This window comes from Lissotriton helveticus, chromosome 6 (genome assembly GCF_964261635.1).
Source record: "Lissotriton helveticus chromosome 6, aLisHel1.1, whole genome shotgun sequence".
Taxonomy (NCBI): domain Eukaryota; kingdom Metazoa; phylum Chordata; class Amphibia; order Caudata; family Salamandridae; genus Lissotriton; species Lissotriton helveticus.
Window position 1 is genome coordinate 1,689,877,438 of NC_136067.1, and position 72,089 is coordinate 1,689,949,526.

Here is a 72,089-nt window from a genome sequence, read left to right on the forward strand (position 1 = left end):
AACTTCTTCCGACACCCTCTCAGCTGCTGCAATCCCTTCTTGCGACCCTTCTTCCACTTCCGGGCTTTCGTCTGGGATAGGAGCTGTTCCTTCTAGAGGTGCTGGAACTCTTCGAGTATGGGATGCATGGATCCAATTTGGCAGCCCCCCGCACTTCACCGCGGTGTTCGTTATCAGGATTACCTGAAAGGGCCCACGCCAGCGAACATCTAGGCAGTTCTTCCGGACGTGTTTTTTAACCAACACCCAGGCCCCTGGGTTCAGGTCATGGCACAGGTTCCTCGATGCTGGAACTTCAGCCGCATGCACCTGAAGGGACACAGAATGGATGGCGTCAGACAGTCCTTTACAATAATCCAAGATCAGATCATCTGTAATATTCAATAGGGCAGTAGTTGGAACTGTGGGAAGTCTCATGGCCCTCCCCATCAGGATCTCGTGGGGAGAGAGACCTGTCCTCCTGTCAGGTGTGCTGCGCATGCTCATGAGCACTAAAGGAAGAGCATCTGGCCAACTCAAAGATGTGGATGCCTCTACTTTAGCCAATCTATTGTTCAACGTGCCATTCACTTGTTCCACAATTCCTGAAGCTTCTGGTCGATAACTACAATGCAGCTTTTGATCGATATTCAGTGTGGAGCACAACATCTTCACTATTTCGCTGTTAAAATGTTTTCCTCTGTCCGATTCCAGAGAGGCAGGCACCCCGAAGCGCGGTATCAACTCCCTGAGCAACAATTTAGCCACTGTGAGTGTATCGCACCTACGTGTAGGGTACGCTTCAACCCATCTGGAAAATACGCATACAATCACCAACACATACCTAAGGCGATTAACTCTTGGCATTTCGATGAAATCTAGTTGCATTCTATTGAAAGGCCCTCCCGACCTCCCAATGTGACTCAGTGTGACTGGTGTTCGTTTACCTACGTTCAGTTGTTGGCAGGTAACACATCGCTTACATACTGATTCTGCTGCTATTCTAAATTTTGGGCAATACCAAGTTTGCCTAAACACTCTCATCATAGCGTCCCTTCCTAGATGTACTGGACCATGTATTTCTCTCGCCATGGGATTAGCTAATTCTTCAGGTAACACAGCCCTCCCATCTGCTGAAACCCAAAAATCCATTTCGCTTCGCACGCAACCTGCTATTTCCCATGCCTTTTTCTATGTTTCAGGTGCGTTCTCCTGCATTATTCTTAAATCCTCCCAAGTGTCTACAGTTTCTAACATCATACTTAATTCTGTCTTTTCTTCAGCACCATCTATTTCCACTTTTGAAAAAGAATAATCTTGTTCCGCACAATAACGTGCGACTTCATCAGCGTATCTGTTGCCTTGTGACACAAAATCTGTATTTTTAGTATGCGCTACACACTTTACTATTGCGATGTCAACTGGACCTTGTAATGCTTCTAACAACAATCTCACAAATTCCCCATTTCGAATGGGCGAACCAGAGGAGGTCATGTAACCTCTCTGAGACCACAACTGCCCGAAATCATGAACCACACCGAAACCATATTGGCTGTCAGTGTATATGGTGACTCTCTTTCCGTTTCCTGCTATGCAGGCACGAGTTAGGGCAATGATTTCTGCTACCTGTGCGGAATGTACTCCTTCCAGGCAAGCGGCTTCCACAACTCCAGTAATGGTACAAACAGCATAAGCTGCTCTCAATCGACCAGTATCGTCTCTTAAACATGAGCCATCAACAAAATAAATTTCATCGGGGTCAGACAACGGCTCATCCACAATATCTGGTCTGGGTTTCGTGCATAGTTCAGTCACATCAAGGCAATCGTGGTCTTCACATCCTTCGCCTTCTATTACAGTAGGTAATGGCATTAAAGTAGCAGGATTCAAGACAGAGCATCTCCTGAGGGTCACGTTCTCCGCGGCAAGAATAACTTGCTCGTAGCGCGTGAGCCTACTATTGGTCAGATGCTGCGTCTTCGTCCTGGTCATTAGCAATTCAACTGAATGTGGTACATACACCACTACTGGATGTCCCATCACAATACTCTCGCTCCTTTCAATGCTGACACCCGTTGCAGCAACGGATTTGAGACATCCGGGCAACGCTGCGGCTACTGGATCTAATGTAGCCGAAAAATATGCAACTGGTCTACGGGCATTTCCGTGGGTCTGTGCCAAGACTGACAAAGCACATCCCTCTCTCTCACAGCAATAGAGTGAAAATGACTTTTCGTAATCAGGCATTCCCAGAGCCGGAGCACGACATAAATCGTCTCTCAGCTGTAAAAACGCCACCAGACATTCTTCATCCCATGGTACCGGATCACTCACCTCCTTGTGCGTCAGTTTCTGTAAGGGCTTTGCTTTCAGTGAAAAGTTAACTATCCACTGTCGGCAGTAACCCACCATTCCTAGGAACATTCTAACTTCTCTCTGTGTTGTAGGCGCATTCATTTTCATTATCGCCTCAATCCTCTCTGGTGACACCTTACGTTTTCCTTTCTCTAACCGGTGCCCTAAATACTGTACTTCTGTCAGACAATACTGCAACTTGCTCGGAGATACCTTATGTCCATTTTCAGCTAAATGGTTCAGTAAGGCAATTGAATCTGTTTTACAGGCTTCCTCTGTCTCTGACGCAACAAGTAGGTCATCTATGTACTGGACCAGAACCGAGTTCTGCGGCAGTACTAGATTTTCGAGATTCTTTTTCAACAACTGATTGAAGATGGATGGGCTGTCTGTGAATCCTTGTGGGATTCGACACCATGTTAAAACGCGATCTTCCATTTTAAAAGCGAAAAGATACCTGCTCTCTTCATCCAATGGGATTGAAAAGAAAGCCTGACAAAGATCTATCACTGTGAACCATTCTGCTTGACATGGTATTTGAAACAGTATCACTGATGGATTCGGTACCACGGGACAACATGAAACAACTATGTTGTTAATCTTTCGTAAATCCTGAACTATCCTAAACTTCCCGCTAGGTTTCTGCAAACCCATAATCGGGGAGTTACAAGGACTACCCACGATTTCTTTCAGTATTCCCTGTTGTATCATTGACTCGATCACAGGTTTTATTCCCGCAATCGTTTCCTGGGACAATTTGTATTGAGGCGTTCTTGGAAACTCAACATTTGGTTTTACCAGAATTTTTACCGGTTCTACCCCTTTAATCAATCCTATATCTTCTCCTGTGAAATCCCACACCTCTGACGCCACTGCATCTCTTAAATCTTGGGGAAGATCTTCTACAGTCAGAGTAGGATATAGTTCTACACAGAATTTTGAATTGGCCACCTTAAAGGTAGCATCATCGTCGGTAGTCTGTACCTCCACTCCTTGTGGGGTGCAGTATATGGTGCAATTCAATTTGCATAACAAATCCCGTCCCAACAGACATACCGGACTCGAGTCACAAACCACAAACTGATGTTCGTTCATGTGGTTTCCAATTTTCACAGACACTGGTTCTGTCAAAGGACTAGTCATTCTTTTATTTGCGACTCCTACCACCTGAATTGTTTCCCCTGACATTGGCAAGTCTGGAACCACCGCTGATCTCAGAGTCGAACGAGTAGCCCCAGTGTCCACTAAGAACGTAGTGGGACACCCTGCCACTTCTGCCTCAACAAATGGCCCTCTCTGATCCACTTCTAGGACTGCCCCAAGGGTACAGTCCTCTTCACTGCTCACCCGTTGTCCTGTCAATGGATCAATGTAATAACACTTTTCTTCCTCGATAAACAGAGGCATTTGTTTAAAGACCTTTCCCCCAGCTGCTATCTTCGGTGGCTGTGGGAATTGGGCCCGTGGAGCCGAAGTCCCCCCTTTGGCCACCTTACTACTTGGGACTGTCACCTTTTGCACTGGGACTTCTTGGACCTGCTCTTCTACTTCTAGCTCTCCATTTTCAGGGTTAAAGGGACACTCGCGTCGCCAATGCCCCACCTGGTGACACTGATGGCACTTTGTCGTTTTCTTTAAAGTGGCAAAGTCTATCCTAGGTCTCTGCCCTTCTTCATTATCTTTGCTCTGACCGTTTGGTTTTCGTCCCATCCCCTGCTTCTGCTGGCCACCCTTCCCAGCGGACTGCATTTGCACCACCATCAATTTCTCCTTTAGATTCTTGGCTTTAGAATCTATCTCGTCACTGCAGTACCTCGCATAACGTAAAATCTCATCTAGTGGTTTGTTCTGCCAACAGATTAAATGTTGCTGTATCATCAAACAAATATCAGGTCTCAACCCCAAGACAAACTTTGACACAAACTGCCCTATATCTTTGGGATCCATTACATCTAGTCCACTGTATTGCTTGAATGTTTTCAATAATCTTTCATAAAACTCGTGAACTGTCTCCTTAGGTTCCTGCCTTGTTCGGTCTATTTTCACCCAATCTATGTCCTGTGGTGGTACCTTGTCTTTCAGCCATGCTATTACCCTTTCATACTTTCGCATGACAATTTCAGATGGTCCATTAGTTCGAGCATCCCTCAATGGTTCAGCATTTGGCCATTCGACACTAGTCTTACAAGGGGTCCACAGATCAGATGGGACCACGATGTCAAACAACGTGTTCAAATCAATCCACAATACCTTCGAAATTTTAACAAACCTCTCTACCTGCTTATACCACTCTACTGGATTGTCCCGCAACTTCGGAAATGAGTTGGTAAATGCAGCTAAATCTCCTCTACTCCAGGGTACATGTACATAATTTCCGTTTGATATTTCTCGCAAAGGGAATGCCTCCATATGCATTACCCTTCCCTCGGGGGTCATCACATTTGCACTTCGTCTAACCGTGCCCTTTTTCGACCACCTTTCTTCCCATTTATCCAGTTCCCTCCACACTCTTATCCCTGATACCAGCTCTCTTATGTGTGTTTTTAATCCAGTAGTTCTCTTCTCATCTAGATCCTGGTCTGCGTACTGTAATCTGTGGTTACTCTGTAATGCCCTTGTCCTAGATAAATCCACAGCATACCTGTCTGCCAAATCAGTCAGTTTCTCATGAAACGCTCTAGCTTTCCTAGTAATATCCTTTGCCATGAACAATAACTCATCCTGTTCATACAATTCTATCCTTTCCAAAGGCAATGTTCCATCTATTATCTCATCAACATCTGATTTTAAACTAGTAACATCAAGCCTTTTTGCCTTAATTTCAGCTTTCAAGACACTCAATTTAGCTCCTCCATCCGCATCTCTCCCATCCCAGCTCCGAGATCTACGTTTAGGTATTGGTGAGTTATAGGGAGTCCTCCCCTGTTCCCATCTCTCTAAGTCCCATGCCTTTCCATCTTCTCGGGGTGGGTGGTGAAACACTCCTTCACGCCTCATAGCCCCTCTCTCCCCATCCTGGCTGGTTTCACGGGATGCAGGGTAAGATGTTCCATTACTCCCTCTTTCTTCACTACTTCCCTGTGATTCCTGATTATTCGAGGCGTGGCGGGACCTATCGCTGTTCTCCTTTCTCCAATGTTGAACGTCTTCCCCGAGTGTATGATGAAGGCACCTAAACCTATTCTGAAAAGCCCGTACCGCCTCATCTCCTCCTTTCCCCCAGAGACGGGACATTTCCTCACATTCTACAATCCTAGTATTTTGTTCCGGCTGTTCTCCCTGATTTGTAGGACATGCATCCCCTCTATTCTCTTGACTTTGGCCTTCCCGGCCCTGACTGCTTTCGCTGGCCCCACAATGAGATACAGTCCCGTTACCCCTGCTTTCCCACTCTGGTTCCGTTCTTGTCCTGTTACTCGGAGATACTATGGACCCGTCCCATTCCCTCAAATCAGCTCTTAACTCTGAATAGGATCTTGGCCGTGGTCCCCTTAGATCCATTGGTCCTCTCGGACCTCCCTGTTCTGAATTGGGACCAACAGTTGTGTCTAATGGGGTATTCCATGTTACCGATCCTGGCAATTGTTTCCATGCATTTGTCACATTATTCCTCCTTTCCATCTCAATCCTTTCCCTATCCAATTGCCTTTGTTGTTCCCCTCTATCTCTCTCAGGGTTATAGATCGAAACTATGGGTCCTATGGTAACAGGCACTTGAAGAGCGTCTGGTAATCCCACAGACTCAGCCCTTTCGGTGGTTGGCGTTTTCTGCACTACAAACCTTCCCACTACACTCTGTACAGTGTTGTTTGGAGGTGTTTCTCCGCCTTTGATAGGTGTCCATTCCGATATAGGGAGTGGTGTATATCCCTCTATGTCATTCCCATCTTCCCTTGCGAGCCCTCTATCTTCTATCAACCCCACTCTCGGAGGTGGTCTATCCATTAACAATCTGTTTATCAGATTGTCCTCCGACTCGCTTTCTTCATCTTCTTCCATGAGGTTTCCTCCTCCTCCTGCCACCTCCCTCATCGAATACATTTTTTCCACCTCAATAGCCTGTACCCTCCATCGCTTTGCTTCCTCATCCCATTTGGAATCTCGCACTGCCCTTACCGATCGCGTCAGCCTTTGTTGACGCCTGTTCAAATTTCGGTCGTGTGCAGCCTTAATCCATGCATTAAGGGCCTCAAACTGTGTTGGTCTGGGCGAGGGTTTCAATGAGGACATGGTTGCTTTTAGCCGATGTAACACCTCTAACTTAAACGTCCCGTACTTCGGGAACTGCATTTCCTCATTCCCTTCCGTAAGCTTATTCCAAGCCCCAATCCATAATATGGTATGCAGCCCCACATCCGTTGCCATATAATGAGCTGGCGTACCCTCTGGCGGAGCCTCTTCCCCGTAATAATGTTCACTTCGTTTACGTTTAAAAATCCCTTTCAAACACTTAAAACACTTCATGATTTCTCTTTTCTCTGCGTTTGTTTACTTCCTGATGACACTCCACCAATCTCAGCGCCGTTCTCACTAACTGGCCTATCCGTACGCGACTTTCCTCCGACGTCACTCTAGCCGCCCAACCAGAGCGCGGCTCTAGCTAACGTCACACCAACCGCTCAATCACAGCGCGGCTCTAGCCGACGTCACCCGTCCCCCTTCGCAGCAGTTCCCCTCCTTTCTCAGCTCGTCTCCTCGGTCATGCACGCGTCCCATTCATACTCTGAAAAATGATTACTTCCGTCCAAGCGATCACCTTTCTTGACTGTACGCCCACAGTCTTTCTGTAGTTGTCACCTTAACTTAGCGAAATATCTTTCCGTTTACTTCCAGACAATCGCCTTCTCCGATAGGTTACTCACACACAGTAACTTTCGACCAGCGTCCGTTACTCATACACTCACTCTTACACTCCCCCTATCTTGGATCCACGGCGGTCAATGGTACCTCGTGACCTCCGTACTATGGTCGACAACTACCCTGGATGTTCGATACACCCAAAACCACTTAAGCTCTGGCCTGAACTTAAGATTTCACCAGTTCACCCGTTTACCAGGTTACCAGCTTACCAGGTTGCGCGCGCTCACAACCTTCTCTCATTCACACTACAGGCATTCAACTCCGCAAGACATTACAATACAAATACAACACAAAACACCGCAATCTGTTCACGCATGACCCTTTTTATACTCACTCTCCGATACTGCTGCTTTTCTCGCACCGTCTGCACCTTTCGGCACACGATTCTTCCGCTTCTCGTCTCTCGACGTCTAGGGGCCTTGGGGTAAACTAACCTCTCTAGATTACCTTCCTCAAGAAGATAACCATCCTCACTCTGCTACCAACTGCTAACGCGGGATTACTGGTTACTAGTTACCTTACCAAATCCCAAACTATGTCGACTGAATCGTTGGTACCTGTCATTGAGTAAAAGGTAATTTACAATAAATCAATCAATTTAAGAACTTACACCACTCTAAATGACCACTGACCAAATTTTAAGTTTCAAAGATTTAATATAAAGTCAAAGATAACTGAAGATACAAACTTCTCAAAATGAGATTCAAAAGATAAATTGGTATCACCATGAACATGAACTTCTTGAGTAGTCTGAGTCTGAAAAACAAAATAATAAGTACAAGCTCGAAAACCATAAGGGTTGCCAAAATGGATACAAGTTGCAACCTCAAAGTCATTACAGAAAAGAAAATTAAGGTTAGTCTATCCCTACACTACACTAAGTGACATCCCTACTTAACAAGATCTTTACCCCTCTAGGTGTCAGCCGTGGTGACTTCCTAAGAAGATCACGCACTTCTCTTTGTCTCTTCTCTGGATAATGGGTCTCTCCTGATCAGCCTATCTGCCTACCCATCCGCTTCCTTAGGCTCCCAAAATCATCTGCTCTGCTCTCCTCCCGGGTCGCTTTCCCTAATACCAAATCACATTTTCGATAGGAACGCCCCTCGGGACGCCCCTCACGTGGTACATCTTTGCGCGGTAAACTCCATGATGGTACTCTTCAAGACCCTCGTTATAGTTGACCTTGGTTCCCAGGCTTCTTCTCCAGTGCGCTGATACCCCCTGAAATTCCTGGAAACTCCTACAGGCCTGCGCCAAGCGCCACTGAACAAAGCCCCTTTCATTCTAGCTGATTAAGACCCTCGCACCTGCATACAGTCCGTCCTGCAGTGGGCCTCAAATTCCAGACTCCACCATATCTTTGAGTCATAAAACACACTCCAAGCTCTGTGCTGGACACCTCTCGACTTCTTCCTTAACGAGCACATGGTAGTTCAAACGATATGACATTATCTGTTCAGGCCTACTTGATTTACATGAAGCAGGTCCCTGCACTCTTAAAACATTAACTTGATTTAAACAGCAAACATTCTTAACTAGCATACGTTTCTAAAATAACACATCTATAAAGCATATACTTCAACCCTAAGTTCAATAATACATTTGGAAGAACCACGTCAACCTTATCTCACATTATTTTAGCAGCACGTTTAGATTTTCTGTGAATTGCCATGAGGCCTACACATTATACTGGTTTTGTAAAGCTCTATTCAACTCTAACATGATTCCTTTAACATGAGAACATGAGGTTTTCATATTCATCCCAAACATTTCTACATTAGTCTCACACAGTTATGATTATTGTTACTCTACTTAAACATTCTATGCATTTCACCACTGAATATAAGACACTCCGTGTATTTCACTTCTAAATATAAACACTCTGGTGCAAAGTACATGTTAACTAACTACGTGCTTGTAAATATGGTGCACTTATACATTTTTCAAACTTGTGCTCTCTCAGGCCCCTAGTGGCCCGAAATGCTTTGGGTCTCAATAAATGCTGCTACATGACGAACAAATGCGCTTGTACGTGTTTTTGAGTAGAGGTCCGGAGGACACATCATTAGCATGAGAAACCTTGAAAATTGCCATGACTCTGTGCGCGTGGAAACCAAACAGATGAACAAAATAAAATGGAATAAATGAAGGATTACAAAAAAAAATCGGAGTACATTGTCAGAAAAGCGAAAGCAACAAGCATGCAGTAAGCTGTGCCTTTGGGTGGGAATGAAATGTCGCCCCAAAATTTTCAGGATTGTAATGTACAATGCCAATAGCTTTTGTAAAGTGTATCGCTGCTTGTGAGAGCTCTACGCGCATGCAAGGTGTCCTGCAAGATGCATATGTATCCTTCCTCTGTATCAGCGATTGCTGGCACCTTACTTCTCCTATGACCACTATGAGTGCCAAAAGGGTGTGCAGTCATAATATCGAGTTGTTTTTTTCGACTGGACAGAATATCGAGTAAAAAATATAGAATGGACATAATATCGACTAGACATAATATAGACAACAAAAATATCGACTAAAATGGACATAATATCGAATCAAAAATATAGAATGGACATAACATCGACTAGACATAATATAGACAACAAAAATATCGAATTTAAGGTAAGTTAATAATATTTTTAATTTTTTGTGTAATATTATTCTGTAGCGGGTTGTGGGTTTATAGGGGAATAGGGTGGAAAGTAATTTAAATATAATTAATTAAATCTGTAATATAATAGTAATTGTTAATTAATTATTAATTGTTAATTAATTAAAATATAATTGGTAATTAATAATAATTGATTAATTGATCAATAATTATATTTTCGTAAAATATTATCTGTAGCGGGTTGTGGGTTTATAGGGGAATAGGGTGGGAAGTAATTTAAATATAATTAATTAAATCTGTAATATAATAGTAATTGTTAATTAATTATTAATTGTTAATTAATTAAAATATAATTGGTAATTAATAATAATTGATTAATTGATCAATAATTATATTTTAGTAAAATATTTTCGGTAGCGGGTTGTGGGTTTATAGGGGAATAGGGTGGGAAGTAATTGAAATATAATTAATTAAATCTGTAATATAATAGTAATTGTTAATTAATTATTCATTGTTAATTAATTAAAATATAATTGGTAATTAATAATAATTGATTAATTGATCAATAATTATATTTTCGTAAAATATTTTCTGTAGCGGGTTGTGGGTTTATAGGGGAATAGGGTGGGAAGTAATTTAAATTTAATTAATTAAATATGTAAATTAATAATAATTGTTAATTAATTATTATTTTGTAAATAATTAAAATATAATTGGTAATTATAAATATTTAAAGAATAAAAAAATAATAATTAGTAAATTAATTTCTGTAGTGGGTTGTGAGTTTATAGGGGGATAGGGTGGGGAGTAATTTAATAATAACTAATTAAATATGTTAATTAATTACATTTGTTAATTAATTAATAATTGACCATTAAATAAAATTAACTTCGTAATTAAAAGTAATTGGTTTTGGAAATTAAATTTAAGTTTTGGGTTTTTGGGTAGAGGGGTATTTTTAGGGTTCAGGGTCAGTTTTGGGTTTTTGGGTAAAGGGGTATTTTTAGGGTTCAGGGTCAGTTTTGGGGTTTTGGGTAAAGGGGTATTTTTAGGGTTCAGCGTCAGCGTTTAGTTTTTGGGTAAAGGGGTATTTTTTATGTTCAGGGTCAGTTTTTAGTTTTTGGGTAAAGGGGTATTTTTAGGGTTCAGGGTCAGTTTTTGGTTTTTGGGTAAAGGGGTATTTTTAGGGTTCAGGGTCAGTTTTTAGTTTTTGGGTAAAGGGGTATTTTTAGGGTTCAGGGTCAGTTTTTAGTTTTTGGGTAAAGGGGTATTTTTAGGGTTCAGGGTCAGTTTTTAGTTTTTGGGTAAAGGGGTATTTTTAGGGTTCAGGGTCAGTTTTCAGTTTTTTGGTAAAGGGGTATTTTTAGGGTTCAGGGTCAGTTTTTAGTTTTTGGGTAAAGGGGTATTTTTAGGGTTCAGGGTCAGTTTTTAGTTTTTGGGTAAAGGGATATTTTTAGGGTTCAGGGTCAGTTTTCAGTTTTTTGGTAAAGGGGTATTTTTAGGGTTCAGGGTCAGTTTTTAGTTTTTGGGTAAAGGGGTATTTTTAGGGTTCAGGGTCACTTTTTAGTTTTTGGGTAAAGGGGTATTTTTAGGGTTCAGGGTCAGTTTTCAGTTTTTGGGTAAAGGGGTTTTTTAAGGGTTCAGGGTCAGTTTTTAGTTTTTGGATAAAGGGTTTTTTTAGGGTTCAGGGTCAGTTTTTAGTTTTTGGGGAAAGGGGCATTTTTAGGGTTCAGGGTCAGTTTTGGGTTTTTGGGGTACAGGGGTACAGTGTAAAAATAAAGTAAAATTAAATTTAAATTAAATTAATTTAATGAAATTAAATTAAAATAAATTATATTATATTAATATGTTTATTTAAAAATATGTTTATATATATATATATATATTATTTTTGGTGATATAATTTTTTAATTTATATTAATTATTTATTAATATTACATTTATTTAATAATTATTTCTAAGTTTATATTAAATATATTTATATATATTATTTTTAACTTAATTTTAAGACATTTAAAAAAATCGATATTTTGACAGTCTATATTTTTGTAAGTCGATATTTTGGAGTCGATATTTTAGTACTTACGTGTTTGAAGATAGGCAGTCGATATTTTGTCCCTCGATATTTTATCCTCGATATTTTGGTATCTCGATATTTTTCACATCGATATCATGTCAGTGATCCGCCAAAAGAGTCCTACATTTGTGCCTTAAAGAAATCTGACCATCCTATCTGTGGTGTCTCTTTGGGGACGGCTGTGTCCGCATTCTTCTGGAGTGTCTTTGACTGGTGGCTTTGGGGAAGGGGTTATGACCGGGGTCTCATAGAAGAGCAGCAGCAGCAGTACTTGGGGATGAAAGCGGAGTTCAGGGTCCTTCGGGGTGTGCTTAGTGGATGATTCTCTGGACTCGCAGCTCTACTAGACTTTCTTGCGATAGCTGTAGCCCAGATTTCCTGAGGATCGCTGGGGCCAAGAACCCCGGGAATAGACTAATGGTCAAGTTCTGAGAGGGGAGCTTTGGTACGGTGCCCCTGCAGGAGTAGGGAATCTCTTACAGTAGTACCGGGGGAAAGAGGGTTGAGTTCAGAGTCTCCCATGTCTTTGAATTACTTTCCTGGGGATGCTACAGGCTAAGACTATGGCTGAGGTCTAAGAGGAAGGGTTATGATGGGCAGGCGCTGTGCGTCCATAGGGGCGTGGGGGCGTAGCCCCACCGCCTGCAGCCGCCCGCAGGAGACACCGAGGGAGAACTGACAATGCATGCCAGTCAGCATGACGTCGGGAGGCATCATGTTGATTGACATGATTGTCACCAGGCAGGCAGCAACACGAGTGCGCATGCGTGGGGACGGAGGGTGAAGTTTTTGCCCACGCATGCGCACTTGTGTTCGTGCTTTTTTGCGCATGCCCATTAGGAGCCCTTCTAATGGACGTGCTCTGGGCGTAGAGTAACCTGTGCCCCTGCAGCGCCAGGATTGTCTGAAATATGGAAACAATTAGTGCGGACATGGCAGCCTGTTGACACGAGCTGTGCAAAAGAGTGACCACATGCAAGTAAGGAGGAAAAAAGTGTTTTGACGTGTTTTATTTGTTTAAGATGCCCGACAGCACTGCAGTGCTGAAAGAAGAAAAGCGTGCAGTCTTAAGTAAAGAGTGCACCCTGTACGGATGTGTGCAATGTGGCTATTAATCAACCGTAGACAGTGTGAAAAAAGTTCAGTGGGGATGTAAATCACAAACTTATAGCCAGTTTCTCGCAGACTCCTGTCAGGTCAGTTTTCCTCCAAAGAGACCACGGATGTTACAGTAAGGGTAAAATTAATGTGAATATATTAGATGGTGGAGTTGGGGGACCCAGCTTTAACGTGATTGGCCAGTTTCTAAGAGCCGCAGCAAAGGAAATTGAACAGGGAGAGTGGGTGCATGGATGGATCCATGCATGATGGGTGGATGGATGCGTGAATGATGGATGCAGGTTGGATGGGTGGGTGGATGGATGGATGGGTGGATGCATGAATGAATGATGTATGGATGCAGGATGGGTGGGTGGATGGATGGGTGGATGCATGAATGATGTATGGATGGGTGCATGGTTGCATGCATGATGGGTGGATGGATGCATGAATGATGGATGCATGCATGATGGGTGGATGCATGATGGTTGGATGGGTGGATGCATGAATGAATGACATATGGATGCAGGATGGGTGGGTGGGTGGATGCATGAATGATGTATGGATGGATGCAGGGTGGTTCGGGCTCGCTCGCTGCGGTGCAATATGCAAATTAGTTTACGCCCACCACTTTCAAATGTCACCAGCCGCCCCTGATGACGGGGTCTCCTGGAGGTTTGCGACAGGAGAAGTTCCTGGTGGCAGTCTCGGAGACATGGGCAATCTGCTGTGCAATACCTTTGCAGACTCACCAGCTCAGCGTCCTATCTCGCAGCCATTCCAAGAGAGAGAGTCAGAGCTCCCATTAGTCTTCTCAGGGATCCTTGGCTTTAGCTCTTACGCTTCTCTCCGACCTCCCGCACTTCCCATCTACGACACACTGACCCAGAAACATTCCTTATACGCTAGTGCCCATGCGTGGGTCTTTGAACTGGGCAAGCGTCTCGCTCGCTAATGCGCATGCGCTGGCTAATCTTAGCTCCGTGAAAGCAGACTGAGACTAAAAGGAAAACATCGAACCCAGCTTAGCGGTCACCTCGGAACCCGTGTTGAATTAGTGAAGTAGAAGTGCCTTTATTCTTTATTGTCCTGACACCGTACACAGAACGAAACGCCCCTCCGGTAAACAAGAAAATGCGTATCGCGGCCCGGAGCTCCTGTGAGCGGTGGAGAGCCCCGGAGCCGCCAGCAGGAGGTTACGCAAGTGTTGCGGGGCTACCTTGACCAAGAGGGAGCCCCGTGAAAGAAGCTGGCAAGAGCCGCAGTGGCGGAGTCCCCCGAGATTGGCCCGGTAAGTTAAAAAGGGCCGGGGGGTCTTGGTGAACTTGTGTGTGTGTCTGTGTGCGACGGGGAGGGGGGAGGAGGGGAGCACTCGTGTGTGTGTGCGCACGCGTGTGTATGTGTGGGGGGGTGTCTGTATGTGCGTGCGTGCATGGGCGCTCGTGTGTGTGTGTGTGTCTGTGTGAATGCGCGACAGCAGCTGGCCACAGCGAGAGCGTTCGCGTGCGCGTGCGCGTTTCTAAAATCGCCTCCAAGGCGATGCGCGCGGCCAGGATTGTCTCCTGGAAAGCAGACACGCCGACAATAGGTTCTCGGCGAGAACGCGCTTCCGCGCGCTTAGCAGAGACCTAAAAAGGAGGTAAAATCCTGTGTAGGCCTGGGCGTAGTGGGCGTAGCAGGGCGTAGCAGAGTGCCACAAAGATGAAAACAATCTCCGCACACTCCACCTAGCTCTTTTACGTGACACCCCCTCCTCCCACCGACTCTATTAACAATTTTTGGCAACTTTAAAAAAGTGATTTAAAGAATAAGAAAAAATCTTACCTTATCTGTGGTGTCCCCACGCTCCCATGTTCCTCCATCGCGACTTCTTCAACAAAACTGTGCATGCGCGGGCGCCCACGGTGGGAGGCGGACGGGAGGTCAACTCCGCTCCGCCGCGAGTGTCTGGATGTTTGCCTGCTCCGCCTACTTGGCGGAATGTGGAACAGGCAAACCTCCACACATTCCGTGGGTAGAGCGGAGTTGTACGCCCACCCTTAGTCCCATTGCCAGCCTGCCCTCCATTGTGGTCTGCCTGAATTTTAGATTTACCCTGGTCTAGCCTGACCTCAGGCAACCTTTTTAGCGCTACTGATTTCTTAGCACTGTTTTTGGATTTAATCTTTAAAAATTCATATCTCAAGTTCTACTTTTTGGATTTTGGTCTTGTTTTACTTAGATAAATAGTATATTTTTTTCTAAACTGGTTTGGAGTCTTTTTCTGGTGTTTCCACTGTGTTGTTGTAATTTATGTGTGCACAAATACTTTACACATTGCCTTTTAAGTTAAGCCTGACTGCTCTCTGCCATGCTACTAGAGGGTGAGCACAGGCAAATTTAGGGTGTTTATCACAGTAATCTATAAAGTATATTTACATTTTAATAGGCATTAAATAAAACCTTTATACAGTCAACAAACGTACTGTGATTTCCCATACTCATTCTTTCCAATACAAATCTCACAGTTATGAAATATGCATTCATTGTTATACTACCACTGCAGCAGAAACTACTTTATTTAGCCATGTTGCCATAGTAATGGAAAAGGTGGCAAGCCCAAACAAATTAAAAGCATTCTTCTAGTTGATATGCACAATTTGAAGTAACTACAGAAGCTGAACATCTGTCTCTTAGCAAAACTCTACCTCTACTTATCAACCAACACACTTGTCAGCCTTGTTTTGGAACACATATCTAATGCTAAATACAAATGCACGTGTTACTTATTAATTTGTCAAAGAAAGAGTGCTGGGTGCCCAAATCTCTGCTTGGAAGTCCACTGCCGATGCAAATAAACGTTGTGCAACGAATATCAAGACACTTAGGGCCCAATGTAGGTGGCAAATACCGGTCGGAAACGGCCGAATTCGGCCGTTTCCGACCGGTATTTGGCATCTTGAGATGTAGGGGGCCAGATTTGACAGATTCTGTAAATTTACCGAATCGGTAAATTTACAGAATCTGTAAAATACCGAATCGGTATTTTTACCGATTCGGTACCTTCCAGATGTAGGTGGGACTCTTCTGAGTCCCAAAGGCCCTACAAATTCGGTATTTTACCACCCAATCCAATTGGGTGTTAAAATACCGAATTCAGGTGTGCATGCACATGTGTGCATGCACACCTAGCCATGTGACAGACAGACATGCCCTTAGGGCATGTCTGTGTGCCACATGGCGCACATGCCTATTTTTGGGGTGCCAGAGGGTGTCAAAGTGACACCCCCTGCACCCCTGCCAAATTCGGTATTTACCGATTTTGTAATTACAGAATCGGTATTGCCCATTGATTCCTATGGGCTTCAAGGCCCATAGGAATCAATGGGCAATACCGATTCGGTATTTACAGATTCGGTAAATACCGAATCTTAACGATTCGGTATTTACAGAATCTGTAATACCTACATCTCCCCCCTTCATTTTTACCGACTCTTAAATACCGAATCGGTAAAATTCGGTATTTAAGAGTCGGTAAATATGAATTACCTACATCTGGCCCTTAGGGTCCTAATTACGATGTCAGTCGGTAAGCCTCCAACCACTCATCAGAGGCTTACCGAGAGACATGGTAGGTTTACATTCCAACTGCCGAATTACAATGTGGGCGGTCGGAGTGTAAACCAGCCTGTCAATCCGACCCAGTACCGATGCTCTCAAGGAGCCTGTCGACCAGTCGGAAACCGCTCATAATCCCTTAAGGACGGCATTTCCGCCATCAAGATTATGATGTCAATTTTTGACAGCCTTTCCATGTCAGCCTCTCTGACATGGAAAGGCTGTCGGAAAGCAACTATCCCGCTGAAGCCTACAGTTTGCCCCCCTGAAAATCAGTGCACTGTGTGGCAGGCACCATTAGGTGCCTGCCACATGGTGCAGGGAATGTCACAAGCTCCCATTTAGTCACAAGCTCCCATTTCTCAATGGGAGCTTGTGCTGTCTATGGTTTCATCCCGCACACAAGCTCTCATAGAGAAATGGGAGTTTGCGACTGCACCTTGTGCGGGCTCATTGTAATGAGGTGTACTGAACCGCCGACCTATGGTCGGTCGGTTCTCGCACAGAAACGGTGTCGGTCGGAGGCAACTCTGACCAGCATCGTAATGAGGCACATAGTCTTAAATCCACCTCATGCCTATTTAATCAACTACCAGGCACATCCTGTTCCTTTATCTCACTCTTGCTGGTTCTTGCTTTCTCCATTTTGACAGTTTAGCCATGTTGTTCTTCCTCCGTTTTTCTGATCTGTGTGTTTTCCTTTTCCAGTGCTTGGTAAATATCTAATGTCAAAACTAAGCACTGGCTTGCTTGAGCAACCTTTTTTAAAAAGTGATTGGCAAGTGTTTGCAAATGTTCCTGCAATGATATTCACAACCTCCAAATATCAGTGGACAATTAGGGATTCTTGGTTGTGTCATAAATGTACAGTGCAATGTTGGTGCTATGCTGAATTTTGTACTCATTGACTCACAATCATGCAGTAAATACATTTTTTCCTTGTTAATCCTTGTGGGGTAGGATAGGCCCTTGTGGAGCAGTGTGCCTTTTTTCTCAAAAACTGAAGCCCATCCCAAGCAATATATTTTTTAAAATAAACTTCCTCTTCATATCACAAGCTTAGTAGTATTTCTATCATACTATGATTGGACATATTCTCATCATTAACATAATAGCCTTTACATTATGTCAATGATGGGAGATGGATCAGGCAGCTATCACCTGTCTTGGTTCTCCTCCCACCAGGGTCATACTAGCCTTTCCATTATGCCTGTAGGCAAAGTTATATGGGAAAGGGGCCAGCTGTGCTGGTCTTCCAACAACCTTAGCCATAATAGTCTATCCAATATGTGTATGGCAGGGAAATAACTGGGACAATCTTTAGCTATTTCGGTCCCCCTCTCACCACAGAAATAATAGAAATAATATCAAATATTATGCTTATGCAGAGTCGTCTTGTTCTAAACTTAATGGTCTTTCTTCTGTTTATAAGATGGGAGGATGACAGGGATAGCTGATACGGTCACATTGTTAAGCCCACTTGAGAGAAATCTCCCTTTAGCACATTCCCTCCTACTCCTTGGCATTCTTAGCAAAAGAGGATGGGCTGGCAACAGATTGTGGAGTGGTATATACGTTTGCAAACTGTTTCTCAGGAAAAGGGGTTTTAAGGCTGTATGGACAACGCACAGAACCTGGAACTCTACTGGAGCAAATCTGGGTAGTCAATGAAGGGACAGGAGTGTAGTCATAGCTGATGTTAACAGAGACTGATTGAGTAAAATATTTGCTCCTGACAAATCTATTACTTTACACCTCTACGAAACATTATTAGGAAGGATCAGAAACAAAACATTGTCAAAGTAATATGCATGGACTCCACATCAACACCAGAATGGCTTGGTGCAGAAAATTTCGATTTCTTTTTTTTTAATTGCTAGATGACGAGCAGGTGGAACAAGAAAGATAACTACTTTGGCAATATAGGGTGAAAAACAGCTCTTAATCCAACCATACCCTCCAGAACCTGTCAGGAGCCTTCTTTAACATAGGAGACTTCAAGCAAGCATTGTTGGCCTTTGGGCAAGAAGTGGCTGTTTGGTTGTGTAGCCTATTTACTAACTGTTCTTGGAGTAAAAGCATGGAATATACTCCCCAGTTATCTTGTTCTCACCAAATCTGAAACCTGTTTCAGGAAATCTCTGAAAACTTGGATTTTTGGAGCCCCGGACTCTTTGTGCTGCTTGCTTATATAACCCTCCAGTAATTCCGAGACAGCAGCACCATCCTGTACTTCCAGTCTATTCTGCTCAGCGCCAAAATACTCCCGCAGAGTGATAGTTGCGCTTTAAAAGTAACAAATACATACATACATACATTCACAAAGACAGATAATGGTGCAATGGTCATAATTCTCTGAACTACCATACATATTAGGGTGAGTTCCCCAATAATGGGTTATTTCTCGGTAACATGTGGAACTATAGTTCCCAGTATGTCAGGTCTTGCTTTGTAATGCCGGAATATTCTGAAACCAATATTCACCAATGGGGTGTACCCCGAACGATAATCTCACAAGGGGCTGGGGTAACCAGCACACTATCGAAGCCAACAAAAGTAAATGTATAATTAATGTTGTATTTCATGTTATACAATGCACAAACAGAGGAGAGAAATATTTTGATTATTCAATATTTTAATGTGTAACAAAGTGTTACTATACTAAAGGTTTGTTCTACATTAAAGTATTCAGTAATTAAAATATGTATCTCCTCTGTGAATTGTATAAAATAAAATGCACATTTAATTACTCGATTTATTTGATGCAGGAGGGGCACTTTTGTTGGTTCTGGAATATTCTGAAAGACACAAGCAGTATTTATTTTAAAAAAAGAAAAACACAACCAAAGTTGATAGCACTGTAAGACCACACAAATGGCTGATGTGTACTGTACAAATGTCAATGACATTGAGTATGGAAACCCTCCACTAAGGTGCTTCCAAAGGTTATTAACGAAATTAGTACTGGAGCTATATGCACCAAAAAGAGACGCATGTACTGACATGTCGAAGGTCAACAAAAAAATGGGACAAATGTGCCACTTCCATCCACACCATATCATGCTGCGGGTGCAGGATATTCTTACAAACTGTACTGCAGACTATACCACAATGCATAATACATTCTAATATCAACTATAGCAACTATCATGCTTCAGATGACTCCTGCACTGCAAAGACTGCAAGGAAATACCCCTCCAAAGAACTACAATCTTGTATACCAGTGCCCAGTGACATGCCCCCAAAGAATCACCATGACATAAGAAGGACCTTGGTATCACACCCAGCAAGCTGACACTGGGCAAGAGGTTGACATGATTCCACTTCTGAACACTGCCTCAGCCTCTTTACAGCTTCCCATCATGCATTGATAGTCCAATATACACCCATGATCCATGATCTCATCAGAACGGCATGGCATACAAATTTCAAATACACCTGTAATCTGTTGAATTCATGTAGAAGATGTGCAGTGCTACCTATAAGGAACTAGTAAATAATAAGTCCAATCCAGACCACGCATGCAAACTCAGGCTTGTTAATGACAACCAACAGGTGTTATGATATCCCTGAAATCCAAGGACCCTACTGCTTAAACACTGCCTATCCATGGCTTCACATGAAGCAGATGTCAGTCACTACGTACCATAAAGGCCTTGTCAGCACAGCCGGTGGCCATGGCTGCCACATAGGACACCAGTAGTGAGAGCAGGTCTGCAAACACTAGAAGACCTAACCTTTGATGGTCATGAGATGAAGATAGGGGGCAATTAGCAAGATATGTCTACCTTGACCAAAGGCAAACTGATCACATTCCATAAGAAATACTGTATTTTGTGATGCTGCTGTACCACTCAGACCAAAAGGGGTGAGACCTCAAGAAATTCATATGCGATACTACCTGCATGCAGCTCTTAGCCTAGGACAGCAACCATACACAGTGGCATATTAGAAGATCAAATGTAGATGAATAGCACTCCTTTAGAAGAAGGCCATGCTATATGGTTGAATGACAAACAGTAGGATTTCCCATTTATGAAAAATGTGACAATTAAATGGGAAATGTTCCTAGCTACCAGCTACACGGTGAGTATTCAACAGTTCCGGCTTATAAACACCCTGGTCAAAGGAGAAGAACATTATGTTGTTATAATCACCATCTATCTGGTGTTGATAACTCTATGTACTTTGGCAGTCTGGCAACAATGTAGGAAATATTGTAGAAACAAGAGTGACATGCACTAGTGTGCATTGCATCTGGGCCAAACATTGGTGTAATCACGTCCTGGTGGGTTGTCACAGTGGGATATCCCAGATACTACACTATGGTGAGGTGGAAGTGTTCACACAGCCCCTATGTGCCCATTGCATAATGCTACAAGCAATCTGAAATGACTCAGTTGTGTCCACAAGGGGATGAATGTACAGTACTGTTCTTGAATACATGATGTAACTCTGATGTAAAACAAAAATATACTCACCACTGACATGATATTCTCCTCTGCTTGCAGGAAAATGTTTTAATTGTGCTGACAAATAACTTGCTTTTGCTACACTTGAGCTCTATGGATCTGCAGGAGAGCAGGGCAGGCAGCGATTAGGCATACTCTACCTTCCCAATTTGCTGATTGCCTGGCCAGCCCCACAAAGGTGTGCCAGTGATGACAGACTCAAACAGAATGTGAGCCGCACATTTCTGTGTGAAATCACATCTCTTTTACAGTGTTACTTTGGAGTTGTGCAATGTTAATATGTCTGCCTGACTGACCTGATATGAAACTGCATTCAAGGGTTTTGTTCTGTACCATGTGCAAATGTCTACATACCAAGTTTGAAGCCAAATGTAATGGTTACCTTTAGCATTTGCCATATTTACCCTCACGTTGGATTGTATTGAAACACCTTATCTCAAGCACAAGAACAGTAGGAGAGGGTAGATAGACAAATTTCAGAGGTGGAGTTGCATGTCGATAAGGTGTTCATTGATTTTTCAGGCCACTGTATGGAACCTGATCAGCATGCACTTGCTGGGAACCAAATACCTTGAGTGTGGACAGCAATGCATGAGTTTTCAGTATCTCATAAAGTGAGGAATCAACATGACAGAAGGAAATGAAAGGCAAACAAACAGTCAATGAAGGACAATATCGAGGTAGGTAATATAAAATGTTTGGGGCAATTTTGTAGTTTTTTTTTAGTGATATACTTTTGTCACTGTGTCACAGGAAGAGGGGATGATGAGCCCACCCATTAATCTGAGGTTAAAGTGTCAGTATGGTGATATTAATGGCACAGTACCTATCATGGGTCTGTCCCAGAGCTTTCTAGAGCAATCCTCTATAATGATGGACCTGTACATAATATGCAGGTTGCAAAGGGTGCTGCCTACAACCCTCTTTGGCATGTGTACATGCACTAGTGGTTATTGGTTATGTCAGTGTTAGGTCGGTGTTGTCCGCCTGCACCTAAGACTGGTTTAACAACAAACCCAATGCAGGCTGCAGTGAGTAAGATGGATGTGCACTCCATGTTTCATGGAAAGAGGGGCAGTCATGGCCATGAACCAAGTGAAAATAGGTAGAATAATTGGTAAGTTTCCCTGCTGGCATACCCTGCTGTTGCAAATCTTAGAAGCCTTTTTAGTGCTTAGTGTGTTTGTGTGAGCAATGTAGCTTCACGGGTAATACAACCTTTTTCTTCTAAGGGGATGTTCCCTGATGCTACAGTGGCAACAGTTGCACGACCACAACTTGCTGGAATAGTTGTGGCATTGGACCTGAAAGGTATTGTCCCTGGTAGGCCATGTATAAACTGGCATTCTTGGCGTGGTTTTCCCCTGACATTTTGCCTTCAAACCTCCTATTTTTGCTGACTATATTTTTGCTGGCCCTAGGACTCTGCACACTTTACCACTGCTCACTAGTGCTAACATGCTTGTGCTTGCAGCTCAAAACATGGTAACATTGGCTTATACATAATTGACATATTTAATTTACTTTAAAGTCCCCAGCAAAAAGTGGCTTTTGCCCAGGCCCTGTAAATTAAATGCTACTAGCGGGCCTGCAGCACTGATAGCGCCACCCACTTAAGTAGCACTTTTAAACATGTCTCAGGTCTGCCATTGCAGCCTATGTGTGCAATTGTATTACTGCCATTTCAGTCTGGCAACATACAACGTTTGCCAGGCCCAAAGTGTACTTTTTTTACACATAAGTCACCCCTACGGTAGGAGCTGGACAGCCCAAAGGGCAAGGTGTGGTGTATTTAAAAAGTTGGACATGTACTTTAAGTTTTACATATCCTGGTAGTGAAAAACTCATACATTTGCTTTTCACTACTGCACAACCTACCTCTCCCATGGGATAACATTAGAGTTACCTTGTTATAAGTGTAATTTTCAAATGGGAATAAGTAACAGTTCATGTTTGGTGTCTCTGGAATCACAGTGTAACTAACTTAAGGTGAAATTAGATTTTAAATTGCAATTCTGGAAAATGCCACTTTTAGAAAGTGGGAGTTACTTGCCGTAGAGATTTGTTGCCTGCAGCCTGTGTCTGGGTCACATGACTAGGTGTAGTGGACAGTTTGGCTTTGGGTATCCCTCCTAGACAGCCACACACAATGGAGCGCTTAGGTGTGACGGGATGGGCCATCACTGGCAGGATAGGTGGGAGAAGCTTGGCTAGGCTGTGTTCTGGCTATGCGGAACTCTGCGAAAAGCAAAAAAAACTCTGCCTCGCTACAGGGAGCTCCACAAGTGGCAGAGTGCATTCGAAAAATCAGTTGACAGTAATTTTCAGCGCAAGGTGTTTGTCTGCACTGTGAAATGATCACAAAGGGCACCATGCACAGTGCAAGCTGGCGCTGCTTCCTTTCTGTCACTCAGGTAGATTTTCTACTCTAACTGCAGCTTTCTCAATGCAAACAGACAGTTTATCGAAGCGAGCATACGTGGCCACTAGCATTGAGAAATCGACCAACCGCATTGAGAAATCTCACCGGGAGGTGGATTTCCCTCGCTCACCAACTTGATGTTGACGAGCACGAATGAGGAAAAATCTTGCGGGAGGTTGATTTTCCTCGCTCATGCTCGCTAACTTGATGTTGGCGAGCGGGGAAAAATACTCTGCTAAGTGGATCAGAGTTTTTGGGAACTCGGCGAGGTCTGCGGAACGTAGAGTGCAGAAAACGCCACAAACTCCATGAGGGGAGCAGAGTTCACCGCCCAGGCTTACTGCCGACTGCTGCCCTCTTGCTTGGGGAAGAAGAACTGGACCTGCAATTTCATCTTCAACCCAGGACCCCAGAGTGATTCCAAGTGCTAGTCTGCTGGCCTCCTGATCAAGACTCTGGGACATAAAAGGCTCACCAACATCCTGCACCAGCCCTGGACCCAGCTGCAGCAAATTCCTGACCTCCAAGTGGCGCTTCTAATGTCCTGGACCCTTGGTGTGGCTCAAGGCCCTGAAATCAAGTTTTTTGGCTCTTCCTGACCACAAACAGTCCCATTCGCACTGAGACCTCGCCACTCACACCGCAATTCAGAGTGAAGCTCCATCAGCCTAACTCTTCACACTGCAGCTCTCCCTGCTCCTTGTGGCCCCCTTCAACATGAACAGGACTCTTGGCACAAACTTGAGAAGGTAAAATTCAGCAGCCTAACCTGGTGACTGTATCCAACCTGTGCTCCATCGCGATCAGCATGAAAGTGTGACTTCGACCCGGTCCAGTGTGACCAGATAACTCAAGTTGGCACTTTGTACATTTTTTGGCGCTATTTTCACTAAATTTTTGGTCATGTTTTATTTATAAAATGTTGCTCTACTTTTCAAACGTATGTGGTATTTTGTTATGTGGTGTTTTCACTGTTTTATTGTTTGAGGAGTTGAACAAATATTTTTCACATTGCCTATAAGTTAAGCCTGACTGCTCTGTGCCAAGCTACCAAGGGGTTGAGCATAGGTCAATTTTGGATTTGCTTGTGCTTTATCCTGACAACGATTGTGGTTGTGCTTGCCTAGGACTCACACCCCAGTCTACCAGTAACCCAATTTCTCACACTTCCCATCAACACAAAGTTCCATCAACCCGACCCTTAGTGCTACAGCATGGACTGGTCTTTGGGAACGCCATTGCAATACTCCAGCCTGACGCCCACTACAACAACAGGATGTTTGCAGTACAGTGACGACTGTCCGCAAATCCAGGTCTGCTCTTCTCGCTGCATCGATGACCATCCGTAACACTTCCCTATTCCTCGCAGCCCCCTTCACCGTAAACAGAAATCATTGCACTAAAGTAAGAAGGTAACTTTTCAGTGGGACTAACCTGGTACCTGTATCCAACATGTGCTTAATTGCAGTTGGCCAGAACTACTGACTTTATTCCGGTCTCGCACGACCAAATAGCTGCGCGTGGCGCTTTGAACATTTTAGCACTATTTTCACTTAAAACTTTAAAAATGTGTATCACCAGGTCTACTGATTGAATTTTTGTTGCACTGGTCTTGATTTATCTATTACATTTTGTTCTATTCTCTATATTAGTGTGGGATTTTTCTTGGGCTGTGTTTTCACTTTATTACTGTTTGATATACTACATAAATACTTTACACAATGCCTCTAAGTTAAGCCTGACTGCTCTGTGCAAACCTACCAGAGGGTTGAGCATGGGGCTTGCTATTGACTTTAGCCTGGCAACAACTGTGGTTGCTGCTTGAGTAGGGTTCACCCCTCTCAACCATTAACCCAGTGTCTTACACTGTTAGATCGAGTGCCATCAATAGGGGCTGTGTGGAGGCATAAGTGATTTTAGTAACAGGCCATGGTTTTGTGTGCACGACTTACCTAGTTGGATACAATATATCTGTCAAGGTCATTTCTTTCATCCTAAGGCTGTACTGCAACACAAGATGGCAGCATCATATCAGAAACCCTGGAAGCATTTGGAGTATGACTTGACGAGTAATTATGTATGACATTATGAAAGTATGCTACGATTATTGCATTCCTTGTAGTTGTAGTATATAAAGCTGTGTCTGTGAGGCGTTTTTGATTGTGAGTTATGCACATGTAATGGACACAGATTTTTAAAAAATTACTCCTTTGCTTGTCATATCTGTGCTTGTGCCATTGGGATGGGGGCACTGTATGCCAGGCAAGGTTAAATTGCATTCGTGACAAGCATTTTGCTTGGCTGATTGATAGTTATGACAAGTCAATGGGGGTTCTGGTTACACAATATAGGCACCCACAGACATATATTCATAGTACGTCTAGTATATTTGACCCCCACCCCCACATTATACCCCATTTTCAGGTTTATATGGGTGTAATGTGGGGCATTACCAAGCACAGAAGATTGTTAATAATATCCTTGTTGAGTCTTAATCCATCAAGTTGATTCCAGACAGAAAACTCATGGAGTGTTGTCCTTTACACTAACCTTTTTTGGTGAGCTCTCCTCACTCTCTTTTAGTGTTACATGACTGTAAGTGTTAGTTGAGGTGCATATTGAGTAGAAAACTTAATCTTGGAAGATCTCCTTTAAGGAATGCCCATTCATAAGAGCATTTGGGTGTGGGTGTATAATTGAAGCATCCTACAAGAGTGTCTGTGGGTGGGAAGGTAGAGGTGAGGCTGAGAACTTGAATTAATTGAGTGCTCTGGTGTTGGAGGGTCGTTAATTTCGGAGCACTGTTTGTTACCTTGATGTGAGCACCTTCTTTGGTGCAATGTGCATTAATGCCCGATATTGCATTTCGTCTGTGTTCTGATGACAGTATCACTTTCTTCACACATTTCCACGCTTGTTCTCCCGGTTTCCTTGTCAATCTTTCAGTGAGTGTTAGTTTTTGATTAGATGAGTTTATATAACGTGCTGTTTTATTGATGACACCCATTTTTCAGGTGTAACAAAGTGAAGGAGACATTTCCTAATTGTGTTTCTTTTAATTTCTCAATCGAAGCATTTATATTTGTTGGTGGTGTGGTCAGAAACAAGACATACATTTGTCTTCACGTGACTTAGGTTCCTTTTCATGTTGCAAGGTGATTATACCACCATATTAATCTTAATTAGAAAGTAACATATGCCATGTATGCTTTCTATGTAAGGTTCATGTGAATTCTACCTCTCTTTTTGGCCCAACAATTCTGCAATTGTGATTTTCGTTGACTACGGCTTTGCTTGATCAAGCTATTGAAGACAACTATTGGCATATCACTAGAGTGCAAATATCGTCGAGCATTGCTGACCATGTAGCAAAACCATTTTCTGTACAGTCAACGGTACAGGAAAAATATGCTACAATTAACCTCCCAGGCATACTTTTACTCAATTTGACTAGTCTGTATCTTTTATGGAGGCCATTTTCTGCCATCTTTTTTGCAGATTAGGTTAATAGAATGATCATTTTGGCCTTTTGAAACTCAGTTACTGTTAATATCAGTTTAGAACAAATGGATGAGCAGGAGAGCCATAGATCTTTGCGTTCCTCCCCCAAAATGAATGGAGATAAGTTCATAATCCCAGTGGATCTGATCTTCAGTACTCTCGACCATAATGTAGTTGCACGAGCCAATTACTTCTACCTCCGGAAAATTGTTGCCAACTGATAACGACTCTAAGATCCTAATGACAAGGACCCCAGAGCTTGCTCTCAGTCTGCACCGCAGAGATAGTAATAATGAGGGTCCCGGTAACTGGCTGGTGGAGTTAATATCGATTGCAGGTGGAACCCAGAGGTTTCCCAGGAACCTGAGGCATTAGTGGAGACTCAGCAATAATTGGTCCAATTCCCCAGTAATTGCTCATGGACCTTTCTGGTTTCACCTAGTGATTTTAAGTTACACTGGGAGCCAGTACACCTGAGTGAAATGCACCATGTCCGTAGATTTACCAGGGACCTTGTCATTTGTGATAGGGCCAGAAAACCTGTCCCCAGCCCCATCGAGAATGTCAGGGATGCTGTAGTGGCCTGAAGCTATAAATAAGATATAACAATCTGAGGCAGAAATGAGAGAAGGAAAGTTTATTAGGCAAAATGTTTCCAGAATTAATGATGATATTCTTAGTATCTGAGAGAAGGGTGCCACATCTATTGCTGAATGTATTTATGACTGATGCCAATTACGCTTTGACATTTCTACCACCGAAATCTCTTATAACTCGTGGATCACAAATCTCATCGCTAAACCTCTCTTAGCAATACACTTTCTTATCCTGAAACTGGGGCAGACACATAGCATACTGGTAATTTCCATTATATAACTTTGACCCACGGTATTGCTAAGGGGCATTTTTAATCAGTTATAAGTAATTGTTCTACAGAATGCAATTATTTATATAGAAAGTACAAAAATGACAGACCTTCCTCAGACAGTTCTATAGTTTCCACCCTCAAAACGGCACACGCTTTATGAAGTGCACTTCCCACAATAGACGCTATATACTAGTAGAATAGCTTGATGGCAGTGGAGGAACAAAATATAAATCAAATGATTTGTAAAATTAGTAAGTTATACAGACAATGGAGAACCTTTTACTCCTACACTAATTGCTTTTGTTAACACCTTAAAAGAAGCAATTATACCGGAGTAATTACACTTTGTATCCCGTCAATTTATATATCCTTTAATAGCATGTACTAAAGGCAGATTAATGGAAGTTTTATGAACAATATTAATAATTGGAAGGAGGCGTAATCTGGACAGCGATGGCTTAGGACTCGCCTTGCTGGAGCTCCAAGGCTACTGGTTCCAGGCAGCATTTATCCTGGTGTCCAAAACGACAGACACCCCTCCTGGGGGTGCTGGCCGACTCTGCCCCCATGACACACTCAAATACATTAGTTAGGGAATGTAGCACCTGAAAGGCGTTTTTCTCTCAACACAGCTCAGAAGCAATTGATGACAAAATCGTGTCTACCAGGTCGCTGCTGCCATAGCTGACCTCAGAGAGAGAGATTGTGATCCTAGTATATCTAGAAATATAACCTGTGGTGTGTGGCCCTGGGATGAAGCGGGCGCCTGCACGGTGGGCTACAAATAGCTCTGTGATGGGCTGTGATGCTAAGCATGGAACTGTGAATGATGGAGGTGCAGACAGTGCCCCAGGACTTAGGTACATGGGATACTGGGCACCTGGGAACAAGACGGGGAGGCTCACCTGACGGGATCCCTCGCCGTCTCTTTTGTTCCAATGGATTGTTGATGAGTGATTCAGGGAAGTGCTCTGGAGCCTGGACTGGGTGTGAAACTGGCCCCTGAAACCCCACGAGAAACACCAGGGCCAATGGCAGGCAAGGGGAATGGTGCAGGAACCTACTCCCAATTTGTGACTCGAGATGGGGGTTGCTTCGCATCTTCTTCCCGTGAACAGTTTAATGAGGTACTGCTGGGGATGCCTCAGCATTGACCCCACCTATGGGTGTCTGTGAGTTATATTGCAATACTTGAAATGTACTAGTTAGGGGGACAAGACTGGACAAGACGGTATTGAATGTGGACATCTGAGTTGATCCTTCCACCTGCCCTCAAGCCCACTGCCTATGGAACAGGATGGAGTGGGAACCTGGCACTGTTTTATTTGCTCTGGTGTGGCTCCTATCTCCTCTGTAAAAACAGTGTTGCCCCTAATGCATTTTGTTGGGCATGCCACCACGCTGACTCCACCTGCAGGTGCCCTCTTAATTTATTTGCATTGTTGGCAGTGTACTGTCTGGAGAGGTCAGAATGGAAAGGTCAGGGTGCTAAACATGGGTGTCTACGCGGGTCCTTTGGCATACACTCAGCCCCTGCGAACAGGGAGGTATTCAAATGCATCACATAGGAAGCTCCATAGTATACAAAACAGACCTACTACATCAGGGACAAGAGATGCCAACGATCTGACGAAAAAGACATAAGATGACCTTTCCTAAAGCTATGAAGTCTTTTTCAGTCAAGGAGAGCCCAGGGTTCAGACAAAGAGAAGATAAAGATGTGGGAGGATTACTTAGGCACACATAAATGATCCTTCAGGCCTTAATACAAACCAAGAACATGCTGAAGGTCAAGATTGACGCAGTCACTTTGGGCAGTCGTATTGGACTTGGGGGTCCCTAGAGCCATCCATGGAAAAGGATTTCGAAAATTATTCAATCCCAGCACATCTACGACTCACAGTGTCTGAAATGCAAAACAACTTTAAATATCGAAGGTGAAGTCTGTCCACTGACCGACAGAATAATTGATGCAGAAGGGGGCAATAACGTGTGCATACTGGGCATACCAGAAAGGACAGAGGGGTCCAGTGCCGGGCTATTTTTAGAAGACTTGCTATCGCAGGCAGTCGTGGGTGCTAAGAGTTGAAAGTTGTTCTATATTGAAAGGGCCCACAGGGCCAGGTACTCCCCTGAGACCCGTTGTGGGTGGACCACCACTAACAAATTATAGAACACATCCTATAGGAGGAGACAACATGAACATTTCAGGGATTATGCTAATGCAGTCCAAAGACAACATGGAGCCTTTGTGAATGTAAAGAAACAAGTGTACCAACTGGGCCTGAAATATGCATTGTTACTTACCGAACTTTCGCGTTGGTTGCAAATAACACAACATATGTGTTCTTGTCAGCCGCTGAGACATAGGCCTGTTTGGAATGCCAGGAGCACCTCCCACCAGCGGACTTTACTGACAAGAAAACAACACGATAGCAGTCAGTAGCAATGTACTCGGAAATGCAAAAGACAACAAGTCTTTCACAGACAACTGAAAAAATAATAAGAACATGCGAGAGAACACACACAGTTATGAACGGTAGCATCTATCATCCCTGGTGGGGGTTCTCGTGCGTCTGCGTCCACCATCGGGACTGGAGAAAATGGATCAGATAAAGACTGGTTCTGAGGTTGAGGGAGCGATCGACCCAGCTGTCATGCCTATTAGCTGCTTTGATGGACCACGTTGGCACATTTCTGTGGCTGAAGGGTTGTGCATGAGCCTTTGGTGGTCGTTGGGGCAGGGGGTGGGTCCGGCCAGCTGGCGTGGGGAACACCTAGAGCTAACACTTTCAACCCCCCCCCCCACACCCCCATAGTATTATTTGTTTAACTGGAATGGACTAAACCTAGTTCATTGTGTTTGGAGGCACTGTTTTGATCACCGCCATGGAGTGGGAGTCAGGTTTGTTCAAAGGGTCCTGGGTTTAGCAGGATACAATATGTTAATGTATTGCAGTGTTTCAATTATGCATTGCATGGTTATTCTGGTTTTAACCTTATCTTATGGGTGGTTCTTTTTTGCTCTTTATTAACACATATGACTGCAAACATTTGAAAGCCACAAACATACTAATCCTGACCAAAGACCTGCCCTCTCCCTCTGCAGCTCCGCTGCTGTGCCGCTGCCCTGTGCAGTGCCCGGTACAGGTAGGGGTTCGAGTCACCACGTAGTACCTGCTGTGTTCTGCCCGTTTTTCGTTGCCTGTGACTCTGTTGCCCTTGATTGTTTGTGCCTTGTAACTTTTGCCCTCTTGTTACTTTTTTCAGCCCGTTTCCTCGCTCCCTCTCCCGCCGCTGCTGCCTCTGCGGACCCTCCCCCCTGCCGATTCCCACCTCCCAAATGCGCCTCCCTCCCCCTTTCACTCTTTAATGGCGGCTGCTGCATGGGAGCACGAGCAGGACCTCTGACCTCCTGGCCTCCAGCCCGAACGGCCAGGCAAGGTCCTCCCTGGACCGGAAACAAGCAGTCTAGGACAGGTTTCGGGCTTACAGCCCTCATCAACCAGGATAGTTTGACTCCAGTGGCATGGAGAGCACGGGACCCATCCCACTCAGTGTGACAAATGCAAAAAGATCAGTTGGTGGACAGAAAGCTGAACAATGTCATACATTCACCCCAGTACAGAGATCTGGGCCTAAATCCATCGTTTTTTTGCTCACCATGCCATTCCAGTTTGGACCGAGCCATATGCAAATCAGCCTTGACCCTGCACCCAATGGGAACAGTCCAGCCTGATCTGCCAGACAAGGTCCACCCTGGACTGGAAACAATCATCCTAGGACCAGTTTCGTGCTTTCAGCATTCATAAGCCAGGGTAGCTTGACTCCAGTGGCATGGAGAGCACAGGACACGACTTCGCCACCGCCATCCCCGACAGATACAAGATCCAGAGGAAGGACCACTCCAACCGCTTAGGAGGAGGACTTGCCATCACACACAAGAGCTCGCTCCGACTCTACACCACCACCACCACGAGTGACTCGCTCTCCACCACCGAACACCTTCACTTTCAGATCCAGACCAGCCTGAGAACCACACTTTGCGGCACCCTCGCTTACAGACCCTCCGGACCTCGCGCCACATTCGCCACTACAACTCGACACTACAACTTAGCCAAATCACACCACGTCACCCCACTTTTAAAATCTTTGCACTGGCTCCCCATACGTGAACGTTCCCAGTTCAAGATGGGCTGCATCACCTTCCAGGCCCAGCTAGGTTCCGCCCCCGCTTTTATCTCTTCGGAGATTAACGCCTATACCCCCGCAAGGGAACTGCGCTCATCCTCTCAACACCTGTTGACAGTCCCCCGTTTTTGCCGTAAAAAATGGGGAGGCTCCAAATTTTCCACACTAGCCCCTACATTTTAGAATTCTCTCCCGGACCATCTCAGATCCTCAACCCAATATTCTCTCTTCAGAAAGGCACTAAAAACCTTCCTATTTCAACAAGCCTTCCAACATTAACCCCCTTTGTCTCCCCCTTCTCCCGTCCTCTGAGGCATCAGCAAACTGTAGCGCCATGAAACCGCCAGGTGTACGTGCGCTTTAGAAATAATTTAAAACTCAAACTACCATTGCTGATCTCATCGCACCCCACGCCATCACCTCCATGGACTACATAGACATTGGAGATCTGAACTTCTACCTCAACAACCCCAGCGACCCCAACTCCACCACCCTCCTGGACAACCTCACCAACATCGGCCTGAAACAGCTATTCACCATGCCCACCCACAAGACTGTAGTGTAGTTCCACTAGTACCCTTCATGCAGGACTTACGCATTTGCGGAAAACATATACTGTGGGCTTGGTGGCAAACTGACTCTGTACACCCCCACCAAATAGGTCAGCCTATGTTTTCGCATTAGCTAGCTCGCAGTGCTACTAGAATCTCCTGTTATCAGAGAGATTTGTTTGTGCAACTTTCAGAACAATATAACCTCAGACGTGTGGAAACAATTTACTACTTTTCACCCAGTCACTCGTGCTTGCTTGTTTTGCTCTCAGAGAAATGCACAGAAAAAACAGTTGAGCATGTTTACAATAAGAATTTATTGTACCGTTGTTCTTCTCATGTAAAAAAAGTGCGCTGCTATAACTGTAACACAGTAGCAGAGATATAGTATCTAGATATGGAATAAAAAGGAATAGTACAGCTCTACCATGTTCCAATAGTCATGAACCTATACATGAATATAAAATGTGTTTATAAAATAAAGTGCTTACACCTAAGATGCCTGTCCTGATGTACCTGAATGTACCTAGCACGTAAGTAGGTGCTAAAGAACTAATAAGTCTAAGAGCCTTTATAGTCTGAGAGCCTAGAATCTAAGAGCCAAGAATCCCGCTAGGATTTAATTGAACCCCCATACCTAAATAGTGAGAGTGTGGGACTTCGTCCTGGACTTGAGTTGGACACCCCGCAAGGGATGGTTAGACCACTGTCAGCTGGAGCGATGGCATGCCGGAGCCCAAGCGTCTCTGGTCAGTGTGTCGGCATTGAAGTCTTGGTTCCCTCCTGCTTACTGAGAACAAGAGGTGCTGTATATATACAGTCTATGTACGTGTGTTACCCATTGCTTGGTATGAGGATGAAGTTGGGGATTAAACCTTTGTTCGTAGATAGGAGAGGAGAAGTATGCCCCCCTGGAGAGTGTACTCATAAATTATTCATATGTGCTAAGGATGACGTCTTAGCAATATCGATCGGGCAGAACCCACCCTCATCATGAAGTAGGTGAAAGATTTAGTCCTTAAAAGGCATCAGTCCTTTATAAGGCGTTCAGTCTCTTAATTGTCCTTATTTGGAGTTATGCCCTTATAAGGCTCATTCATATGAAATGAAGGAGAGATGATGTAGAGACAGAGTACAATGTTCTCTAAAACCTATGTCAGGGTACCGATGTGAAATATAACAAGGCAGGACACGCCCTCGACCCCATCTTCCCAGGAGGCAACAACATCCACTTCAGCCACACCATGCAAACCCAAAGGTTGGACCACCGCTGCGTACACTTCCACGTCCACAGACCCACACCACCCAAATCTGAAGAGCACCCAAAATCACTGAAGAGCAGCTCAACTTCACCCTAAACCGCAACAGCCCCTTCACCTCGACCGACGCCAACCTTGCAGCCAATGAACTCCACAGATGGATCTCCAACTGTGCAGACGAGCTCACACCCCTACGGAACTCAGACAGTGCCCCAAAAAGGCCACTTGGTTCTTGACCGACCTCTAAGAATCCAGACGCATCTGCAGACATCTCAAGAAAAACTGGAGAAACAGCAAACCGTCAGAAGATCACACCACCTACAAGAAAGCCATGATAGAATACCACCAACGCATCAGATCCACCAAAAGGACCTACATCCAAAACAAGAACTGCACCAACTCCAGCAACTCCAAGGAACTCTTCAGCGTCATCCAGAATTCACCAAGCCCCCCAGCAAAACCACAGACATTACCCAGGACCTCTGCAACAAGCTCGGATCCTACTTCCATCTGATCAAGGGCCTCTACGACCACTACAATGACCGTACACCTGACCCTGAAACCACTTCCTTCTCCAGCAACGCCAGCTCACCATGTCCTCCTGGACCCATTTCACCACCGAAGACACTATTTCAACCATGAAAGGCATCCACTCAGGAGCCCCTACAGACCCCTGCCCGCTGCACATCTTCCACAGAGCTGCCACCGCCATCGTACCAGAACTATGACGCATCATCAACACCACCTTCAAGACCAGCATTTTTCCTTATGACTAGAAAGGTGCAGAAGTCAGACCCCTGCTCTAGAAGCCCTCATCAGATCCTGCAGACCTCAAGAACAACTGACCCATCTCCCTTCTCCCCTTCACAGCCAAAGTCACAGAAAAGACCGTCAATGCAGAAAACTCCATCCTTGACCCCTCCCAATCTGAATTCTGCCGGAACCACAGCACCAAGACTGCTCTACTTGCCGCCACAGATGACATCCACACCATCCGCGACCAAGAACACACAGCAGTGCTGATCCTACTCGACCCCTCTGCAGCGTTGGACACTGTCTCCCTCTGCACAGTCACCGCCAGACTCTACGATGGCAGCATATAAGGAACCACCCTCAACTGGATCCGCTCCTTCCTCACCGGCAGGACCCAAAGAATCGGGCTGCCACCCTTCCTCTCTGAACCAACAGAAATCAACTGCAGAGTACCCCAAGGTTCGTCACTCAGCCCCACGCTCTTCAACATCGATATGGCCCCCCTCGTCGCCATCATCAGACAGCACAGACTCAGCATAGGATCCTGAGCCAATGTCACCCAGCTCATTCTCTCCCTCACCAAGGACCCCATCAGCACCAGACTCAACTCCCAGGAAGGAATGAAGGATGACGCATCCTGGATGAGCAACAGATGCCTGAAGCTCAACTCAGAGAAGACAGAGGTCCTCGTCCTCGACTCTCCCCCTCTGTATAGGACAACACCTAGTGGCTCACCACCCTCGGCAGTCCTCCAACCCCCATGGACCATGCCCGAAACCTCGGCCTTGTACTCAACTCCTTCCTCTGCATGACCCGACATGTCAATGCCATTGTATCCAGCTGCTTCAACACCCTCTGCATCATCCGAAAGACCTTCAAATGGATCCCCCCGAATCAAGAAAGACCGTCACTGACGCACTCATAACCAGCAGACTGGACTACGGAAACACCCTCTACACTGGGATCAACAAGTCTCTGCTTCGCAAACTCCAGACCATACAGAACACTGCGGCGCAACTCATCCTCTGCATCCCTCAACACAAACACATCACCCAACACCTGCATAACCTCCACTTGCTCCCTGTTGAGAAGAGTCACTTTAACACAACAAGAGAATCTCCTTTCACTGACCCAAGAGAAACCTCCGATCTGCCAACCACGCCCTCGCCGTAACCCAGCAGATCCGGGTGAGTAGCACACTTACAATCCCCCTGATTGATTCATTGACTTGGAACATAATGGGAATAGGCACATCCAAACAACCGACTGCAGACATATACTTAACTCTGATGGTAACATATTGATAAAGCTTATATTCGAGACACATTTGAATGTGACAAAGTTAGCCAAATTAACTAAGAGATGGAGCTGCCAGATTGTCTGGACAACTCACATACTATACGTCAGAGGTACACTAGTGTGGGTGTACAAGGTGTGACGCATGCAATACTTTATGGTGCAGGGCTTTAAGTGGGCCAGGTCCTGCCGATGCTCAGCACAGGCAGTTCTAAAAAGCAGGTGCTCAAATGAGTCCCTATCGGTTTTTAAGTGTTTTTAAGCCACACCCTTAATTTCAACGGCCATGCCCGTAATTACACCGGCCACGCCTTTGAGAGACCCCCCAGTTTTTTCACCCCACTTAAAGCCCTGGGAAGGTGTACAGCTAAGGCAAACATGTAATCCTGGAAGGATCTCTAGACACCTAACCAAAAGCGATGAATTGCATACATGCTCCTGATACCAATAATATATCACACTTGAAATCCGAACCCCTTTCACAACTCAATAGCATAGGGTGTGGGGGGGGGCAATCAACTGTGTTTGTGATCCGGATTCAGATCGTTCCACCGACCACCCTGCAATTACTGAGGGCAGAGTGCTACAACATTATAGGCAACCTTTATACATGGGGGGCTCACAGACGTCTGAGTGACATATGGCTCGACATGCGCCTGACTTCAAGGGAGTATTCTTTCTTCTTTCCAGTGCACCTATTACACTCCGGGAAAGATATGTTCTTAATTACACATGAGCTCTGCAGTAAGATTGCATGCACTGAGAGGCTTATTTACAAGCCTCTTCCGCCTCCGGTGCGTGACTTTGTATGTGATAATCAGTGACGCACCGGCAGCGTAAGGGGCATATAAATAAGCACCTGAGTATCTGTGAGGCACATTATCCAACCAAAGGCCACTCAGATAGGGTGACCAGACGTCCTGGATTTCCCCTGACAGTCCCGGTTTTTAGAGGACTGTCCAGGTGTCGCGAAGCTTTCCTTCAATTTAAATGCATGTCCTGGTTTTTGGGACAAAGGTCAAGTGATCCTGCAAAGGAAAATTAAAAGATATGCTCTCTTCAAATAATATATCTGTTTCAAGCAGCACAGGTTCACGTCTGCTGCAGCAGAGGAGAGACAGAGGGGAGAGGAGAACAGGGGTACTCAGGGTAGAGGCTAGAAGTCTTTCCATAGCTAAGGGGTGGAGGGTGTTTATTTTGTTGTTGTTGCAAAAATCGGAACAGGCCAGACATAGAAGTAGGTTCCAGGCTTTAGTCCTACTTTTATGTGTAGCCTGTCCCAGTTTTTGATTCTCAAAATCTGGTCACCCTACGTTCAGAACCATGCCAGAATGAGGCAGGTTCACTCTAGCTAGTCCCACATGGTGACTAAAGGTAGAAGTGCTCTTGCTTACCTTGTACCAGGTTGCTATCAGTGAAACTATATATGAATATTTTACAGAGAAAAAGAGTACAGGCTCTGACGAGAGACTGGAATGAAAAGCCTTCAAAGTGGTATTGAGGGGTATGTGTATCGAATTATGGTGGCAGGCATACTTTCTACATACACTGACTGATAAAGAACAGTAAATATATATTATCTTAAAATTGCGCCATCTACTAATCAGGCTGCTGCTCGACAACTAGTGGAAGCCAGGGCTGAGCGCTCAGAGCTGATCTCCAGCATATCCAAAATTGAACACAAAGAATGCATAGTTAGATGACATGCAGATCGGGACAGTGCTGGTAAGATGCTGGCTTGGCTTCTACAATGGAAGGTGTCTTGGCCACCTAGCAAATCAGTTTGTTCAAGAATGGGGGATATAGGCATTAAACAGATGGATTTCAATGCCACGCTTGCCACATATTTCGCAGAACAACATGATGACACTTCCAAAAGTGAAGATGTCCAGATACAATCATCATCCAAAAATATCACTTGTTACTTGATGCCTTGCTGACAATAAAGGACATTAAATCAGCGACTGATCAGCTAGCAAAAGGAAAACCGTGGAGAGTGGATGGTTTCCCAATTGAACTGTTCTCTACATATAAACCTGAATTACCCCCTGGATTTCTGATGGTATATCATGGATCACATCATAACTTTTAAAAGGTGTGCCCAGTGCAATGAAGGGGAATGCACCATATTATGATGAATGCATTGCCGTCAGGGCAGCCACGAACTTGTGCTGTCCAGGGCGCAGTGCATTAATGTGAAAAACGGAACGGCTGCTTTAAAGCATCTCCATATTTTCACAGTGCAGGCGGCAACCCGCCTGCACTTTGAAGTGGGATTAGCGATCCCCTGCTAGGGGATGTCTGAGGGTTCCATAAGACCCCCGTTCCCTCCTCCAGAGGGCAGCTCTCAAGTGGAACACCATGCCCTCTCGTTTATCCAGGGCCTATCTTAGGGTTGATATGTGTATAAAAAGAGAAGGTTTGAGCCTGGCAAAAGGTTAATTTTGCCATGTCGTCATGAGAGTGTAAACTGCACACAAAGGCTCTGCAATGACAGACCTGAGACATGGTTAAAGGGCTACTTAAGTGTGTGGCACAATCAGTGGTAAAGGCCCACTAGTATAATTTAATTTACAGGCACTGGACACATATAGGACCACTCGGCTATGCCAATTGGGTATAAGCCAGTATGATCATTTTTAAAGGAGAGAGCACATGCCCTTTATCAGTGGTAAAGTGTTCAGAGTCCTACGGCCATCAACAATGAAATCAGCAAAAAGTAGAAGGAAGAAGCCAAAAGGTTTGGGAGGGACTGCGGCGGCCAGCACCGATCGGAGGTGGAGGGGCAGCGGAAGGAGAAGTGGAGTTGTGTTGGTGAGGTTAAATAAAAAATTTAATTCAGCTTACCTGCTTGCCACGGCCTACTTGTCGATCCTCCTGGTCGCGTCTCTCCTCCTCCAGTCGGCAGGAACAGGAAGCAGCCTGGAAGCACCCAGGCTCCCCTGAGCCAATCACGATGCTGCAATGCAGCGTTGTGATTGGTCTGAGCACCATGGCTCGGAACTCAGACGGGGCATGGGGGCCTGGACATGTTCTCCACATAGGCTATAATATATAATATTAGGTGGAGAAGAGGGAAAGTATGCATGACTGTTAAGGTCTGCCTGAGAGGGCTGGCCAAACAGTCATGTGCACTTAGGAGTGGGGGCAACTCACTCCTCGGCTGCTCTGTCAGTCCCTCCCCGCAAAGCTGCAGTGCACGGAAAAATTAAAAGTAAAATGATAATAACTCAGTTATTATCATTTTATTTTTTCTTATACTGCTGAACAAAACAGTGGGGCGATGCTCCTCCACCTTAATGGTGCTTGTTAGCCATTTCCAACAGGCCTGTAACATAAACTATGTAATAAACCACATACCAACTTATCAGCCTCTCCTTGGCCTCATGCAGGAGTAGTACTCTCTACTATAGGTATTAGTTTACTTTGGGTGCAGAGCCCTGTGCTTCATTGGCTGAGCATCGAAATCAAAGCACCCCCTTTAAATGTTTTGCAGATTGTGGAGTTTACAAAAAAAAATCGTCAAGGAAGCTCATAAAAAGTTGAAGAGGGGCAGAATGGTGCAGTTTTCCTTACAGTGCGAGGCAGTGGCTTCGTCTTTACACGCTATCACAAACTATGCATTTTGTTCTGCAGTGTGTAATGTCAAAGTATATATTCCAAGTCAAAATATGTTGATAATGTTCAATATGTTGAAATTATAAGGGTAAAATTAGGAATGCTTCCAGTGTTATTTTTTTTTCATTAAGCTAAAGCACCTTTGAGAATGTTAAGTACTCAAATATATTTTGTTGTTGGACCAAGTTGTAGACATTAACTGCGGGTAAATCTTGGTCTCAGCAAAAAAGAATGCATTTCTGTATCGGCTTCCGTATTCCACTTCGCCATAGTGTATTGCTTTTACGCCGTCTGTTTCCAAGCACCTGCATTTTTGATTCAGCATTGCCTGTTGCCAAGTTTCCTCGCACTGCATCTGTCAGATGTGTCTGAGGGATAGCCCCTTCCATCTGGGAAAGTAATATTCCGCTTTTAGATGCGAGTTTGTTCACTGCTTGCGTTTTATTTTGACCACAGGGAAATACTCCAAAAACCTCCTCGTGTAAAGCTATGATATAATTCTGATTACTTAATGCCTGGTGATGACAATAATAACCTTTCTCAAAGGCATACATAATGTTGTCTCTATTTGCATAAAATATATTGTACCTGGCGAATACCTAACGAAAAATGATTTATGTACATCAGTACAGCTTTCATGAAAAAAAATGATGACAATAAAGTAAGGGATCACAATGTGGTCAAGACTGTGGTGTCATAGCTCCTCTGTGCATCTAAATAGGATGGTTGCATTTCACCAAAATATGACATGTTAAGGGCAGTGATGGTCAGCAGCAGTTGCTACATTGTACATACAGTACATTTCAAACATGCTGTGTTGTGTCTCATCATTACTCACCTCAGAAATAATGTTGTGTAATTTCTGCATGTCTCCTTTGCCCTTCTGCTGAGCTTGCCCCATGTGCAGGGCGTAGTTGTGGCCCTTGCTGGTTGTCCTCCTTAGGCTCACTGTCGGTCAGTTCAATGGGTATGCCTCTCCTGGTAGCAATATTGTGCAACATGGCACATGCAGCCATAATCCTGCAGCAGGTCTCGGTCTCGGGCCGGTACTGCAATGCTATGTCAGTCTTGTGGAGGCAGTGAAAGCGCCTTTTCATCAGCCCAAAGGTGTGTTCGATGACATTTCTTGTGGCGATGTGTGCTGCATTATACCTCTGCTCCTTTGGGGTGGCTGGGTTGAGGTAGGGTGTCAATATGTCTATGCAACCGATTACATTTGGAAACCGGGCTATCTGGTAGAAGTCCTGTTTGGTCTTATTCAATTCCTGTGGGGAAGGAAAGATCCTCTTTAAATTGCGCGTGCAAAATAGCGAATTTCATAGAAATCACTAATTGTGATTTTTTTATGCATGTGTTTGCGAGTCCTTATTTGCGATTTGCTATTTCATAGTCGCAAATAGGGTACTCGCAAATAAGGATACGCTATATTGCAATTTACAAATTTAACGATTCCTTACATTTGTGAATTCCTGGTTTAACGCAAAATTAGGTTCATGCATTGGGAGTGGCTAAATTGCACTTGCGGAGATGCTTTTTTTTCGATTCACTATTTTTGCGAGTGCAATTTAGCTTGATGCATGTTCCAGCATGTCTAGTTAAATGGATTAGGCATCCAATATGCACACATCACATTAGTAAAAGTACTAAGACTTAACACAGGTAAAGCCTTTAGGTATGTGATTAAGAATTTTAGGTCTAATTTAGACACTGGCATGGGGTCTGCTGCATGGCATTTGACACTCTGGTAGACAATGGTAGACCTTATTTACAAATTCGTTTCTAGAGCAAGTGCTCTGAAGGGAGTCACTGCCAGCTACCTGCACAGCACCTAAGGTTTTTCAAGTGGACATCATTTTTAAAGTAAGCCCGAGTGAATTTTTGCTTACACCGGAATAATCTTATTTAATTATTGGCTTTTTGCAGTACAACTGTTATGTAAAAGGCACAAGATCATTCTGTTGCACTATGCTGCATAAATGAGATTTTGTTAAGGTAAAAATAATTTTGGGGGAGTTCGGGAACAACTTCAATGAACCGAAAGCAAGCTAGCGCAAAAAACGTCCTTGCATCCAAAATTGAGACAAGGATGTATTTTTTGCTAGAAAAAAGACAGCGGAAAATGCTGGATCGCCATTTCGCGTAATAACGCGTAATTTCCCCTACATGTTTGATCATTTTGCAAATTTTCTGCAACAGAATATATGTATATTTTGTCCAAGCTTATATTAAAATACACACTCTGCAACTATTTTTGTTTAAGGAAGCATAATCCCAAAGTGGCTTGATTTCTATTAATAAAAAAATTAGGCCAACGCGCTGGGAGGTTTCTCCTCGCACATGGGTAACATTCTGCGTTGTCCATGGCTGTGTCTGCCACGCATCACATGGCGGACAAGGGTATGGTAAATGAGTGATGTTCCCTTGCCTCCGGTTGGGTGGTAGGGTGGACAGCCGTCAGTGTAATCTGGCAGCCACTTGGAGAACCGGCTGCTTGGTCAAATGTTTACATTTGTGAAGTCAGCCGCGATGGGCGAACCCGGAGCTTCTCCTGACTCTCAGTAGAGCAGGAGAACCACAGGATTAGCAGGAGTGTGCGTGCTGATTTATGGCAGTGCACACGTTCCACCCTGATCTAAATAAGGCTCTGTTTTATGTAAAGTACAGTTGTAAAACATTACTCCTACATTTGAACAGCACAACAGTGTGTTACTTATAAAACTGCTTGAAAAGAGATTGTAATGTCTCATCAGTTACATATGTCTGTTATTTGTTGACACTTGTCACATAGAAAGCTCAGACTGGGAACCCACAATACACATCTTCATGATGGGATGAATGATTTACTGCTTTGTTGCAACATCAGCCACTTTGTCCAGAAAGGCTGGCAATCATGAATCATGTCAACTAATCAATTGGGAGGCGTGGCTTGGCCGGCTGCAAGATGGCCGCACTCTGAGTGGGCTCTGCCGGCCAAGCACAGTAATCCTGAATAATCCTGCAGACATCTACACTATACCTGCCATCCTGCAACGGATCAGGTCTTGGAGGATTGTGGGGAACAGGTTGCTCTTTCTCCCGCTCTCCAGTGCTTTCCAGGGGCCTAGATCTCTGCCCGACTGCCCGCGCTGCGGGGTCTCCTCGAGACAGCCGGAATCCTTGGCCGCCTCCATCCCTGCACTGCTACGATCTGGCAGCAGGTGAGGCTACCGCGGCATCCTCACAGCTTGGGGCCCGGTGAGTGGCGTGCTTGTGGCAGCTCTCTCTGGCGGGGCTGGGAGTCCGTGGGGCGGCACCGTCGGGTCCGGTGCGCGGCGGCCATGGCGCCATTCTTCCTCCCGCCGCGCGTTTGTGGGGTCGGTAGGCTGCTGATGCCCGGACCCGGGGACGAGAGCGGTGGACCCCCCACGACTCCCTGCTAGCGGGGTCAGCCCCTGGTTTGCGCTCTACCGCTTCCTGCCAGCCACCGTACGGCTGTACCCCCAGTTTCTGTACTCACAGTATATCGGTCTGCTTTTCACCTGCCGCATCCACGCCTGCTCCTCCAGTTAAACACCGCATCCTGCCTGCCCTGCGGGCCCCGTTCGAGCTTGCGGCCTCCACCACCCGGCCGTGGTGCCTCAGGAGAGCCTCCCTTCAGGGCACAATCCATCCTCCAGCTGGGAGCCCCCAGAACTTGGACTTGCAGCAATCATCTCCTCCCTTCCGGCCTGAACACTTCCCACAGCCAGGCCTACCGCCCCCTCATGGCGGCTGGGGGCCGGCGCCATTTTCATTCCAGCACGCGCTGATCTGGCTGCCTGCAGGGCCGGCAACACCTTAACAGAATCTTTCCTGCCTGGGGCGCGGTGAGTGGTGCGCTTGCGGCGGCTCCCTCTGGCGGGTTTGGAGGTCTGTGTGACTGCACTGCCGGGTTTGGTGTACGGCGGCCTGGGTAGCATTCCTCTTCTCGCCACAAGCTTGTGGAGTCTGTAGGCCGCTGCGGCCTGGGCCCGGGGATGAGACTGGTGGTCCTCCCACAACTCCCCGCTGGTGGGGCCTGCCGCTGAATCACGCTCCCCTGCCTCCTGCGCCCTGGCCTCTGCCCCCACCTGCCTGGCGCCATGTTGTGTTGCCGCACTTACTGGTGAGAGGACTGCCTGACATCTGCTCCCCCAGTTAACCGCTGCATCCTCTGAGAACTGCGGGCCCTGTGTGGAACAGAGGCCCTCATCACCCATTCCGGAGTCTCCAAGGAACCTCCCTCAACGGCACATTCAGCTGGGAGTCCCCAGTGCATCCGCACGGGGTCTCGGTCCCGCCGTTTTCTGCTTCTCCCCGGGTCAGCACCCCCTTCACTGACCGGGGCCCCACTGGGGTCGTCTGTGGCTGTTGGCATTCCCGGGCTCGAGCCTACCCCCAAGAACATTGTCTGTGTGCACCTCGCTGCGAGTGAAGATTGCGCATCTCTAATCTGGCGGGGCTGGGCTGCGGCTGACCGCTATTACCTCGCTGGGCCACAGGATTCGTATGAGCTGACTTCCTGGAGTGGCCACGCTGCTGGAGTCGCCCAGGTCTGCCCCGGGTCTTGGGCCGCCGGCCGGGTGCAATCCCTGTCTGACTTCTCCTGCGGTGCTCTTTCGGCTGCCTCCTCTCCACCGGGGCCAAGTCCTGGGCCCCGTGCTGCCCAGTGCCCATTTTCGTGGCTCCTCTCCTTCATCATTCCCCAGGGACTCTCAGCCCGCACCCTTCTTCCACCGCCTGCCGGCCATGGGTCAGTCTGACCCGAAACAGCCTAGGTTGACCTTTGAGCAACGCCAATCCACCTGCCAGGACGGCGCGGGTTCCGTCTGCGGTCCTTCTGTTGTTTTTCTCTGTGTTTTTTGGGTCACGGGGTGGGGTGGGGGGAGAGTTTGTGGACCAGTTGACTTTGATTGTTTGGCTATTGCCATGGGTAACCTCTGTCCTCTCACGATACCGCTACACGGTTTGGGGTTGGGGTGGGGAGTTCAGCCTAATTGGGGGGTTGGAGTGGGTGGTGGGTTGGGGGGTTGTTCCTGCAGGGTATGGTTTGGTTGGGGTGGGTTGTTGTGGGGTTCCATTCTCCTCTAGTGGGGTTGTGGCTTCATTTCGCCACTATATGGTTGTTTGTTTTTACCTTTACACATATGGTTCTTGACACTGCATTGTGCTTCCTGCATAGCTTCGTCTTATTTGTATTACTACACAGCATTATGATCTCCGATCTGCTCTGTTTACACTCATTGGTCATGTTTTTCAGGTCAATACGTTGCTCCACTGGTACTTCCCTCTCCTCATGTTCTGCGCCCCCTGTGGTCTGGATCATGGGGCGCTTCCGCTACTTGCTGGAGAGCTCCGCCCTCTGAGCGGCATCTGCCAGTTGGACGCTCACGCGCCTCTCCCGTTTTGTCCCGTCTGTGGAAAACCTCCGAGAGCTGTTCCTATTTGTCTGTGCTGCTCCCTACCCACGCTGTTCCCTGCCGCCCTCTGACTCCCTTGCTCCATGTGCACGCAGTGTTGGCCTGTGTAATTTGCTGTCCGCGCCGCAAAGTACCGCACCCTGACCCGCCCCCTCATGGCTGACATCGTCTGCTGGACGTGGAATGTCCAGGGCTTGAATGATCATCGCAAGGCCTGATTGATACACTCACACCTACAGCGCCACAAAGTGGACATAAGACTCTTACAGGAGATGCACCTGTTGCCCGGATCCGTCTCCGGACTCCAATCTCGCTATTGGGGGGAATCACACTTTTCAACATACTCGTCGTATGCCAGGGGCATCTCAATTCTGCTGCGCCGGGGCCTTCCTTGGCAGACCTCCCGGGTACTCCTTGATCCGGAGGGTAGGTATACGATCCTCCATGGTTTACTATTGGCCCAGCCTCTCACGATTGCCGCGGTCTACTGCCCCAACTCCGATGACCCGGAATTTTTTAATCACATTTGGCACCTCATCCCCTCCTGCGGCCCAGCGGTGGTGGTTTGGGGTGGGGATTTCAATGTCACTCTCTCAGCTACCTTGGATTGCTCGGACTCTTACACGTCCCATCCACGTGCAGCTGCAGCTCTAGCATCGATTCTAACTGACAACGCTCTCTATGATGCCTGGCGCCACCTCCGTCCTGATGCTCATGAAGTCACCTGTGTCACTGGCGCGAGGGACTGTTGGTAGCGAATAGATCTCTGGCTGACCTCGCCAGACGTCTTGTCCTGGCTCAATGATGCAGTGCACATGGCTTGTACCTTCTCCGATCATGCGCCGATCCAGATCCGTCTTAGGCCTCCTAATTCACCGCGACGGGCCTTTACTTGGCGTCTTCCTCTGAATTTCCTCTGGTTTTGCGCGGACATCCATACTGCGATCAACAACTATTGCGATTTAAACACGGGTTTCGTCGATTCCGCCTCCACACTATGGGAGGGTTTCAAGGCCATCATTCGGGCGAATGTATTTCAAAACAGGCGGGCATCCTCCGCTCTATTCGCTCCACCTTGGCTAAACTCAAGGAAGAAATTATGGATCTGGATGCTGCCCAGGCGGCGCGCCCTAGCCCTGAGACGCTGGCGCTGCTATACCAAAACCATACCTAATTCTCGGATGAAGCTGGCCGCGAGCTGTCTTTTCTCGGTAGGGAGAGTCAGGCGCTGCACTTTGGGGAAGGGGACCGCCCGGGGCGCCCTCTTGCTAACCTTCTTCGCCCACCGCGACCTGCCTCCTATATAACGGCCCTCAGTGATGGTGGCCCGTATAGGACTACCTCCCCTGAGGACGTAAAATCCAATTTTCTTGATTTTTATTCGCAATTCTACTCTACCGACACTCCTTTGCCATGGGAGGAGTTTGATCAATATTTTGAGTCTATTGCCCTCGTCTGGCTCGAAGATTACCATCGAAAATTCCTTGATGAACCTTTTTCCAGGGAAGAAATAATGCCAGCCATCAATAGCCTGCCTGGTGACAAGGCCCCCGGCCTAGATGGCCTGCCAGCCTCGTTCTACAAAACATTCGCTGAAATCCTGGAACCGCATCTGGTGGCCATGTACAATGAGTCTTTTGACGCCGGTCTTTTCCCGCCATCTTTGCATGAGGCGTTGATTACCTTGCTTCTTAAACATGACAAGCCAGCCTCCCTTATAAACGTAGATAACAACATTTTTGCTAAACTGATTGCCTCCCGTCTTCTTCTACTAATCCCCACCATCGCCCTCCCCGATCAATCTGGTTTCATTCCTGGTAGGGCAACCTCACATAATCTTCATATCATTTTTTCTGTCTTGCATTAAATTAATCCTAATCTACCAGCAGTGGCTTCCCTACTAGACGCTTCTAAGGCATTCGATACTCTGGAGTGGCCTTTCTTATTTTACATCCTACCGCGTATGGGTTTCAGCGACATCTTTCTGCGTATGATCAAACTCCTTTACACCAGTCCATCAGCACGTCTCCGCATTAATGGTCAGGTTTCCGACCCCATTAGTATTGCCCGTGGCACGCGCCAGAAGTGCCCGTTAACGCCCATGCTTTTTTCCATTGTGATGGAGCCCCTGGCCGCCAGTCTCCAGCAGCACCATACTCACAGAGGTATTGAATTTTTTTCGTCACGCTCCCTACTCATCTCAATGTATGTAGACGATGTTACCCTGTATGTCCGCCATCTCCAGGAAAACCTCAGCCCCCTGGTCCGGGAAATCATACCGTTTGGCGGGCTTTCGGGTATCCAGATGAACTGGAGCAAGTCTGCTATTCCCCTTGACTGATGCCACTGTTCCATTCCCACCTGATTTTCCGTTTGTGTGGTCATCCGGCCCAACGCGCTACTTGGGCATATGGTTAAGTAGGGATTTGGACAAAATTTGGAGGTCAAACTATGGGGAGGTGGTGGACTGGCTTGAATCCAGGATCCCATCGTGGAGCTGACTGCCGCTATCTCAGGCGGGCCGAATCGCAATTGCCAAAATGGTGGTCCGTTCTAAATTCCTTGATCTCTTCTTAAATATCCCCATCCCCCTCACTTCTCATTTCTTTCGCAAAATACGTTCTCTAATCATCTCGCTTGTTTGGGCGGGTAAACAACCTAGGGTGGCTTATGATATCCTCACTCTCCCCATTTTTGCCGGTGGGATGGGTGCGCCGGATTTCAAGATCTATGCCTTGTGTGCCCAGGCTAGCTTCCTGCACTTTTGGATTCATTCCACCCCCTATTAGCCCCACGTCGTAGTTGAGTCTGGTGTGGCTTCTCCTTGGCCCCTGTCCACTGCTCTGTTCACACCCATGGTGCGCCCTCGTGCCGAGGTAGACACGGTCGAGATGCTACGTTGGGCCTGGTCTTGCTTGCGTCGGCTTTCCGGTTTTCCGATACTTTCTGCCAACTCCAGGTCAATTGTCAACCACCCAGATTTCCCCTCACTTCAGTCTTCCAGTGTGACCCGACACGCTACGCGACTGGGTTTGAGGACATTGGCGGATCTGTACCCTGAGAACTCCTTTTACTCTCTCCCAGACTCCTCGGGATTACAGGACCCGCTTTTATTCTATCAGCTGCGCGTCACTTGCCGGAAGCTGCACACAACTTTCCCTCAGCCCCCGCCCACTTTTCCGGCTCTGGACTTCATATATACTTCCCCGTCGCCGCACAAGTTAGTCACCAAACTGTACGCTTTTTCCCTAGTGTCAGACCCCATTTCCTCGGATCGTGCATGGGAGATATGGAGTGCAGACCTCGGTACTGTTATTTCAGAGGCTGACTGGCTTTACTACTGTAATCAAATGAAAAAGCTGTCACTGAATTATCGGCTCCTCCTGATTCACTTCAAATACTTGCACAGGTTGTACCACACCCCAGTGCAGCTTCACCGGCTCGGGCTGACCCCTGGTGATAATTGTGTGTACTGAGCTGCTCCTGCCGCGGACTTTGCCCATTTAGCGTGGCTCTGCCCTAAGGTCTCTGAGGTCTGGCGGGCGGTGTGTTCCACCATTTTTTACATTACCGGCGCTGCAGTGCGCCCCGATTCACCCCTGTGCCTTCTCAGTTTCGTACAATTTTGCCCGGATGCTTCTCGACGTCTGATCTCAATGCTGCTGGTCCTTGCTAGACGCAGAGTGGCCATGTGTTGGGGCCTGCGGCCTGCTACTAAAGCTGAGAGTTGGTTGGAGGATGCCTCTCGATGCCAGACTCTCCTATCAGAGTTCTGGGACTTAATGCCTGCCAGATCTCATCCTGTCGACATTTGGGGCTCCCTGGTCGCCTATCTCCTCTCCCGATCCCACCCCAGCGGCGCTGCCTCTCCCACGCTCTCCACCGGCCCTGGGTCCGCGGCAGCCGCCGGTGATGGTCAGTGCCTGCCCCCCCTCTCTATGAGCGCCCCCGTTGTTTTAGAATCCCTATTGATGTTGCCATTTCATGTGTGCTCCCCTTAGGGGATGTGACCCTGGTACAGTGGAGTTGTGATTTCAACATTCCTGGTTTATCAAGTTGCTGTCAAATGTAATCTACCTGTAATTAAACGACTGACTTGAACTGTATTTTGATGTAGAGAGCTGTTGATTTGCACGGTGTATTGTGTATGCCATGATTCTGTTCCTCAATAAAGGTTTTTGAAAAACTTTTTTTTTTTTAAAGTCAACTAATCAATTCCATGCCATTGCCAACATCTGGTCATTTGAGGTTCTCCACATCTCTCATAGTATTCTTCTTCATATTACTCTCATAAACCTATTGTGATGCACATTTTGGGGGGGATTTGGAAGACATGACTAATTTTATTGATAATGTCAAAGCAGATTCAAGGTCAAATCAAATATCTTGGATTTACAAATGGTGCCTAAGACACATCCCTAAGTGATTTGGGCCATTAACAGTTTGCCTTTAACGTCCAAGTATCTGCTGAACCAAGTACATGACCATGACATTCGGAAGGTACCCTGTAGAATACATATGCTTTAACCTTATCAATGCCTTGCAGTTTTGCATGATATTGAAGATGCTGTGGCTGTTTAAATACAGTCCAACCATCAACTCTTAGAAGAGAACCATTGCATTATATTTCACTTTCTAACTCACACATTGCCTTCCCATTCCCCATGCATGCTTTGTCGAGATAGCAAAACAGAGGGGTTTGAAGCAGCCTTTTGTGTATGCGTAAAAAGACATTTTTGATAAGGCAAAGGATGAAACTGCAGCCTAGTCAATCATTTGATGAACAAAGTAACTCAAAATTCTGGGGTGTGCTTCCTGAGTTGTGGGGAGTATGCACTTTCACACCCAGAGACTGAGCACACTAAACAATATTTAGAGCAGTAAAGGCAATAGAGTTCATCCATCTGTCAATGTCTCCAGCTACTTCTCCCCTCTTCTTTATACTGAAGGAAACTGGGGAGTGTGAAACACACCTTAATTATTGATTACTCAACTGCATCTCCAAAACATAAATTGAGTTCTGCTCTCTCAATTTCAATTCTCCTTGACCAGGTCCATTTGACTGCAATCTATACCATTTATATCAAACTGGACCTGGTTGGTACAAGCCATATGGTGTGTGACAGACAAAAAGGAATGAAAGGCAGCTATCAAGATTGATTATGGGCTATGCAAGTACCAGTAGATACCATTAGGGGTGTGCAATGCCAAAGCAATAATAATTCTCGGATAAGTTCCTAAATGACTGCTTGGATGCCACTGAGATAATGTTTATTGCTAGTATTTGTATATATAAATTTGCATTTCTGAGCTATCATATATAATATGATAGCTCAGAAATGCAAATTTTTCACATCCAACACAAGTCGAGATGTTTACTTGTTTATGTTAAGCAGAGCAAATGGTGTCAAATCACTCCATTCAATTTCCTGGGATTCCTCCTCTGGTCAATAGGAATGTTTGTGGACTGCAAAAAGGTGACAGACATCCTGGAATGCCCATAGCTATTTACCTTTAACCCCTTCGATGCTGATGACGAGCTCAGCTCGTCATCAGCGCTACCTGCCGTGTGCTGATGACGAGCTGAGCTCGTCATGTAACGCGGTATTTACGAAAATGCCGCATACCGTGGGAAAAGCCGCCGCAGCGAAGCGGTTAAGGAAGTGGAGAGCTCAAGTGGGTTTGTAGATTTTTCCCAGTGCTTTGTCAGTGATTTTTCAGGGCTATGTACTGTGAGCATACATTTGCATAAAAATGGGATAGGCCTTCAAATGGTCAGTTGAACCCAAACCAGTGAAGGACATTACATGAAGTCATAACACTTATTACAAGATACTTATCTTAACTATCAGCCAAGTTCTCTTCCTACAAATCTGTCTTCCATTTTGTTTGTTAGTGCTTTTGTGTGTGTGTGTGTGTGTGTGTTTGTTGTAGTAACAGCCCAACTCATGACGAAACTCCAGACTATCCAGACCCGTGCAGCCAGGCTTATCCGAGACCACCCCGACTGACTCACATGACCCTGCAACTCAGGGAACTCCATCGTCTACCAGTCGTGAAGAAATACCAGTTCAATCTGCTCACAACAATCGAAGGAACTTCCTCCAACCTACCAGGAAACTCTGCTCTGAATCCCTCTGCCTTAGCAGCCAACTGTCACATTCACCGGACGAACAGCGAATGCCAATCCTTCTCCCACCTGGAAGCTAAGACCTGGAACGACCTCCCCCTACACTTCAGAACCTCATCATCATGGCTTCAGCAGTTCAGGAAGACTCAAGACTTGGATGTTCAAACAATAGGAGAACAGGCAGCTCATTCTCCCAGCTCCCCAAGAACCTCACGGGTGATGCAGCCGCACTCTACAAATATGATTGATTGATTAATTGTGTGCATGTGAATGTATATGTGAGGAATTTGTATAAACAATCTAGGCAGCATTTATCGAGTGAGTGAGTAAAAAATGTTATTTACACTCTAGAAAACTGGAAGGCAGTTCCAATTTTGGAGGGATATTTTACACATTCACGATTAGCTTTAGGTTGACAGTGATTCTGGCTGTCAGCTCTCAGGTGAAAGAAAATTCCAAACTTCAGGTCGTTGGAAGGAGAAGTTCATTTGAACTGGGGCAAGGACATGAATAGCGATAGCTAGGACATATACTTAAGAGTCCGAAAGTCTGAGGAAGTGCCATGAACACATCTGAGGTCTAATTTGTTCAATATTAGAGCTTCTAAATAAAAAGGAAATGGTGAGAATGAATACAACTTGAAAACATTTCAAATCAGTTACACTGTGGCCAAATTATAAATAACAATGTATAAGGAAATGTGAGGGCATACTTTAAGGACATACTTCATACATTAGATACTATTTGAAAAGGAAAACAATAAATTAACTATCAAATAGATGTTTGGGTTTCAGTAACGCTTACATGGCAGTCATAAAATGTGTAATCACAAACTGAGAAGAAAACATATGCAAAGATGAGAGTATTGCCTTTAACAATGTTACAAAACTAATATGTTTATTGTAATAAAGCCAGCGGACAAAGGAGGCATGAGGCTAAAATATAAGAACAAAAGTATCTGATAACCTTCAATCATGAACATTACCTCCTACCAAAAGCCAGTTCCAGATATACAAAAGAACAGTTTTGAACTCACCACCAAATGAGAGGGAGATGGCTTTCTCAATCATAATGAAACAATTTCTTAACAACAGAATACTATGTTCTATGTTTTTAAGATAATAAAAATCCCACAGCCCCCCAGGATGACTTTTTGTGTATGGTTGTGTATGGTTGAGACTCTGCCCTAGATCCTTGATCCAGTCATTAAGCCCTTCATATCCGTTACCACATGTTGGTGAGGGACATCCCTTACCTAATTAGTAAAATGAAAGATATAGATTTTGACATCAAAAAGGACCTTCTAGTCAGTTTAGACATTAAGGCCCCCATTAGGATGGCGGGCGGATCGGCACCGCCAGTCCGGCGGTAGCCACCACCAGCCTGGAGGGGCGATCCGCCCACCATCCGTGCCAGAATGACCCCCCGTCATATTATTATGGCTGGGGGGTCCACGGCAGGCGGAAAGACCGTTCGCCGCTTTTCTGCCCCGGTAGCCTTGCGACCGGGCAGAAAAGGGTTCTCTATGGTGGCGGTGTCTATCAGACACCGCCAGCCATATTAGTATGGGCATTTTCCAATGCCTTTCCGTGGCAAAGGCATGCGGAGTCTACTTTGGGGGCCCGTTACAGGGACTCCGGCGGGTGGGGGGTGCACATGGGGGTACCTATGGTACCCCCCAGCATTTCACAGAACAATGTGGCAGGAACAGCGCTGAGCCTGTCACGTTGTGCTTTGAAATGCACTACATTTAATTTTACCATTGCGGCGGGCGGTGCTTTCGGTGGCGGTGGCGGGCGCATCCTGATGTCCCCCTTGGACCCCCGCCCTTATGGCGGGTGGTCCCTTTCCACGATGGGATGGCGGGCAGGCAAAATCCGCCCGCCATCCTAATGGGGGCCTAAATCTCTTCATACAAATATCACCCTAAAAGATGAGATACAAATAATTGAGAGATTCCTGATTATTCGACAAGCCCCAAAGACATTTTCACTGACATTTTAATATTGCTACTATGAGTAGCTTTAACTAAAAACAAGTATCAGTTTGAAGATAACTTCTATCTCTAGCAGAAAGTAGTACCAACCGGAGCCTGCTTCCCTCCAAACTTCGCGATTTTATCGGTGGGCAACTTGTGAAACATCCTTACTTATGAAGCAAGTTCAAAGGAATAATATCCATGTTTGGAGGTACTATATTAATGTTATTGACATTTTTTTGATATGGCTCAGAGATCAAAAATATGTATTTACATTTTTCAATTGGCTCAACACTCAGATTTTAAATTGATTTGCAATCACATTAACAATTCTTTACCATTTCTTGACTTGACTGTGTGAGCAGTTGATGGCAAGATGGGCACTAGCCTACATTGCAAGTTTCCTGAAGGATATACTATGCTGCAATACAAGATCAACCAACAGAGAGCCTTCAGAGATGGTCTACTATTCAGACAGTATGAGGAAATTTGATTATTTTCCTGGAGGAAGATGCTATGCACATAACTAATTCAAAGAGGTCATCCCTTTAGACTGGTTAAATTCTTAAAGAAAAGAGTTTGGTTCGGTCCCCACAAGCAATTATTGACACCACGCTCCAAAAAACAGAAATAAGGGCATTACATGTGTACCCACATTCAAAACCAACCATCAATGCCTTAGTTACATTTATCAGAACACAATGGCCGATACGATAAACCTAAAGTCAGATCTCACTCAATTTCGCTTCAAAAGGAGAACATGTATTGGAGGCTGTAGTGGGTTTTATTAACTTTCATTGGGTTTGTATTAACTTGTATTGTGGAATGTTTTGCTTGTAATGTTCTATGTCTACGTGCTTGGAGTGTGCGTCCCTGAGAATTCGATCAACTGTCTTCAGTTCTGTTCGAGTTCCTGGGTATCGCACTGCTCTGCGCCGTAGCTGAAGATTTATTCTAATAAAAGAAGAATTGTCTTATGAATTACAACTTTGTATTGGACATTCGTTCATACTACAGAGGCCTTAGTTACAATTATCAGAACACAATGGCCGATACGATAAACCTAAAGTAAGATCTCACACAATTCAAAAGCAGAACCTGTTTTAGAGGCCGCAAAGTATGAAAAAGCACATGGGTACCTACAAAATCATTCATCACTAAGGGCCTTATTGCGCTGGCGGTGTAGATACTGGCACCACCAAGCATATTCCAACCTGCACATATACTGCCCTATTCATGGCGAAGAGACTGCCATGAAAATGGTGGCACACATACAGGTAAGGGGGTCCTAACAGGGCCCCCGGATGATTCTGGGTTGGGGATGCATGAAGGGGGGGTACATGTTGTGCCCACCATGGAATAAGAACAAAATTATCTGATAACTGTCAAACAATGAACATTACCTCCTACTTAACAAAAGCCTGTCCCAGATACACAAAAGAACAATTTTGAACTCAGATCCAAATGAGAGGGCGATGGTTTTCTCAGCCATAATGACATCATTTCTTAACAACAGAACACTGTGTTCTATATTTTCTAAGATAATAAAAATTCCACAGCCACTCGAGGATTACTTATTGTATGTGGTTGTGGCTCTGCCCTAGAACCTACAGGAAAATTCCTTGATGAAGTCATTAAATCTTTCATATCCGTTACCATATGTGAAAGGAGGCACATCACTGACCTAATTTGCCAAATGAAAGATTTAGATTTTGACATCAAAATGGACCTTCTAGTCAGTTTAGAAATTGAATTTCTTTATACAAATATCACCCTAAAAGAGGGGACCCAAATAATTGAACGATTCCTGATGATTAGACAAGCCCTGAAGAGCTTTTTACTGACTTTCTAATATTACTACTACGAGAAGCTTTGTCTAAAAACAGGTTTCAGTATGAGGATAACTTCTATCTCAAGCAGAAAGCAGTGCCAAAGGGAGCTTGCTTTCCTCCAAACTTCGCTATTTTATATGTGGGTAACTGTGAAACATCCTTACTTAAAAAGAACATTGAAAGGAATAATACCCGTGTTTGGAGACATTAAATTAAAGACATTTTTTTGATATGGCACAAAGATCTAAAATCTTTATTTACATTTGCAATTGGCTCAACAATCTTAATGAAAAGAGTTTGGTTCAGTTCACACAGTGAATTATTGACACCAGACCCAAAAAAATGATATGAGCGCATTACATGTGTACCCACATTCAGTCCAAACATTAATGCTTTAATTACATTTCTCAGAACACAACGGCCAATACGATAAACCTACAGACGGATGTCAGACCTTACACAATGGGCCCGATTCACAGAACTAACTTAAGACAAAATCCTAAACTTACTATCATTTTTGGTATTCACAGAAGGCACTTAATCAGAAGGCACTTATTCATTGATGAGTAAATGCCTTCTGTGAATAGCAAAATGAGTAACTTACTCATTTTGAGTAAATTACTCATTTTGGTAGTCACAAAAGGCACTTACTTATTGATGAGTAAGTGCCTTCTGTGAATACCAAAAGGAGTAAGTGCCTTCTATGAATACCAAAATGGTAGTAAGTGTAGGATTTTGTCTTAAGTTAATTCTGTGATTCGGGCCCAATGTCTAATGAAAAGGGGAACATGCATTAGAGGCCACAAAGTATGAAAAACCACATGGACACCTACAAAATCATTCAACACTAAGGGACTTATTATGAGTACGGGGGTCCTGGGACTGACGTAGTCATGGTGGCAGTCCGACCTCTAAAACCCATCCACCCTTGTATGAGTGTGGCTCTGGGACCGCCACAAGACCATTGCCTCTGCCGGGTTCAAGGATCCTGCTGTGGCAGCGGTCTGACAATGGCCTGAATTTGCTAGTGGCACAGATGCTGGCACCACCAAGCATATTTTGACCTTCACATACTTCGCCCTTTTCATGGTCATCAGTCCGTCAGGAAAAGGGTGGTGCACATGCAGGTAAGAGGGTCCTAACAGCCCCCCCCGCTGATTCTGGACCTAGGACCTGAAATTGTGCTGTGGTCCTGCATGGTGTGGCATGCACAACATGGTGCATGCCACACCATGCAGGAATATGCTGCAGGCTCTCTCAAAGTAGCGGTATGCTTGTTAGGCTCCCCTATGGGCTTAACATACCACTGCCGTGAGACCGCACAGCTCCACCCATCAGCCCACCCTGGATTAATGTCTAAATCCAGCAGGCAGGTTCACCACAGCCTTGGCAGTATGCCTGGGACCGCGGCAGTCCCAGCTATAGACCCCCAAAGCTGTATTAAGGCCCTAAGTGTTGGGGCTGTTCATCTGTCAATGTTCATTTTAAAATGTTAAAATTGCTTGAATTGTGAACTCAGATTTAATATTAAAGAATTTAAATAGGACAGGATTGTAACATTTTACAACTTCATTAATGTTGTGCACGACATCTGAGCGCATATTTATGAGAGGTATTTTGCTGTTCTTGCACCGCACAACATAACAGATTTATGAAGCCATGCACGGCCACCTTGAGTAGCCCTGAGTGACTCCTTAAATCTAGAATAACGCAACCCATTGCAAATCACTGTGTTGCATTACTATGCCATGGGAAGGAGTTCCATGGGTGTTGTGTGGGTGTTCCCATGCAAATCCCATGAATTTTGATGCATTCCCAGATTTACCAAAAGAGGTAGACCTGAAAAAGCGCTAACAAGATAGTCCTTCCCAGTGGAGGCATAACAAGAAAAATATCTTTATTTCTCCTTGTTACTTCCTCTTTCAATGTGCACTGCATTCTGCAGCATGCATAGAGGAATATGCCTCTTAGAATTGTTTTTGTGCAGCAAGGTGTCTCTTCCTGCACAAACAAAATCCTGCATCCTACACAGGCACTCTTGCACCATAGTGAAAGCGTGCCTGCATTGGTGCTGGGCAGCAGAAACTGCACAAGTGCAGGGACAAGGACAGGAATGTATTGTATTCTTTCCAATAAGGGACATTCCAGCCTTTTCCCAGTGATACAGTGCAGCAAAATGACTTACTGTGCAGTGCCACAAACTCACAAATATGCCCCTGGTGTCCATGTAGCCAGATAATCATTAGGCAAACTACACAGAGAATTAAAGCTTGTATTACACAACACTAAAGCAGGATTAAATGTAACATCACCAATGTGCCTTTGGTGTTATATTAAACCATCAGACCATAAAGAAACTCATACCCAATGGAAAGTTATCAAAAGGGTCACTAAGGGCCTAATTTATTATTTGGTGGGTGGCCCATCACTCCACCAGGGGAATAGAGTAAATTAAGCTGTAGCCATGGCGGGGGAACCATCCACCAAATTTATAAATGACTGTCAAGCAGGAGGTCACTTATATTATAAATGACCACCAAGCAGGCATTTATAATGTATTGTCAGGAACCGCCATCATAGAGTTTCCTGCCAATGCATTTTTCTTTTCGGTGCAGGGCTGCATCAGCATGACAAAGCCCTATACCAATCAGTTTTCTTTTTTTAATTTTCAAAATGAAAATCCCCAAACTGGAATCTTTAAAAAAAAAAAAAATGTAATGCTCGCCTCACCATGGAAGTCATCTCCTAATGCGGTGGGAGGATTATTAGCATTTTACTGTCCCTCACTGCCAGGGTTTTGCCTAGTGGCAATGGACAGTAAAAAAATGGCTATATGTCTGCCCATCCTGATTAGGTGGATATAGCCATTTCTGTGACGGCCCTTACTCCGTCGGCCGTCTGAGAGGTTCTGCTATGGCGGTGATGAAGTAGTCACCACAGTAGCCAAATCCATGGTACACCCGCATTTAAATTGGGAAAGGGAACCACTATGTTGGTGGCATGTCTATTCTGTCGCCGTTGTGATGGAGTATACATGCTGCCAACGTATACATTAGCCCCATAGCCATTACTGGCAGCAATGTTGGACAAATATTCAACCAATGTGAATGCAAATGATTGTCACATTGTGATTCCTTTACAAACGCTTTAAACACAATTGAATTGAGCAATGTAGACAATTCATAGCTCCCATTTTTTTGCATTGGGCATTTTTAAAATTACACTCACTTTGGCACGCCCTGATATATCATGAATACTCTGTATAATAATACCATACTTATATGTATGTTCAATTGCTCGTGGGGTGTTACCATAATACCAATACCTAACATGTATTCCCCAGAAAGGCCAGCCCCTTGGTTGATTGTGGTGACCTAATTCATCACTGAATTCTCTATCCTAGTGCCTTCAATAAAAACGAATTACTACAGAGATTGTGTGCCGCAGTTTGGTCAGTGAATTATGGTATTATAAGTTATGATATGCTCAATATGTGAGACTGTGTCTCTTTGGGTCACCCTATCCTTATATAATCGACACCATATGTGATTCAATCTATGTATGTGTCTTAGCATACATACATTTACACACCATTGCAATACATTGAAAATAATTTTATACAATTTACCTCAGTCGCTATTCCTACACTTTTTTCTTCGCAGTGACCCTCAACTCTAATTTATAATTTCTTTCAGGGTTTTCTTGTGAGCTGGTTATCTTTAAAATGTGTCTAATTAATTTGCCTTTGCTTTACAAACTTCTATGTGAGCATCCCTTGCACACCTGCCATATTTACTACCTTTGGTTTAGCACCCATTCAGGTTTCTCAGCCTTAGCCAGTCATTAAACTGTAAGTCCCTCCCAGATGTGTGGCACTATATTCACTAATAATACACAAGTGCCTGGTCTCAATTTGATGCTGTCTTTTAATTATCAGCAAAGTGAGAGCCTGAATTTACTTACACAGCTCATGTGTTATTTCACTCATTTTACATTGGATTCATGTGAGTCATTACTTCATTTCTTGTATGAGGTTTAAACACGATCTAAACTTAAATTAACATTCTAGACATTAAATCATATTGTGCGAAACACATACAGCACATAAATGCACAGTTTCATGCTTGAATTATAAAAAACATTTTTCAGAGGTACACCAGAATCAATTGAACTTCAGTCCTGTCTGTGTTATTTCAGAATGTCTGTTTAGGGAATGATTATCACCATGGGGCAATTTTTAACTGATGTGTCCAACTCGGACACCCTGTTTTTATTTGCTACCCTTGGCAACCGGAGCGATGAATCTGCTCAGGAAAGCCGACGCGTTTCCAAACCCGGTCCAATCATTCAGGTTTTTCCTCAGGGCGAACCTGGGTACCTAACAGGTTAAAAATTACATTATTAGTGCCTTCTCCTGATTCAATTGAAGTTGCTATACTGCAGTTTATAGGCACCCGGAATTACCTTCTCGGTCCAGCGCCGCTTTAACGTGAGAACTCTGGAATTATTTTCGTTTCACAACCTGTGGTGGTGTGAAAAGAGGGAATCCTTTTGTATCTGTGTATATTTCCACAAGGGCATTTCTTAGAACATACCGTGCATTCTCAGGACTTACTTGTAAGTGATGAATACAGTGGGCTTGTGCTGTAGACGAATCCCACGTTGCAACAGTCTAACGGAATCACCTCTCTGTTTTAAAAAAAACTTGTGTCAGTTCGGCACAACAATACGTTCGAATGACAAAACACTCTTACAACGCGAGCATTTCAACAAGGCTTACAAGGGAGCGAGTTCTTACTTGTGTCTGCCGTGATTATGTTGCTGTCTAATGACGATTCTTCATTTTGGGAATTGTTTGGCCGCCTTCAATGCTGTTTGGCTGAAAGAAGTTTGAAGGCTTAATTAAACATGCACGCTTATAGCTGAAAAAGACGGCCAACTATATTCACTGGCATTTTTTAATTGCATATTGAAATCAATTTTTGTTTTACTTTCAATGTCCAGGCCTCTGGGGATTATAAGCCAGGCTCTTTAGTACATTCACTGCTTTTCTGGAGTACACAAATGCCATACTACTTTTCCATATTATTTGTTTTTGAGACAAAACATATCCCTAACTAGGAATCACATTTTTCGTTAGAATAATGTTGTCAAGCTTCAACTATCGTGTCCTGATGATCACCTGCCATTATTGAAGGGGTCCTAATGCAATGAACAACTACTTATCACGGGCAGGTCTTTTAGACACGGAAAGGGCTGACCATTTTCTGAATCAACTTTATACTCCAGTATTTGTCACAGGTAGTCAAGAGATGCAACATGATATGAAGCATGATGAAAGGAAAAAATAGTATGCAAAAGGTGGGTAGAAATGGGATTGCTGGTTGGCTGAGGTATGCACCCAGGCCAGGCAGGAACTACCACTCTATTCAGGGTAAGCTAGAAACACACTAAAAGGTAACCTGTGCTCACCTTCTGGTAGCTTGGCACAGAGCAATCAGGCTTATCTAAAGAGGCAATGTGTAAAGTATTTGTGCAACAAACACACAGTATCACAATGAATACACCACAAAAAGACTTTACACAGGTTAAGAAAAACAGAGAATATTTACCTGAGCAAAATAAGACCAAACAACAAACATCCAGTCAATAGATTTAGAGATATGAATTTTTAAATATTAAATGCAAAAACAGTGCTTAGTTGTGGTAAAAGGTTACTTTAGGGCATGTTAGACAAGGGAAATACACATTTCAGGCCAACTGTGATGGAGCGTGGATCAAATACAGTTACAAACAGGTCCCGCTGAAGTTTTATTTCCTCAAGCTGAACCAAGAGCCCCGTTTGTAGGACACCTTCCTGCACATAAACAATCATTCATAGCGTTTTGCTGTTTCTATGTGTGGTACACAATGCAGCACAATAGAAAGAGCAAAACTGAGAAGAAATAGTGCATTTATCCTCATTTCTCCATGTTCAGACCAGATTTTTCCTGGCCTTAATTTTGGCGCTGCTTCCTATTTACGCCACCCATGTAAATAGAGGGCAGTGTCAAAGTCAATGGGTGTTGCAGTGTAACGCCCACCGTCAACCGCAACACCGATTGCCCACCCCTTTCACACGAAGTATAGCATGAAAGGGTGCCTTATTTACAAGGCGGCGTTAAGCCAGGTTAAGTTGCTTAATGCTGCCTTGTAAATAAGGGGAAGCCCCTATCACCACAGAGACGTCATTAAAAGTGATATTCCTGTGGCAATATTGTCTTGTAAATATGCCCCTTTGTTTTCTTCATTTTATTCTTTTGTAATAATTGCAGGTTCATGCAAAGGATACAGACCTGTTAATCATTACTGCATAAAGGTACATGTCCTACCTTTTTCTTACATAGCACCCCACCCTTAGTGTTCCTTAGGGCCTACCTTGGGGGTGACTAATATGTAATAAAATTGTACTTTAAGACTTGGCAAGTAGATTTAAATGACAAGTCGAAGTGGCAGTTAATTGCACACACAGGCACTGTAGTGGCAGGCCTGAGACAGGTTTGAAAGGCTACTTGTTTGGGTGGCGCAATGAGTGCTGAAAGTCCACTAGTAGCATTTGAAGTAGAGGCCATAGGTATATGGTATACCAGTTTACAAGGGACTTACCATTACAACATATATGCTAACCAGGTATAAACCAATGTCATTATGTTTAGGAGAGAAGTACATGCACTTTAGCACAGTTTAGCCGTGGTAATATTGTCAGAGTCCTAAGGCCAGCAAAAAGAATCAGCAAAAAAGAGAGGTAAAAGGCAAAAAGTTGGGGAAAAGGCCACCCTAAGGATGACAGGCCTAACAAAAGGGAAACCAGCAAGTCCAACAAGCGAGCAACAGGCAAACAAGCATAACTGCAAGACAAGCTGGAACTGGTCTGGGCTACAGTATACATGCAAGTAAACATGTGGAAAAAAGCAGGACACAATAAGCCATCATCTTACATTGGGCAATTCAAAAAGAAAATACTTGTAAGAGGAGACTTTCAAAATCTTGCATAGACTAAGCTCTAATCCTCCATTCATGCAGCATTATAGAGACACTATAGGAAACAACAGCCTCATGGAGTGGCATTTACTGAAACGCTCCTACCACGAAGCAAACTCGCCCGGGACACTCAAAAAGTCACCCGGCCTCAAATCAGAAAAAATCAGTGTGGCAGCAAAATGCCAAGAAACAAACCTATTGCATCTTCAAAAGTGTTAGAAATGCCAAACTCTACCCAAGGTAAATAAGATCTAACACTTTACTCCTTTCTTGCTTAGTATATATTATTAATGGAATTTGTCTTTCTTATACTTTGCAATCCACTCAGTCACGCCATTTGTTTCTTTCGTTTACACTTTTGGGCAACATTGTATACACTTTGGCACCCTGTGAGCACCTGTTGCTCGGAACACCTTTTTCATGATTTTAGGAGTGCAAGGGAGTTGACCCACTACTTCTGTGAGCCGCTACAGATCAGGCTCAACAGTTTAAAAACAATATTTAAATAGCCCCTTACCTCCATTCTTTCTTCTTTATGGAGCAGGCCCGGTGGTCTGATCAAAGCCGTAGATAGATGGGATGGGTAGCTGGAGCTTTTAACAGACCTGCGCAAAGTCAAATTGGCCGTTTTTTTTGCTGTGGCCAATCTGGCATGCGCAGTTCAGGCTTCCTCGTTAAAATTATAGTATGGAACTGCGTAGGCAAACACACAGCCCCATCAGTCTTCTAGAGAGTATTGTATCTGCCTGCCCTAGCCAATCCAAGGACTGCTGTTATGCTGTTTAGTATTATAAGCAGCACAAAAGCAGTGCTTGGGTTGGCTGTTGAGCCTGGGTTTATTTTTCCCCTGCTAGCACACACAGGTAACATTCCAGCAGGGCGACTCCGCGAGGCGGGAGGATTTAACCTCAGGACTCGGAATCTAACGGTATGTTGAAATGCATATTTTATAATAGTAAGTAGCCACGAGACTTTCAGTATTCACCTTTTTACCCCACCACTTTCAAATTGAGAAGCTGACACTGGTTACAATGTATATATTGGCTATGTTCATTTAAATTACCTTACTTCGAATTACTAATATTGAAACACAACACACAAGGCGTTTTTCAGGCTCTGTTTAAAGGTTGGTTGTATGGTTGACTATACAATACCCCATGATTAAATAAGTTTCTTTTTAACTTAGAAAAGTTACCTTGTGTAAAAAGTGTTCAGATAAATATTGGTACGCCATTTTGGCCCAACAAATTGCTGAGCATAAATAAAACGGGTGCATAGGCACTAGAATGGTGTAAGAAGTACCACAGTGTTGTCCCATTCAACAATCATGTTTAATATAAAAGTATTATCTTAAGATGGGTTTAGATCTTAAAATGAATACAGCTTCATTCCAATACTATAGTTTATAAAAGTACGTTGCCCAGAAAGATTATGTATTCATTATTTGCTAAGTGCTTACGTCTAAGTGTTATCCCCAGGGAGCAGTAGAATGCAAAAGCAATGCAAAAGAAATAAAAACGCATTTAAATGCAATTAGAAAAGGTCTATTGTGGTCATTTATGAACTGAAACATTGCTATGGAATGCTAACAATCTGTGGTGTGTAAAGGCAATGGAAAAGGTTTTGTAGGCAATAGGTCAGAGCATTTGAAATGAGAGAGGGTATGCACAGAATGAGGAATTACCTGTAGATTTCACAATAAAACAGTTGTCTCACATCCCGGTTTAACCATGACCCAATCCACAATGGCAATATTTTCTATCCCTCTCAAATTTCCCTTCATACTGATTCCTCTGTCAATCACTTTAGTTTGGATACGTGTCTCATTATCCTCATGAATTGTGACCCCCTTGGACGAATTGGATGGTGATGTTGTGAGAACAAGAGAGAAGGAAGGTGCAATTATGTTATGTTATAACGAGTTTTATTAAGCGCTCAGCTACTCGGACCGAGTGTCCCGGCGCTGTCAGACCCAACACAACACAACCATCACGGCCAGGGGAGTTAATTGCAGAACAACCACGTCTTCAGCTCCTTCCTAAAAGACAAAAGGGTCCCGCATTTCCTAAGTGATAGTGGCAGTGCATTCCAGGCTCGGGGAGCAAGATAACCAAAAGAGCAAATATATGTTGGACTATAGTGAAGGTGGGGTTACTTGTGAAGAGTGGAAAAAGCAACTGGCTAGTGATGCTGTTCTAGTTGAAGTGCTTCTTCTAGTTAGAAAGGGTGACAGAAGGGAAAGATCTGTGCCCTTGAGAAATAATATAGTAAATGTGTTCAATTTAAAATAATTATTTTCCCTGCCAAAATATAGACATCTGGCTAAGAATTTCATCAGTCACAGATTTGTTTAATTATTTGGAACGGATTAGTAAGAAGCAAATGCTACTTCTAATCAGTAAAGTCACAAAAATAACACTTTTTCAGCTGACACCTGTTTGCTGGTTGTTGGCTTTGCATTTTTAACTCACTGATAATACACTGGATATGTCTAGACCGTGCCCCAACATTCGAACATCGAATTTAAGATTCAGAACTAATATCGCAGTGTTTACTGACACAGAAGGGCAACATGCCCGGCTTGAATGTGTCATTGAGAATTCAGAATGCACTTGTCTCAGAACTGGCAAATGTCACCCCCGGGTAGTCACACATTTTAGGAGGAAGCATTTTATCATATTATGTACAAAATTATGTAAATCTTTTCGAAAGGTTGGGTGACTCACACGTCGCTTTGATTTCATGGTTGAAATTCCGTTTTTCTCTCGTCTTGGCTGCAAGTGATCAAACCGTATGGGAAGCAACGGGAGAAACAACGTCATATAAAAACCTGTGCAGAGCAAATCACTTTCAATAGGACCTGTTCCACCCTGTTTCATATTTATTAACATCAAATTTATGCTCAATATTGAGAAGCAACTTTAACCGCTCGGAGAGTATTGCTAGCTTGCTACTTTCTCCTGAAGTTACAAGCATGGAGGTCATAGCCCAGGATGCAGGTGTGCAGCGATCATTAGCACAGCACCTGGAGCCAGTGGTGATTAGGGCCACTGCAGCCATTTCATAGCTATTTTTCATCAGTGGCGTAGATAGACGCACTGCCACTTGTTCGGGGTGGGTGGGAAGGGGTTCGACAGACGACATTTTCTTTGTTGTAGATTTATATAGCGCAAACTTGACCCGAAGGTATTGGAGCACTTTACATGAGCACCAGTTACGTTACACAAGGACACATTCGCTCATTTTTTTGGTAGGTACGGGGAGATTAAGGGGCATATCAGCAAGGAACAGCGTTGAATAACACAAAGCGTGCTTAGCGCTTTTTCATTCATCGCCGTCTATCTCTGGAATTTACCACCCTGGTAGCGTGTTATCAATAACGCGTTGCTCCAGGGCGATAAAACTTCCAGAGATAGGAAATCGCCGTTTTGCAGGGAACATCGCTGGTTTTCCAGCGATGTTCCCTGCAAAAGGGTGATAACCTTGCTGATACGATCCTGTGGTCGTAGCAGCATAATCCACCTCCTATGTTAGGGATGGGTAAGTCAGGATTTTAGCAGACGTTAGTTTTTGGAGAAAACAGCAGTTTTCTCCAAAAACTAACGTCTGCTAAAATGCTGGGGCAGCCTTGTAAATATTGCGATGTGCACATCAGCGATATTTGCAAGGCTGTACTTCCCAGTGACGCACACTTTGCATCTCATTAGAGATGCAAAGTGAGGCGTCGGGAAAAAGGGTGCTAACATGCGATTATGCATGTTAGCACCCTCTTGTAAATAGGGCAATAGTTTTATCTCCACTTTTTTGGCTTTTAAAGCCAAAAAAGCGGAGATAAAGCCCTTGTTAACGGACAAGATGCTTTGGAATGGTTTGAGGGATTAGAGATTGCTTGTCTACAGTAGGTACAGATTTCATTTGAAGGATTCCTGTTGCTAAACACATTTTGTAAAGGTAAAAGAAAGAATCTCTAATCAGAAGGACTAGACTGAAGGCAGTTTAGTACCCTCAATGTATTGCATGATTGTAATGAGTGGGCAAGAGGAAGGGAGGACAAGGATTTTCATTCCCTTAACCTGTTGATGGTGAGAGGGGGACTTATGGAGGAGTGCTCTAGACCACTTAATCAATACTTGTCAGAGAGAGATCCGGAGAAACTTGCAGTGTTGGCGACAAAGTAGTTAGTCAATAGGGCTTAAAAAGGCTGGGGCAGCATAAGACTAAGCCAAAGGGGAGAACTCTACACCGATTGGTTGCAAACTGTAAGATCAGTACCAGTGCAATTCTCAGAGTTTCAAAGAGGGACAGAAATAGAAAAGGAATTGGGTTCCAAGTTAGGAGCAATGGAAGGAAAAGGGTGAACAGGAAGGTTCTTCTAGGTCCAAAGTAATTAGTGGTTTTAAGTAGCATAAGGAGAGACAATAAAAAGAGAGAATGTCAGGTTAAAGGACCTGCACCAGCAGCAGCCATCATAGCTAGTATGTGGAGTATGAGGGAAGGAACTCAAGAGATCCATCTTGCACTTAACCTAGTTGCTCTAGACATTTTTGAGAGGGAGCCAGATGACTCAAAGCAAATTTACCAAAAAACGATGTTTTGTTAGAAGCTAGAATCAATGGGAGGAATCCCTGTGGTTGAGAGAGATGGTCTCAAAACCAATGGGCATCTCGACATGAGGTCAGTAGCCAGTGTAGAGGGATTGTGTATCCATCATCCAAGTTGAGGTGAAAATCAATTGCAACTCTGCCATTATTGATGCAGAGGCGAGAGAAAAGCAAGGTGCTAGATATCTCTTGGGCAATGATTTGAATATCTATGGTTTTATACCAGGGCCAGAAGCCTATATGGCTTAGACCACATCACCTGAGTTGACCAGAGCATAGACTTTAGGTCAGTAAAGGGGGGAGCTAGGACAATTGCTGCTATGCTGAGACTTGAACAAGATAGTCAGTGGATCAGGGCAGGTTCTATGAAGGCAATGGCCTTGGTATGCACTGTCCCTGCTCAATATGAAGAGTATTGAGATACCTCAAGTGGACCAAGAGTTGGAGTCCGAGTCACTGACAGAATGCAGTACTGTTAGCTGCTGTAGGTCATACCCAGGAGGAATTTTGCAAGGTTCAATTTTAGTGCTCCAGGCTTGTGGCACTTCAGAAGGAAGCCCAGGAGCAGGTGAGCAATAGAATGGCTGGAAGGCACTATGTTGCCTAGGAGAATGGCCTACTAATTAGTGAGTTGGTGAATCATGAGCCATGTGCTAGCAAGATGTATATGGTTCCACTAGTAGAGAGAAAACTTCAATTGACACTGGCCCATGTACGCCCATAGCAGTACACTTGAGCGTTAGAAAGAACCATGATAGCCTGGATCCTCTGTTCTATGGCCCAGGGATGTGCAGAGACATAGAGAGATGCTGTAGGACTTGTCTTGTTATCTTAATGACAAGCCTGGGAGTAAGATCAAGGCCAGATTAGTGACTCTCTCAGTTGTATTTTTGAGTAGGTTGGAATCAACTTTTTTGTTCCATTCGACCCACCATCAGCATCAAGCAACACATATATTTTGGTTGTGGTGGACCATGTCACCGGGTACCCCAAAGCAGTACCTTCGAGTAGCAGAAATGCATGGGTGGTAGCTAGAGCTCTCCTATTGATCTTATCTAGGATTTGATTAACAAACTCAGTGATTTCCAACTAGGGAACACATTTTATCTCCTCTTACATGAGGGAAATGTTGGACCACAATGGTGTCACTTCTCTGTGGTGTAGCACCCACAAACCAGTTAACTGATGGAGGGATGTAACAAGAGCATGACAGGAATTCTACCACAGAATCTCAGGAGGAAATAGGATCTTCTTCTGCCTTGCCTCTTATCCACCTAGGGGGAGGTTCCTTAGACAGGGATGGGGTTCCACCCAGTATGGGGACACCCAGTACAGGGATCACTCATGTTATTTAGTGAAGGGTGGGATGGAACTACTGAGACCCCTAAGAAGGATGTAGTGGAGTATGTGGTTAACAAGAGGAAGCTGATGATGCATTATATGAGAAATGGAGAGCAGGCCTTTCAGTCTTGCCAAGAGCTAACGAGGGAACAGTATGATCAGTAAACAACACCAAATGGGAATGAGGAAGGTCAGGAGGTGTTAGTGCTAAAGCCCATTTGTCATAGGGCGGTGTAGGATAAGCACTGTGGGCCTTACAAGATAGTGCAGTGAGTGTCTGAAGTGAACTACTTTGTGGACACAGGTGCCACATGGTGTTCTATATGAACCGTCTGCAGCCTCACCTCCTGAGAGGTTACACAGTGAACATGCGCCTTGACGCCCATTGGGCTTAGTTGCGCCATAGAAATTGCTTTTAATAACATAGTGGCTGTGGAAGACGAAGGTGAGGAAGACAATGAGTCTCTTCTGGACTGTAAAGTGACATAACAGATGGTTCTGTGGAAGGGGTACAGATTGCCCCTGAGTTGATGCCTTGGAAACAGAAAGAATGCAGAGTTTTTAGGGATCGATCTCACAACTGCTCTGTTAGAAATTCGGTTACTGGTTGAAGATGGCTAAACCCTTCTCAAGCAACAACCACAATCCTCATCGGAGTGAAGCCAAAGTAACACCCAAATTAATCTGTCCTTAACGCTCTGGTAGCTTGGCACAAAAGAATCAAGCTTAACTCAGAGGCAATCTGTAAAGTATTTATGCAGCACTTCAAACAGTAATAGAGTGAAAACACAGCACAAGAAAAATATCACATCAATTTAGAAAAATAGAGTAACATGTAATACATTATTTGAACCCAAAACAATATAAATCTAATCAGTTGAACCAGAGATATGCAATTTTAAAGATTTCAGGTAAGTAGAGCACCTAAAAGCACAAAGTGCCAATCATGGTTGTCTGGTTGTGTAAGACCAGGTGAAACTCACAAGCTCAGGCTGACTGCAATGTAGCATGGGCCGGATACAGGGGCCAGGTTAATCCTACTGAAAGAGTCACCTTCAAAGTTCAGAGGTAAGAGTTACATTTACAGTGGAAGGGCCCACGAGGAGCAGGGGGATCATTGCAGATGGTCGTTATTGTAGTGCAAAGAGCAGGCAAAGCATCGCACAAAGTCATTGCTGTAGTGTGAAGATCCTGTCAGGCGTACGGGATTGTTGTTGCTACAGCTTCGGGTTGGCAGTCAGCGCAAGTTTTCGATGCTATAGCGATCGGCGAGAGCGGACATTTAATGACTGCATTAAATGTCCGCTCTCGCCGATGGTTCCACGTTGCCTTATTCACGGAATTTTTCAAGTAACAGTGCCTCCAATCGTAGCAAATTAAAGAGTCCCACAGAAATAGGAGTTCTATCCATATACTTCTGATTGATGCCCAACAGATCATATTGATTCGGCCGACTTTCAGCGTCATTTTCTTCCCGAAAAGAGACTTCGATTCAAACCTTTCTACAATTACAGGGGGTTGTCACAGCAACGAACTATGATTGTCCTGATGATGGTCTTCTTGACGACAGCACAATAGACGAAACGTCGACACTTCCATCATCTCCAGAAGCGTTGCGTTGGCACCAACTAATGACCATTATTAATTTGATTACTTGGTCGTCTGTGATATTTAACAGGAGTTGATGCCTTTGTTGTGAACCAATGAGTTGATTTAATCTATATCTTTGTTCATAACTTTGCTTTGCTTCATTTATTTTGTGTATCTCCCCATAAGATGCGTTGACATTCAATATTAATTAACCTTTTTGCATATAATTCACTTTCTCCGTGCTTTTCTTTTCCCTTCATTCTCTGCTTGATAAGCTCTAGCTTGTTAATGTATAATCAAATTTGAATTACTGGAGGACGATACATATGTACTACTCCCAACGGTAATTTACTGTTACTTTCAAACAATTCTTTGAAGTAGGAGAAGTTTCTAGAGAATTCTCTTTGAAGTTCTTGAAGTTTTCTGCCTTGCCTGCCCTGGGTCCAAGCTGGCTGCATAAAAAATGAAGTGGTGACAGTTCTTTTGTGTGAAGGAAGGGCACAGCTGATTCAGTTGCACGTGGGGTTGTGCTCAGCTCTGCCCCTCCATCCTGAGAGTTGATGGCCCAACTAGGCACACTGAATCATTCAATTGTGTGGCTGTCTGGGAGGAATAAACAGAGACCAACTGCCAGCTACACACAATCATGTGACAATGAGATCAGTGAGCAGATGCCATAATTGATTGGAAGTTCTGCTGAATTCTCGGGGCGAAGGTCTGTCCGGAGGCTGCCGTCACAGGGTAAGAGACTACATCTTTTCCTTAGTCCCAGCATGTGGTGTGTGGCAAACTAGGACAAGTGTGTAGATCACTTCTCCCGATTCCACACACTAGAGAGGGTGAAGGTAGCTGCAGTTTTGTCACTGGATTGGTTGAGCGTTACACAACTGGTACACCCGGGCCCTTGCTGTATTATATAGGGCCACTTTTTTATTGTGCTTGGGCCGCTGAGGGATACACTGACAGTCTTATTTATTTCACTTAAAGCATTGAGCGTAACAAGACTGGCGCCCTTAGGTCCTATGTGTGTAATATAGGGTCACCACCTTCCTCTTATTTTTTAGTTAAAGGAGTTTTCTTAGGGATGGTCGATTTCTTAACACTGATGGTGTCTAAAAGAAGTGAAGAGGTGGATTTTTTTGCTTGGACTTGTGGGCGTCAGGCAGTTGGTACGCACGAACCCTGGATGTGATACAAGGTTAATTCTGATGTTAGGGAAAAATACAGACCTTTGTAAATAAAGTGGAGCTTGTGTCTGGTCACAGAGGGCTGATAATTGTCAGGTTATTCCTTTTTTCCCAACAACACAACATTGCTGTTTTTCTCCACCGAACCGATATTGACAGACTATCAGGCTCAATTAGCTCCATGTATAACACAGAGTATCCTCTCTCCTTGGGCTGTAGGTGCTCTGAGGGGGTTAAGGTTTTTGGACAAAAGATTAATTTTTCTGTCAACCTTTTTTCTTCCAGTTTCTTTTAGATTTTCCATTCATGCATTATTGGTGTTGTGGTGCAGTTAACATTTTACAATTGTGCTTTATCTCTAGATGTTATGTCATATTAGTGAGTTTATGTGTTTATGAAATAATAACTATTATTCCATAAATCAGAATTCCATATTTGCTATTTCATTGCTAAAATTCAACTTGTACTTGAACTAACCATTGCACTTTGTTGGAGGTTATTATTGCATTGCATTTGCCTTTGTCAAATTGTTAAACAATTTTAGTGCATCAATTGTTATAGCGCTCATAACCAGTAGATTGTTTTCAGGCACAATCCTGTGCACAGTTTCCCTACAATCAGAGTAGAATTTGTAATTATTCGAAAATCTTGAGACAATCAAAAGTTTGTAAAATCCTTAAACAAGTTCCCTAATCCATCAAAGACTCAACTAGACCACATACAAGCTAGGTTCCACACACAGGCTGGAAAACTAGAGAAGCACTGCTGAGAGTGGCACACCCGTACCAAGGCATACGCAGTCCCCTGGCATGAGGGGGAATCATTTGATACCAACATCATAGAACGCACAAAGCCACACATACAGACCAGGTATGTAGGACAGAAGAGGGCTAAATGAGAGGCCTTACTTGAACTATGGGCCATCTTCGTCTAGCCCCATCTTACAAAACTATCCTCAAACTCAAGGCATCTGCAACTTCCCCACCACACACCAGTAGGGAAGTGTTCTCTCTGATGCCTGTCATCCCAGTCACCCCTGTGCTGGGTAATACCGACCGACCTGTTGAGGGGACCAGTAGACCCCCCACCGAGCAAAAAGGCAATAGACCTAAGGTAGGGAGGCCAACCAACCCAGGAAGAGCTGGCCTCCTTCCAGTCTGGCATCAAGTTCCTTTGAAGGTCAACCCTTCACCCATTGGTTGTGATCCATCAAGCACCAACAGACCAAGGGGCACATATTCATAACCACCCCTCTAAATACCCTAGAATCAGAGGGAAGGCCATAACAGTTCTGGAGGAGGATACAATCAGTGGAGAGGAAGATAGGGGTCCTAGCCCCTGAGGTCCGGCACTGTGGGGAGGAGCTGTAGGATATATACCCCCAGGGTATGCCCAGGCTGCAGAGGAAGCATCGGGGAGTGAGCTTGAGGTCAAAATGCTACGTAGAAGAACAGCAATCAGCATCGAGTGGAGGAGGCAGCCCAGGTG